Genomic DNA, 71,562 nt, shown 5'->3' on the forward strand with positions numbered 1-71,562 from the left:
GAGTCTGTGTGTGGTGGTGGCATGTTATGGCAAAGATGCTCACCTCATGGTGAAGCAAAGAGAGATGAGGTACTAGGGTTCCAACCTCCCTCTTAATTGCTGCTCCCAATGACCCTTCATTAGGACCCTCCTCTTAGTCCTCCACTACCCCGAATAGTGCCACAGACCGATAACCAAGCTGTAGATGTAACCAACAGTCTTATTAAATAAGAAACACAGAGCCAATTCAGAGAAGAAAGCCAAGAGGTCAGAGCTAAGAGCCTCACCCTTCCTGATTCAGGGATCCTCTTCAGCCAAGAGAGCTCTCTGAAAAAGACCTACTTCCTGTGTGTCTGTCTTTATAGTCTTTCTGTTCTGCCTTCTCATTGGTTGTAAACCCAAACATGTGACTGCCTCGTCACTGCCTGTATGTACCGCCCTCCAGGTCCTTAAAGGCGTGCGCCACCTCCGCCACGCACTTGCTATGGCTCTAATAGCTCTGACCCCCAGGCAACTTTATTTATTAACATACAATTAAAATCACATTTCAGTACAAGTAAAATACCACCACACCAAGCCTTTAACACTTATCTAAAGCCCAGTCCCACTGCAGCCAGCAGCACATCCCATGTGGCTGGTGAGGAGTCTGCCACAGCTCAGGTATACTTCAGCCCAGTCTCTTGCTGCCCGTACCCACTGCCCTCATGATCTCCCAGGTGTTAGTTCGATCCTCCCCAGGAGTGTCTTCAGGTGAATCCCATTCTCAGAGTCTGTTCCCTGGGAACCTACCAGTGCCAAAGGACTCAGACACACGACTGTGGACCAACATCTTTCAGGGAAACAGCTGTGAGAACAGACTCGGAACTCGTTAGGCACGTAGGAGGATACCCGGGTCTGTGGGTCTCTTGCCAGAGGACTGCTACACATCTGCCCCAAGGGGGGAAATGCACAATCATGATAGACTCCCTCTTAAAACCTGAAGCTTCAGTCCGGCAGTGGTGGCGCACACCTTTAATCCCAGCACTCGGGAGGCAGAGGCAGGTGGATCTCTGTGAGTCCAAGGCCAACAAAACAACTTCCTAGCTTCAGAAATCTTATCATAAAGAAAGGTGGGAACCTTCCCCTCAGCATGCAAACAAGAGATTAGATGCCACACAGCTGCCATTCCTGCCCTGCCTCCCTATCCACACAAGGTTCATAAACACTCAGCTCTCAACAACTGATTCATGATCAGCTCTGGGGATGGCCAATGGTTCCTATCTTCTGGTAGAGTGCTGGAGACAGTGGAGTGGACACCAGGATTTTTGCACAGCATTTGACAAGAGACAGACAGGATGACATTCTCTGATTTATGTCTGTGTCTTTTTATTGCACACACACACACACACACACACACACACACACACACACACACACTGTAGTTTTCAGGACAGGGTTTCTCTGTGTAGCCCTGGCTATCCTGGAACTTGCTCTGGTTCCTCGAACTCAGTGATCCATCTGCTCCTGCCTCCCAAGGGCTGGGATTAAAGGTGTGTGCCTGGCTCTTGTTTGTGTCTTTAAATTCGGCTTTAGGGCCAGCGAGCTGGCCCAGCAGTCAAGGCAATAGCCACAGAGCCTGGTCTGGAATTTGTTCCCTGGGATCCACACGGTGGAAAGAGAGAAAGGAGTCTCCCAAATGGTCCTCTGATCTTTGAGCATGCTTGCACACATACAGACACACAATAAAGAAATATTATCTTTAAGCTTTTAATTGTTAATGATGTGTATGTGTATGTCTGAATAAACACGTATGTGCACACAGGCACACACACGTGTTTTAAATTCAGATTTGCTTCATGAGGAGAGGCAGCTCTGGCTTCAGAACCCAAAACAAAATACTGAACTAAGGAGAAAAAAAATCCCTCTTTCTTATTCCCACCCCACCCCCCACTTACTAACTTCTAACTCTTTTGCAATCATTTCAAATATTTCCTCTGTGAAATCCTTCTTACATTTTAATAGCTTGAGGGAAATAAGTTTTAAAAAGATTCATTTTCTTTCTTTTTTTTCTTTCTTTCTTTCTTTCTTTCTTTCTTTCTTTCTTTCTTTCTTTCTTTCTTTCTTTCCTTTCTTTCTTTCCTTTCTTTCTTTCTCTGTTTCTTCCTTCCTTCCTTCCTTCCTTCCTTCCTTCCTTCCTTCCTTCCTTCCTTCCTTCTCTTTCTGTGTGTGTGTGTGTGTGTGTGTGTGTGTGTGTGTGTGTGTGTGTAAAATTACAGGTCTTAGACTCAATTTGGCGATTTGGTAAAACTGAAGAGTCAGTGTGGTGCTAGCTGGGGTATAATGGTCATGGGGGAGAATTTGAAGAGTCCCAGGCAGTTCAGTGGTATGAGGACATGCACAAGACACTGAAGTGGGCAACGGTCTTAGTTTGGGATTTTACTGCTGTGAAGAAGAGATACCATGACCATGGCAACTCTTGCTCCTCCATCTTTCCAATACCTCCTCATTCATCCTAATGGCATCGGGAGCTGCAGTGTGTCACACAGTGTGTGAAAGGGACTGGTCCTGCAGAACTATAGCTACAGAATCTCCATGACTCGGGGCAACAACAGGCTATTAGAGAGGAGTTTTGATGAGGGCCCAGTGATGATGATGTGCCAGAAACCAGAGACCCTGAACCAGACCATAGCAACTCTTACAAAGAAAACATTTAATTGGGGTGGCTCGCTTGCAGTTTCAGTTCATTATCATCATGGTAGGGAGCATGGTGGCATGCAGTCAGACATGGTGCCGGAGGAGTAGCTGAGAGTCCTACATCTTGTAGGCATCATGGTCCTTATTTTCATTTTATGTGTAGAAGTATTCTGCCAGCATCTATGTTGGTTTATCATGTGTTTGCAGTGCCTATTGAGGCCAGAAGAGGGTGATGGATTCCTTGGATCTGGAGTTGCTATGTGGGTGCTGGGAACTGAACCTGGGTTCTGTGCAAGAGCAGCCAGTGTTTTTAACCAATGAGCCATCTCACCAGCCCTTAGGCAAATTTTAAAAAGATTAATTAATTTATTTAGAAACCGAGTCTCACTCACTACAGCCTTGCTGGCCTGGAACTCACTATGTAAATAGGTTGGCCTCAACATAACTGAGATCTGTTTGCCTCTGCCTCTGGAGTGTTGAGATTCAAGGCATACATCCCCATATCCAATAAGATTATTTACTTTAGGTGTATGGAAGATTTGTTTGCATCTATGTATGAGCACCACCTGCATACCTAGTGCCTGCAGGATTCAGAAAATGTCATGGAATTCCCTAGAACCAGAGTTATACATGATTGTGAGCCACCATGTGGATGCTGGGAATTGCACAAACAGTTTCTCTTGCAAGAGGAACGAACAAGTGTTCTTAAATGCTGCGCCATCTCCCTAGCCCCTCCGCATCGATGTCTGAGGAATGGTCTCTCAGCAAACCCGAATCTCCCCAATTGGTCTGCCCACTGAGCTTTGCGGACCTGTCTTTGCAACTCTCTCATGTTTCCCAGTGCTGGGGTCACAGATGAATGATGCCATGTTCTGCTTTCATGTGGGGTCTGAGATGCAGGCTGAGGTCCTCATGCTCACGCAGCAAGCACTTTAAACACTGAGGTGTCTCCTCAGCAACCACCCCCACCTCGTTTTTTTGAGAGAGACTCTCCCATGGCAGCTGGAGCTCACCTATTTTAGCTAGGTTAGCTAGTAAGTCCCAGGGATGCGCCCATCTCTTCCTCCGAAGTGCTGGGATTAGAGGCACACACTGAGGTGACCAGCTTTTCACATGAGTGCTGGGGATCGCACTCAAGTCTGCAGGCTTGTATGGCAAGCACTTTTGTGGCTGAGCCATCTCCTCTGCCTCTTTATTCTTTGTGGTTGCTGCTGACAAATAGTCTATTGCATGGCATTTGGGTTTTTTGTTTGTTTGTTTTTAAAGATTTATTTATTTATTTTGTATACAGTGTTCTGCCTGCATGTTTACCGACAGGCCAGAAGAGGGCATCAGATCTCATTACAGATGGTTGTGAGCCACCATATGGTTGCTGGGAATCGAACTCAGGACCTCTGGAAGGGCAGCCAGTGCTCTTAACCACTGAGCTATCTCTCCAGCCCTGGCATTTGTTAATTTATTCACTCACCAGATGATAAAATGGGATTGTTTTTATTTAACTATGGTGGATGAGGGTACTAGGCACAGCCATGTCCAAGGTTTTGTATGGATGTATGTACCCATTTCTCTTGGATATAGACCCAGGAGTAGAATCGCCAGGTCATACAGTAACTGGGTGTTTAACCTTGTAAGGAACTGCCCAAATGTTTTGCAAAGCGGCCTCACCTCTTTATGTTCCTATCAGCAGCAAAACTGGGTTCCCATTTCTCCACATTCGTTAGAACGTTTTTTCACTTAAGCCTTCCTAGTGGCTGTGGAACTGTATCTCACTGTGGTTTGTTTATTTATTTATTTAGACAGTGTCACTCTATGTAGGCCAGACCAGCTCTAAATTCACAGAGATCCACCTGCCCTGCCTCCTGTGCTGGGATCAAAGGCGTGCACTCACCTTAACTTTCTTGACGGTGCACTTTGATCTTCAAAACAGGTCTGGTGGCATACAGCTCTAATGTGGAGGTAGAGGCAAGACGATCCGAAGTTCAAGGTCATACATAGTCAGTTTGAGGCTAGCCTGGGATAGGAGACCCTGCATGCATACATACATACATACATACATACATACATACATACATACACACAACTTTATTTGTAGACAATGCCTCAGTAATAGTCTAGGCTGCCCTCCAACTCATATACAGCTGAGGATGACCTGAACGTCTGGCTCCGCCTCCCTCTCTGTAGGCTGGGATGACAGGCATTCCCCACCACACCTGCTTTGTGCAGTGCTGGGGACTGGAGCCAGGGCTCTGTACACACCAGGCAAGCACTCTTCCAAATGAAGTCATCCCTAGCCCTGTGATACCCAGTTTAACTACTTATTGATTACACTTTGGAGTTGTGCCTGAGAAGTCACTGAGTAAGGTTGAGAAGATTTGCTTTCATCTTTTCCTCTGAACTTTGTTGTTTAGCTGTTACATTTCAGTCTTCAACCTATTGAGTTGGTATGGTAGATAGTGTGTGATGAGGGATCAATGTCATTTTCTTGACGGTGGGTATCCCATTGCCCAGTACGAGTCATTGAAAAGGTTATTCCCTCCTTCATTTAAGTGTTGGAACCCTTGTCAAATCATCAAAAACTTCGGTTGCCCCTTCCAGCTAAGTCTGACTTCTCTGTCAGTCAGGCCAGGCTAGGTGTGATAGCAACAAGTGATTCCCAAATCACACAGACTGCAACAGATAATTCTCTCACTCAAGGTCAGGGGAGATCATGGTCAGCTGTGACCCTGCTCAACATGGTCATTATACCAGGCCCCCGTTGCTAGAGCAGCATTTATCTAGACTCTCCCCAGTCTGTGGCTGAGGGAAAATGAATAAACTTGGGGCTGCATTAAGGTTTCTTTTCAGGAGTGACATGCACCATTCCACTCTCACTTTATTCGTCAACATAAGTCATGATGCCAACCCTGTTGGCAGCCAGGGAGGAAAATTGTTCCTCTCTCAGGGATGCAGCCATTGCAAGAGGCAACAGGCTATTCAGGGAAAGCACCAGCACAAACACATCTTCACACAGTTATCTCGTGACCACCAGGTGCCACTCTGAGGACTTTGCCTGCTCCCTTCCCTTCTGATGGGTGCAATCTTGGCTATCTTCTCTGCTTTCTGCAGCCTTCCTGGATATATCTCATCCACTGTCATGGTGTCCGGAACAGCCATCTATTAAATGCCGGGCCTCACACTGACATCTCTAGCTCTGGACATGGGTACATATTGATCTACTGAACACGGTCCACAGACATCCCAGGTGATGCTCAGACACGAACTTATCACGGTCCTCACACACCCCTAAATCTATTCTTCTGGGTCCCCAGCTGCAGACATATGAGCATCACTGTCCTCCTCGCCCACCACCCAGCCAGAACCTTAGTGCCACCCGCCTTTTTCCCAGTCAGCCACTGTGTGTACCGAGTCTGCTTCTGTAACACCACCTCCATCAGCCCCTTGCCACCCATTCTCAAGGATTCTGCCTGTACTGTCCTGTACTAGTCTTTTCCCTTCAATCCATTCTCTATGTTGCATCCATATTAATTTTCACAAAGTGCAAACCCTGCTCTGTCACTAACACAAACTTCCCTGCTGGCCATCACAGCTCTGGGGATCAGGACTGACCTAACAGGCCCTGTGAGGCCTTTCCTGACTGGGCCTCTCACAGCCGCACTGCTGAACAGAATCTGCCTGCTACTTTATTCACCTTCGGCCAATCGTTCCCTAAATCCCTCACTCTCCACACTCAGAGCTTCTAAATATCCACACCCTATGCCTGGGACACTTTGCTCTCCTCTGGGCAACTTCTTCTTGTTCTTATGGCAAAAGCCAGGCATCACTCACTTCTCCCTCCTGACGAAAACAGTAAGTAATTAAAAATGCTTTAACCAAGAGGGTGAGAGAGAAAGGGCCTTGGAACTGGATGGCCCGGTTTTGAATCCTGGCTTCCATGTATTGCTGCCTGCAACACCGTACACAAGATCTTACATCTCTGTGCCTCGGTTGCCTCATGCAGAAAACAGAGATAAAAAGAGTCTTATTACATAAGGTTGCGGTCAGGATTAAACGAGTAAGTATGTAGAAGGTCCTTAGGACAGTACCTGACATACTGTAATGGCTCAACCAATGTTTGCCATTGCTTTGATGAAACTCCATGGCACACTGTAATTACCCCTACAATTAAGCACTTATAGAGAAACAGATCCATAATTTACCCACGTGACCACTTTCTGCATTCTAAGATCATTAGAGTTGAGACAATGCTCCAGGTCTCAGGATCCTAGCACACCATAAAAAATTGTTCATTTTCTTTTTCTTTCTTTCTTTCTTTCTCTCTTTCTTTCTTTCTTTCTTTCTTTCTTTCTTTCTTTCTTTCTTTTTTTTCTCTCTCTCTCTTTCTCTCTTTCTTTCTTTCTTTTCTTTCTTTTTTTGAGACAGGGTTTTTCTGTGTAGCTTTAGACCCTGTCCTGGAACTCACTCTGTAGCTCAGGTTGACCTTGAACTCACAGAGATCTGCCTGCCTCTGAATGCTGGGATTAAAGGCTTGTGCCACCACCACCTAGCTTCCTTTCTTTTAAGACAGGATCTCCCTATGTATCTCTAGCTGGCCTGGAACTCAATAAGCAGATTAGCCTTGAACTCACAGAGATTTGGTTCCTCTGAAGCGCTGAGATAAAGGCCTGTGCCGCCACACTTGGTTGAATTTGTTAAATTTTTGTTATTTATTGGACTAAATGAATGAATGACCCTCATGACTCATGTTGTCTTGTGAGGGGAGAGACTTGTCCTCTCTCCTATATATTTAGACAGAATCTCCACAACAGCCACCGTGGCACACCTCTCTCCCCAACCTAAGGCTGATTAGTGGCTTTTTATTATTGGTAGACCCTTAGCTGAAACCAGGTGGAACACACTCCCGTGAACAGCCTTTAGACTCTCTACATCCCACATTCTGCCAAATACTTCTAACACAACCTGCTGTACGCTCACTTAGTCACACAGGGATTGGTTAAGGACAATGAATGCAAGCCAAAGGGAGGGATCACATTCATGGGTGTCCTGTACCGTTTAAAAACACTTAGCCCAGAGACTGTGTTCTTTCAGACTCGTAGACGTGGAGGCCCTGGACTGTAAAACCACCTCCCTGTGTGCTGAGGGGGTAAAAGAGACAGTGGAAATAAAGGGGAATGTAAAAGAAGACACTTGGGTTTGGTACAGGCTGTCAACAAATAGCTGTGACCCTGGAAGTCACATGTGTGACTGGCCTGCCTTACCTGCAAAGGAAGAACATTTCGCTGGTTTTGAAGTCTATTAATTCTGTCAGGTCACACACCATCTCTCCAAGGTGACTCGTTCTAGGGAGGCTTTTTTTTTTTGTGTGTGTGTGTGGAGGACGCAACGCTGGGGATGGAACCCAAGGCAAAGGCATCTTCACACAGCTAAGTGCTCGGTCACTGAATTCCATCCTAGGCAGCCTTGGGAGGGAATTTTCTACAGCCTGATTGGATATCAGCAGGAAACAGAAAATAGAAGGAAGCACAAGTGTCTTTATATTGTAGCCACCAGTGGTGGGCAAGGGACTTCATCTGGGTGAACCCAGAGAGAAGGGACCACACCTTGAAGGTGAGTTCCGAAGGCCCCATGTGCTGGGGATGAAGACTTTGGAGGCACAGACTGAATTCAGAGCCTGCTATGAGACTGCCCCTGTTCCTTGACCTTTACACTCCTGTTTCCCTGATGGCCAAGGAAAGAAAAGGAAGGTCCTTGCTTTGTTGTAGGATTAATGAGGGCAGTTACACATCATGTTAGCAGTCTACCATTAGTGCTAGGTCATCTTCCCTACCTAGGAAAGTATTTACTGCGCATGCCTGACTGTATTTATGTGCACAATGTGCACGAAGTGCCTGTAGAAGTCAGTGGATCCACTGGAGCTGGAGTTACAGGTGGTTGTGAGTCATCTTATGTGAATGCTGGGCACTGAACCCAGGTCCTCTGCAAGAGCCACAAGTGCTCTTAACTGCTGAGTCATCTCTGCAGCCCCTACTTTTTCGTGTGTGTCTGTATGTATTTATGTTTATGTATACATGCACGTGGGGAGGTCAGTAATGCCAGGTGTCTTCCTCAATTGCTATTTTATACTTTTCTCTCTTTAAAAAAAAATTTTTTTTTTGATGGGCTAGAGAGATGGCTCAGTTTAGGTTAAGAGTATGTATTACTTTTCCAGAGAATCTGAGTTCAATTCCCAGCACCATATGAAGTGGCTCGCAAATGCATGAGGATCCAACACCTTTGGCCTCCTTAGGAACACACACATATACACACACACACACACACACACAGGCATACTTAAAAATAAATCTTAAAAAAGTATTTTTCCTGTGTGTGTGTACCTTCTTGTTTGCAGGTATATATACAGTGCCTGCAGAGGTCAGAAGAGGGTGTTGGATCCCCTGACCTGGAGTTACAGATAGTTGTGAGCTGCCATGTGGATGCTGGAAACCAAACCCAGGTCCTAGAAGAACAAGCAGCCAGTGCTCTTAACCACTGAGTCATCTCTCCATCCCCAGGATTAATATGGAAAAGCTCAGTCTTTGGGATGTAGACTACTTGCAATGGCAGTTCTGAGTTCTGAAGCAGTTTAGGAAATTCTACCAGAAATGGGAGAACAGCTTCTTTGCCAGGCATCACTTTAGTGGACTGTTTTTAGGGAAGGGAGTAAGAGAAGATCATAAATCCAAGAGGCAGTACCTAGTGAAATAGCACCAAGAGTTACTGTTCAGAGTCCCTTTGCTTGCTTGGCCAAGGTAGACGGCAGCTAAGGTACTGGCTGAAACCACACCACTCAAAGGAGTTGGTTTGAACCCAGTCTGTCATTTAACTAAGTGGCTCTGAGTGTGAATTACTTAACAGCTGAGTCTTAGTTTCTCAATTGTCAAGTTAGAATAAAACCCTAATAATGCCTTATAGGGTTGCTGGTCGGTTACATCAGGCTCACTGCTCAATAGATCTTTTGCTCCGTGTGTGTGTGTGTGTGTGTGTGTGTGTGTGTGTTTTGAGACAGGACTTTTCTGGGTAGCTCTGGCTGTCCTCCAAACTCACTCTGCAGACCAGGCTGGCCTCAAACTCACAGAGATCCACCTGCCTCTGCCTCTTAAGTGCTGGGATTAAAGGTGAGCACCACCACTGCTGGGCTTCAATAGTAGATCCTGATGGCATGTTTAGTGGCAGGACTACAAAGGCCAGCAGGGACACAGATGCAGGATGAAGAAATGTGCTCTTGATACCACGTTTCCACCCTCACGCCTCCACTTCTTTACAGTGAGTCTCTAGAATAAGCAGTACTCATCTAGGGTTGTAATTTTAAGACAATCGCCACTGTCCAGAGCAGAATGGGATAGCTTTAAGAGCTAGCTACATGTCTATCCTCTCTAGCCAGCTTGAGCCCATTTTCCTTACAGTTGTTTCTTGTTTGAAGTTGTTAGCTGTAGCTGTTGCTGGACTGATGTCTCCGTGTGTACTGAAGGGCAGAGCAGATGCTAAGTCACCCCAGAAGGGGACCAGGCCAGGTGCTATCTGCTCCATGCTGTTCTGCTGGGGACCAGAGACCGCAAACTATGTTCTTCAGGCCATCTCAGTAGCCAGCTTTCCATTAGGCATTTATTGTCCACTGGGGACACCGTGGGAGACGAGGTAGGAGGAAGAGAGGTGCCTGGCCTGACTCATATCACAGCAGCAGCAATCATGGTGGCTGCCAAGTGGCATCTGGCAGTGGCAGGACACTGTCCTCTTTGTCTAACCTGGCATACAGGTCTCAAGCAAACTTACTGTGAACAGCATTCATTTGCTTATTCACCCTTAGACCGGGGAGCTGATGGCCCAGGTAGGCAGAGGCCAGGCTGAGGTATCACAAAGCTTTACCCACTCACTTACCTGCCAGGTCAAAAACATTGGGCTCTCTAAATGGTGGCCTCTGCAGCTTGGTTCTAAGAGCAGGTATTTAGGGGCTGGAGAGACGGCTCAGCGGTTGAGAGCACTGGCTGTTCTTCCAGAGGACCTGGGTTCAATTCCCAGACCCACATGGCAACTCACAACTTTCTAGAACTCCTGTTCCAGGGGATCTGACCACCTCACACAGACATACATGCAGGCCAAACACCAATGCACATAAAATACAAAAAAAAAAAGGTAGGTTTCTAGAAGAGCCAAGTGGAAGCTGTCATTAGGAGCTGGCCTCTGGAATCACATTAAGATCTTGGTCACTGCATTCTATCTGTTAGAAGCCACTAAAGCCAGCTCACAGTCAAGGAAGAATTAGATTCCGCCCACTGGTGGGAGGAGGGCCAACATTTATGCACATTTTAAAACCGCCACAGGCAGTTACTTTAGCAACTCAGCAGCAGGTATGGGCCTGTCGGTTCCAGCCCAGGGGTGCCAGCACCTTCCTTGCCTTCTGAATGTCACCCCTCTCCTCCTCTCAAGTACCCTCTTTTGTTTACTGGCCCCTCCAATGTTTGGGAACTAGTATTAAACTCTTTCTATCCGATACACCTTGGGAGTTTTTCTGTTCTTGACAAGACTCTGACAGATACATCTGGTTTTATCTGTGGTTATGCTATGCAAACGCACCATCTGAACACACTAGCAGATGCTTGAAGAAATACTGTGTGCTACGAAACACACTAGATGCTTTATGGATGCCATCTCATTTAGTTCTGACACCAACCTGGACATACTGGTTTGAGGTTGACAGTATTATGGATGCAAAAAAACCGAGGCTCCTCAGGTTGAACAGCCAGGGTACAGCTGTGAAGAGGCAGAGCTGGACCTACCTCGGGTCTCTGGGTTGAGAAAGGACTTCTTGCCTAGAAGTCTTCCTCATACAACACCTCATTTTTCATTCTTATATACATGCTTGATGAGTTCCAATTTAGATATAAATCTGCTGCTAGGAATGCACAGAGGACAGGCAAGAGTCCAAGGCAGGAGGAAGGGAGGCTCACATGTTCATGACCTGTAAAACCTGAGGGTTGTATGTATGGGAAAAGGCAGGGACAGAAGACCAGGGGCCAGGGCTGCTGTCCCAGCTGTTACTTAGCTGTGTTATGACCTTAGGCTGCATCTTCCTCTCAGGAGACCTCAGGTTCCACATCTGGAAAATAAACCTGATGTTCCAAGCTCTTCTGAGTGCACAGAAGTTACTGTGGGCCAGACAAGACTTTACCGGATATGGGACAGAAGGTGCAACAGAGCTCTAGCAGAGGATGCTGACTGGTCTGGGGGGAGGTTCCTGTTGTGTCTTATAAACAGCAGGGATCATATTAGCTTCCTATGGGGGAAAAAAAAAATCACTGATACCATGATACAGAAAGACAGCGGCAGTAACCCCCACGGAAAGAAGAAACAGGTGGGCTTACAGCGCAAAACATGCACCAGAGAGCCCCTGGAGGAACTGTGAAACGCCATCCCCATTTCACAGAGGGAAACACTGTTCACACAGACTAAACAACTTGCCTAAAGTCTTCAGAGTTGGTAGTGAAGCTGTGTTCAACAGAGTTTACTCATTTGCTAAGTACGCTGGTTAATTCTGTCAACCTCACAAGCCAAGGTCATCTGGGGAGAGAAAACCCCAACTGAGAAGGTGCCTCCATCCGACCAGCCTGTAGGCAAGTCTGCGGGATATTTTCTTGAGTGATGATATGGGAGGGCCCATCCCTCTCTGGGCAGTGCCACCTTTGGACAGGTGGTCCTGGGTGCTGTAAGGAAGCAGGCTGAGCAAGCCAAGAGGAGCAGTACAGGAAACAGCACCCTCCATGGCCTCTGCTTTGGTTCCTGCCTCCAGTTCCTATTCTGTCTTCCCCAGAAGATAAGACGACAAACTGCAAGCTGAAAGAAACCCTTTCCTCTCCAAGTGGGTTTCGGTCATGGTCTTTTATCTCAACAGGAAGCCAAGCTGGGGCACTAACTACAAGCTTCTAATTTAGGTTGAAATGGGATGAACTCTAAGGTAGGAAACTTACATTGTCAGAATTCACACAGAATTGGAGGGTCAGCACCAAAGTACTGACAACGGAAACAGTATGAGGCGGACAGAGAGGACACGAGGCTACGAAGACCCTGAGGTGATGGGACAGATAAGCCACCTGTGGTGGATGACGTAACTGCTTGCCGGTGTCCTTCCTCCTTGGTTCACATCCAGGGAGCTCCTCTGCTCCTGTCATCCGAGCCTGGGAGGAAGCTGCCTCCCGTGGGAAGGTAAGCAGCTCGGGAGGCTTATAGTCTTTCCAGGCTGCAAGTTCAAAAGCACAGCAGCACGCGTCATGACCCAGACTGTGTTCTCAAAGTCAGAACCCCTTCTCCAACCTGGATCACAAAACATCCTTTCAACTCTGTACACAGAAGACATTTCCTGGGATGCAAAGTCCTCTTATGTGCTTGGGTTGTACCTGAGTTAGTGTCTGACTCGTGAATTAAAAAAAAAGAAACGGAACATGCATGGCCAGGCATGGTGGCACACGCCTTCAATCCCAGTACTCAGGAGGCAGAGACAGGTGGATCTCTGTGAGTTTGAGGCCAACCAGGGCTACAGAGTGAAACCCTGTCTAAAAGCAAAATACAAACCCAAAACAAACCCTACCAAGTATGCTGTCAACCCCGATCTCTTCAATCCAAGCAGCCAGTCCGAGTGACAAAGAAAGCCCCATCAAAAAGCACAGAGCATTTATTCATAATCTATACACAACACAAACACAGCAAGTCAGGGTGTTTTCCTCAACCAGCCTTTCCACATTTTGTTCAGTTTCCGGGAACTATAAATCACGGACTTCTTCACACCTGCAAGAGAAAAAGAAGTGTGGATGAGAAAATGAGCCTTGCTCAGCGGACACAGAGCTAGGGTGCCAGTGTTGCTGACTGGAGGCTTGTCTTTGGGTCGGGGCTATGATGGGCTGACCGGACATTCCTAAGAACCTGGGAGCTGAAGGCCAAGAGAGACGTGTAGTAGAGATTCTGAGCTGGGCCTCTGCTGTGCATACAACGCTGCTCATGGAACTAGACTTCCTGGGATAGCATGTCTTTGAGTTACAGGGGTACTGGCAGCCACTGAGTTTCACAGGTCTTTCAGAAGAGAGGAACACCTGCACCCAGCCTCGGCAGCTCGCCGCTTCTGTGACCCACACATGCCTCCTGTCTGCCTAGAACAAATGCTATTCTCACCATTTCCTGCTTAGTACGTACGCCAGGTTGCTCTCATGCCTGGTGCTCGTCTCTCACCTAACATTTACCACACTGTGCAGTGTTTGGAGCCGATTCTCCTGCCTCTCTGCCTAGACTGACAGCTCTCGCAGGACAGGGACCTTGTTCTAGTCACCCTGTATCCCTTTCAGGTAGTGCAGTACCTGTTCCCCAGCAACACACAACAGGTTCTCAGCTGAGTCTTTTGAAGTGGCAGAGGGAAGGCCGGCCCTCACAGCCCTGACTTCATCCCAACTACAAGACCCCAGAGAAGAGGCTCGCTGGGGCTGATGGGAAACGCATACAAAGGGATAAGTGGTAGGCTAGTGTTCCCCAGCTCCGCCAGTGGAAGTTATTACAGATCTGACTTCCTTGTGTTGAGGGTGAGGTCGCCCAGTGCTTTAGGGTGTGGCCTGAGGAGCTGAAGCCTTTTTCTCTTGGAGTTGTACACTGTGATCTGTGCTGTGGTTGAAAGAGCATGCTTCTGGCTGTGGGCTTGGTGAACATGTTGACGAGGGGGCACAATTCATTCCAGGGAGTGATCTTCTAAACTACCTGGCCCTGTGACTGTGAAGCTGCCTCGCCTGCTTGGAACCTGTGGCTACTGCAGGCAGTGACAGAGAGAAAGGCAGGGTTCCCAAAATCATTAGTGAGGAGTCTGGATGTGTGCTCCTGGCTCGACATGATCTTGTTGAGAAACCTAGAGCTTTCTCACTGCCTCCACCCCTCTTAATTTTCTCCCTGGAGCAATGACTCTGGCCAGCCTCACCCACCTGAGCACTGGGGCTGGACGATCATTACATAAGGTGCTGTTTCAAATTCCAGCGGAACCAACCAGAAGACTGAGTGGAAGCCAGGGAGTCACACATGCAAGACTCAGCGCAGCAAGCCCAGGCTGCTGAGTCATGGCTAGAGGCCTTCAGAAAGTTTAGTGACAAGCTCCTCCGAGCTGGAACGGCAGGTAAATACTGAACATAGCTGAGTGGCCACCTTCAGCTGCTGAGAGGACTGAAAGCCTCCCCTGACTGAACACACGCCCTCCTTCAGCTCTGTCAGAAAGGCTGCAGCAGGGAACCGTGCTACAAAGAGCAGAGGCTTGGGTTGTGGGTGCGGCTGGACTAGGAGTGTAACAGTGACTTGCCCTTTCTGGGCCTCATTTGTAGGATGCTACCCTAGGTAACAGAGGGTCCAGTCACAGACAGGCTTGGCTGTGATGCGAGCTCCCCAAAGCTGCAGGAAAGTTGGCTGTGTTTATGTGTACTTCCACGCAGAGGGGCCAGAGGTCAGACTTTCATGGGCTCTGTCCGTAGCCATACCACCCTGAAAGTGCTCAATCCCACCAGGTTTTCACAGGCTCTGAGGTTTGCGCAAGGTTAAGAACAAACAGGTTAATTTCAACAAAGGCTTTAAAGTTTTCAACCATCTATTTCATAAAATTGAAACAGGCCAAGTGTTCCTCTGACTGGGAAAGGGGAAAGCCCCATGAAGAGGCTACGGAGAGTGCAGAGTGGAACTCCAGGGTGGGGTTGTTTGTATTAACCTCATCGATAGAACTGGGCTCCAGGGGCTGCTCTACTCTACTCTGAGGTATGTGCTCAGTGCTCAGCATGCAGGGGGCCCTGGTCTAGTAACAAAGACAGGCCAGAAGGAGAGGAAAAAAAAAATCCATCTAGACCGCACGTTCAATTCAGAAAGAAAAAGCATCAGCAAGAAGGGGCCAATAGTGCAGGGCATTCTCCAGAAAACACTCTAAGGCAGGGGTGTGCCTCAGCTGTTCAAAACTCTAACCTGCAATTCTATATTCATACCTTCAAGGAGAAGGCAGGTAAGCCTCCAAATACTTGCAGTGACTTACAAATGAAGACCTATCCACAAGGGAAAGGTCATCCGAGGCAGAGCTACAACTTAATCTGACAAGTTTTAGATTTAGCTGGGCGTGGCAGTACACTTCTACAATCCTAGAACTCAGAGACCAAAGCCAGAAGAGCTGAGTTCACTGCAGCCTCAGACACAGAGACCCCGCTGGGAGGGAGGGAGAGAGGGGGGAGAAGGAGGGGGGGGAGAGAGGGAGGGTAGATGTTCAGGATTAAGTGATAAACATTAGAAAGGCGATGTAAAAAGAAAATAACCATGGCTCCACTGTGTTTCAGGAAAGGGCTGAGAAGCAGTGAGGCATGCTGGGATATATTTTAGGGACAAGACTAAACCTGTCTTGTAAATTCAGCTGAATCTTTTGAAGTTGGGAGAGGGATCTGCCCCTAGAGTTAATTCTGATTGACCATAAAGACAGGTGGGGAAAATCAGAAAAGAGCCTTCCCAGCTCCCAGCACCTCAGAGGGTGGCCCCACTGCTTCCCAAGGCGGGAACTTTTTGAGTTGAGTTTGACTGCTCGCCTCCACTCATGTGCCCCACACTCCATTCTGGGAGCTCTTCTCTGGCCTGTGCTGCCCTGGCTCGGGCTGCAGGGGTCCCTCGGCTGGCTGGCTGGCTGGCTGGAACCCTATCTGCGGGTCTCTCTGGTGACAGCTCTCCCCTCTCCATCGGCCGCTGCCGCTGCTGTAGTCTTCCGACATGGGCTGGTGGCTCCCCTCTGCCCTCAGGAAGCTCTGTACTCCTGAATGCTGAATGCAGCTTTGGGGCCATCCTCTGTGGGGCTCTGGCCTATCTCTCAGGCTGGTCACTGCCTCTCCCATTTGTTGCCTACCTGTCCCCACACCAGCTTCCTCAAACGGCTGCGGCTGCTGTCTCTAGCCTGGCAGAGACACTTTGTAACGGGCTGCTGCTCAGACAATGACAGTTGGTTTAGCTAGTCTTTTGTTAGCAGAGATGTGATACCCTCAACAGCAAAGTACTTTCTTCAGGGGCACCCTGCTGGCTTCAGTTCTTGATGACCCACAAAACTTGCGGAGAGCCCTGCTGCTCTGCTAACAACACGGTCTAAGAGAAACGGAGATCAGCTCCTAAAGAAGAAACTTCCAGAGAAAAGGAACCGAATATTTCTGTACTCAACAAGAATGAGTGTGTTTGATGGGGAGAACTACAAAGGGAAGCCATGAAGACAGAGGGGTCGGGCCCACACCACACTGGCCACGCTTCCCAACACAATCTGAGGGGCTGGTTACAGATGTCACAAGCCACAGCATACACAGAGAGGCCAGGAGCAAGGCCAGAAGACCCACAGAACTGCAGGACTCATCCTTTCCTACAGTTTCCGCCGCCTATGGGCTCCCACAGTGCAGTGTGGGCCCCTTGGAAAGGAAGGTGGAGCAAGTCATTGTCTGGAGCCTTGAGGGAACCCGGGCGGCAGGTTCTGCTGACACTGCCCTCTGCTGGCAAACAGAAGGAATTAGTGGAAAGAGGACCCGGGCCTGGCTCAGGCTGGAGGTCATCAGGAGGTGGGGCTGGGATTCACACTGATTTTTTCATGTCTATCCAATCTTCACTATTCAAACAGGAGAAGCAATTTTTGCGTTTATTTTGGTGTGTGTTATGACGGGACCATTATTCAGTTTTTCCAGAGGCTGCTTTTCTCAGAAAGACATTGCCACAACTGAAGCTACTTTCATTAAAATCAGGCACACAATGGGGTGAAATCCTTCAGTTTCTCCATTGTCTGGACCCAAAGTGCCAAAAAATTTTAAGTGACGAACAGTATGGTTCTACCCCACAGTGTACGTGGATGGAGCAGTAACTAAAGCTTCTCATTGGCCAAAGGAGTCCAGTGAAGAAAAATAGTTTCGTTTTTCTAAAATCCCCCAACCCTAAATCTTTAATTACAGAAAGACTCAAACATACTCACAAACTGACATTAACAGACAGAAATTCCAGCATTCAGAGGCTCACCCTGTTCTACATTGCAACATACTGTCTCTCAAAAAACCAACAAGGTCTGGATGTGGCTTAGTGTGAACACATGCCCAGCATGAACGAGGCCCTGGATTTGATGAGCACTACATAAACCCAGGTGTGGTGGTGCAAACCTGTTAAGACTAAAGTCTTAGTATATGGGAAGTGAAGCAGGAGGATCAAGAGTTTGAGGTCATCCTTGGCTACATAGCAAGTTTGAGGCTGGCCAGGGCTATATGATACCCTGTCTTTAATAAAAATATACAAATACTGATAGAATAACAGAGTATCAATACAGCCCTACTTATCTTTACTGGGTTTCAACAACATACCAGCTCAGAAACAATCCAGAATCCACTACCTTCCACCATTTATTAGAAAGCAAATCTCAGGTATCATATTATTTTATCCATAAATATTTTTGCATGTCTCTCTGAAAGAACAAGATTAAAAGACAAACCCAATAACACCATTATTACAACTAAAAGCATTAAATGTTCCTTCTAGGAAGTCCCCGCTCAAGAAAATCAACCTGTAAGTCTCGCTTAAGGATGATCATGACAAGGAGCAGCCAGCCACAGGCACAGCACAAATCCAGAGCCTGATTCACGCAAGCAAAAGCACCCCCATGTCAGCCTTGCCAGGGCACACTAGCAGGAGCACAGAATAAATGACTATCTTAGTTAGAAATACAAGGCTAAGCACCGAGTTGTGGGAGGTCTTTTCTGCAGCCGACTTAGTGTTTACTACTGTTGAAACCTGGCCAGGTCTTTCCATGGCCTCAGGAGGGCAATGCTGTATGTATCCTGGGAACAAGTACTCCAAGGGGCATGCACTGGGCTGTGAGACTCTAAGAAGTGTGGCCACACCAGCTCCAGGGCAGTCTCACACCCAAGGAGCAGGTACAGGATGAAGGGTCACTCGGTTTGGGAGCGACCTCTGTCCCATTTCCATTAACACGTGTGTCTGTCTCCCTTTCCAACTCAGGACAGATGCTTAACGCACGGGTCTCTGAACAACGATGATGATACTATGTGCTGGAAAGTGGGGAGAAAGAAGATTTCCCACACCCCACTCATCGGCAGAGCCACTTTGGTGGGCAACTGGCAGTATCTGAGGATACATTTGACAAAAGTGCTGGAAATAAAAAAATAAAGGAGCAGAGCCAGGGAAGAAATTCAGTGGGAAAGTACTTGTATAGTGTGTGATACCCAGCACCCCCCACAACACACCCACACACAGACAGACCTGCAGGATCAGAACCACAGTTGAGAAAACCTCCCAGAGAGCAGAGGAAAAAGACCACAAGGCTAACACATGGGGACAAGAGAAAGAGCAACCCCTGGTCTAGGAGCGCTAGCATCTGGATAAAGAGGACTGAGAAACAAATGGGGAAGGAGAGACTATTCTGGGTTTTCCCACTGAGAGAGCGGCCAGGAAAAGAGATCAAAACGATCACATCACAGCACGCCACTGAGTCTCCAGAGCCCCGGGGGGGAGGAAGACTCCACAAGCTTCCAGAAAGAACACACACACGATGGATTAAGGAGCAGCAAGGCTTTGAACTTCAATGGTAGTCTGGAAAGTGAGAGAATAATTGCAGTAATTATTTAAAAATTCTCTCTCTCCCTCCCCTCTCTTTTCTGCTCTGAAACAGGGTCTTGCTATGGAGACAAACATGGCCTTGAACTGTGAGTTCCTGGGTGCTGGGATCACGGGTGTGCGCCACCAGACCCAGTGACCTCAAGGTTTGAAGGGCAGTTATTTGTATTCTCTACCCGGCCTAACCGCTAACTACGTGTAAGGATAGAGAGAGGTTTCACGCACACAGTCTACAGATTCAGCCGTTTTCAGGAACCTGCTCATCCAAAGGACACTGTGCATGCACCAAGAGAGGAAAAGGCACAGACAGAGGGGCCAGGCGGAGCCCACAGGGCAGCCGAAGACACTCCCTGGGGCAGAGGAGGAAAAGCACACCACGTGTCACATCTCAGCGTTGAACCTTCAGTAACGACTGGGAGTAGTACTGAGGCAGGAGGGAGGCCGTGAGTGGGTCGGACAGGAGGACAGGGACAGAAGGGAGGACAAACCTGGCCCAAGCACTGCCTTCTGATTACCCACAGGAGATGGCCCTAGAGCTGGAGAGTGGAGGAAGGGCAACAAATCCATTACTCAGGGAACAGCAGGGAAAGAAACCCCTCACTGAGAGTGAAGGGGTGCTGGGGAGGGGGCGCCCGGCACCACTGCTTCAATACAGGAATGTGAGGGCGTGACCCCACACAGGAGCTCTCAGAGGGATGAAGAGGAGAGGCCCAGCCTCCTGCCAGCACCTCCGACAGTGACCTGGTAGACAACGTTCAGGGCACACTGCAGTCACAACTGTGTCTACGGTACTACAGTGCCCCGGGGTACGGTGGTGAAGTGTGAGGGGTTCACCAGTACAGGGGAGATTCGTGTGCAAAGCTTTGTAAGCCATTCTGTCCAGCAGGCACACCACAGACGCCTAGTGCCAAAACTCTTACCGGCAGTAAAAATGCCTTTGGTGCTCTGCCTGATGCTCGAAGGCCTGACGATTGATGAGACCCCTGTGAAACACAAAAACAAAAGGACATCAAGAGAGGCCAGGCGGATGGTGGTCATCTGAGCAGTCTTAAAAATCTGAAACCAGGTATCTGCAGCTATTCAACAGCACTAGCCGGGGAGTGCTGTCCCTGCTGGGGAGTGACTGTGACAAGGGCGTTCGAACAGAGGTTGGGCACTGGGGAGGGCAGCTGGGGTCAGCCCGAGCTGTGTGACCACTGGCAAAGGCCTGGGCTGCTGTCCAACTTGGCCACCTCAAAACAAGAGCGGTGGCAGGTGACCCTCAAAGGTCATCTTAGGAGTTTAAAGCTGCTTGGGTCTTCTAGTTCTCAGTTCCAAGATGCAGAAAGATTGAAAGAAATGTTTCCTTTTTATCTAGGAGAAAAGCGTCCACTGTAAAAGTAAATAAAAAGGATATGCTAAGACACGGATTCCAAATCTCCCATCGCCTTATGACAGCACGACCCAGTAACGGCCTATCCCGGCCGCAGAGGAGCGAGTACCTGGGCACACTCAAGAAACCTGGTGCAGGTTCCCGAGAGAGGACAAGTGGGGCCAGCCTCACTCACGTTAGCTGTGAGTCACCCTCCAAGTTTCTTACAGCAAACCGCACTGCCAATGAATAAATACTTACTGAGGAAAAGCAGGACAATGGACTCGTTTGAGAGACGGGGTCATTTTCAGTTTCATAATTACTTCTTCCCTACTGTCCTGTGCTACCCGAGAGAGAGGTGGGTCTCTCAAGAAAAGGGTGAGATTCTTCTGTTGATTTTAGACAGAGCCCTGCCTTGCTACTTAGCCCAGGCTGGCCCTGAACTAACTCACTATGTAGTCTCTGCTGGTTATGAACTACGGGCAAATCTTGCTCGTCTCCTGAGTGCAGAGATTACAGGTCTGCCCCACCACACAGATTTGAATCTTTTGATAAACATTAGGGAGGTCCGGTCCTGGGGCGAATTTGGAGAAACACAGCCTGAGAGGTACCGGAGGGTAGATGTGGTGATATATTGTGTACCCTAATAAATAAGACTTCGTGTTTTAGGTAGACAGAGCCTGGGGCCAGTCAGAGAGAAGCTGGAGATGGCAGCGGTCTCTGTCCTTTTCATACCACAAGGGACAGACACATCTCTCAAAGATCTGGCACATCTGGAAACCCAAAGCACTGCTTCAACCTCTGGCAGTGATTTAGGGCCCAGGACCCTGAAAATGTCCCACCACGTGCTTGAAGCAAGTGAACACTGAGATTTGAAAAACCCCAAACTTCATGTTTTTCTTCTCCCCAGACGGAATCACTCTCTTGATCTCATTAGGCAAGGAGGAAGAAAGAATGCGTCTGAAGGCCACAGAGGCTGCTTCCACCACAGCCAGCCCTGCCTCCCAGCAAACTCGTGGACACACCTAGCCGCACCACGTCACCACAGTCGGGGTCTTGAGCCACCTGCAGTAAGGTCTCTTCCACATCCCTGTTTCTCCCAGGGGGGTCCATGATGTGATTGATTTGCTGCTGTAAGGTTCTGGGCAATGTCATTAGCTGAGTGAACTGTCCTTCTGGGCTTTTATCTATCTGGGAAAAAGAGAGAGAGAGAGAGAGAGAGAGATGACGTCTTCGCAAGTGCTCTGAAGTCTAGACACAGTAGGACACATGGCTTCTATTTAGAAATCCCACAGAAAGACTCTCACACTATGTGGGACTCCCATGCATACATCTGTAATTAAATAAGGTTTTCTGTCCTCTGACGTAAGTGCCACACCTACCCCAGGTGGCAAAGGAAACTGAGTACTTACATGGTCAGGATTACAGTCCCTTCAAAAGGGACAGCCCTGGTTCTAGAATATTTCACTTCTTCATGAGTAAAGAAGAAAAGCCTTTTAAACATTAAAAAAAAATATTTTATTTATGCATTGGTGCTTTGATTGCACGTATGTCTGTGCACCACGTGTGTGCCTAGTTCCAGAAGAGCCCAGAACTGGGTGTCAGACCCCCTGGAATTAAGGGTTAGACAGTTGTGAGCTACCATGGAGGTGCTAGGAATTGAATCCAGGTCCTCTACAAGAAGAGCTCTTCACCACTGAGCCATCTCTCCAGCTCCCGAAAAACCTCTTTGGCGGATCAGTTTCTGACTCGCAGTTTACAATGTTCTACTTGTCTTAAACCAACAGCTAAAGGAGGCGGGGCTGCAGCTAACAAGTCCAGATCAAATCCAGGGCTACAGGTTCTTCTTCACACTCTGAATGCTGCGAGGGAAGTCAACAGGAGACAACGGGATCGGAATCTGGACTTCACAAGTGACAAAGGCTGCCTCACTCGGACTCCTCCAGAGCTCAGGAGGTGAGCGGCTGTAACTGATTATCGTAACCTAGTTGTCATTACATGTTACTTAGGACTGAGCCACCCAGCTGGGTCTGTTTCTAACGCATTCTAAATACAGCAAGTTGTTCAGGGGCAAGGACAGAAATAAAACTATGTATTGCTGGAGACCCCTGAATCAAAAGTTAACCCCACTACTGAGACCAGACCAGCTCCCTAATACAGTGCATTTGCTTCACGGAATTAAAAATATAAAAACAGGAAAGTGACACGGGAGTGCAGCTGCCTGCTCTGTTTGCAGCAGCAGCAACCCCTTCCTCACAGCACCTTCACAAATGCTGAGATTTTAGCACCAAAGAAAGGAACAGCCTCAGGGTCAGGTGAGAAGGCTCAGCAGCCTGGTGGCCCGAGTTCCACCCCCGGGATCCATGTCAAAGCAGGAAAGAACCGACTCCACAGAGTTATGTGGGGCCGCACACGCATCACTTAAGGTCAGGGCCATCCTGGTCTACATAGTGAGTTCTAGGCCAGCCAGGACTACATAGTGAAACCCTGTCCCAAACATTAACAACAAACAAAGAAAAGGAACAGTCTCAGGATGAACGCATTCACTTGGCTTGCTGTTTAAGTAGGTTGGTCAGAGGTAAAGACCTGGCCTCCTGCCCTGAACTGGAAGAACTCTGAAGGGCTCTCCAGCTCCCAGCAGCCTCACAGAGCCAGATGAGGCCCTTGGGTGCAGAAGCGCCTGACCTGAGATTGGCACTAAGAGTGTTCCCGTGAGCAAACGTCATGGAGGCATGTTAGAGTTGCCACTGTGGAGGACTAAGTGGAGGCTCTGAGGCTGACACACACACACACACACACACACACACCCCGCCCGGGCAAAGCAGTACGAGAAAGTAGAATCACATCTCGGGAGGAGAGATTAGTGTTACTTGCACACATGGAAGATGTAGGGGTGTGGTGGCCATTTTGTGTGCCTCGATTAATCTGCAGTGCTCAGCTACTCAGTCAAATACCAGTCCAGATGTCGAGGAGAATGAATATTTAGACCAGGCGAGTGTAAATCAGCTGACCACCCTCCATCACAGTAGGGTAGGCTCAGTGAACGGCTGAAGGATACAAGAGAAACGTCCATGGTCCCTTGAAGAAGGCAGTCTGCCTCCAGACTCAAATCTGCAGCATCAACTCTTCCCTGGGTCTCCAGCCTGCTAGCCTGGCCTACAGACTGATGAACTAGCAAGCGGTCTCTCTCCTACCCAACCTCCATCACCCCAACAATGCCATCTCTCTAGAGAGCCCCAGCAAAAAAATAAAGTGTTGACGGCCCCCATCACGTCCCCAGGAAGTCTGGTCTTTACAAGAACTCAATGAATCCTAGTGGGTTACAGCCCATGACTGCAAACCCTAGCAAGCAGAAATCCTGGCCAGAGGGTTGGACGTAGCTCAGTGGTAGAATTCTTGTCTAGTATGTGTGAGGGACGGCTTCAGTCACTACCAACTCAGAAACCATAAATAAGGAACGAATACACACACACTAGCTCTTCCTTTGGGGGTTCGGAGTCAGGGTTCGCACAGCTCACCTCTAGTCGGCCTTGCTGCATTTTATAGACCACCTGGGGGTCCTCCTGGAGTATGTTCTCATAGAGCTCTCGGAAGTGGGCCACGTTGGGCTTCACGATGTTCAAGACTTTTGCTTTTTCCTCGCCAATCACCATGCGAAAGTCACCTAGTAAAAACAAGTGGGAAAGTCAGTCTTGAGAAGAATTCACACCTGATCCATGAACAACCGTGGCTCGCTGAGCAGTGTGGCAGGATCCCTCAGCAGAACACCTTCTCTTTTAAAATGCCTATCATGGTACAGAAGGCATTCGGGAGTCTGGGCAAAAAGAGCCTCTGAAGTCAAAGAACCCTGTAGGCCAGCTACCGTCTAGTGATCCTCTCACAGAAGTCACTGGCCTGGCCATGAGAGCTTGTTTTTCCACTAAGGAAACCTTTGGGTTGGCAAATATGGAAACCCTGCCTGTGACTGTCACTATAGGTTCCCAGCACCCACGTGGCCGTCACAACCAACCACCTGTTAACTCCAGATCTGGCAGACTCAACACCATCTCTGGCCTCCGAGGGCACTGCATGCACATAACACAAAGGCACACGTGCAGGCAAGACACTCATTCACGTAAAATACACCTTTAAAAATCTCAAGTGGAAAGAAATGAAGGATGTAACATTTTCTACAGGATGAATTTCGGGCAAAATAATTACTCGGAAAGAAAAAGAGCAACTTCTATCTTGTTTACTTTGGACTTTTTGAGTCAGGGCCTCAGATAAGCCTAGGCTGGCCTAGAACTCACTATGTAGCCCAAGCTGGTCTTCACCTCTTGATTCTCCTGCTCTGCTGGGGTTCTAGGCACATGCCACCAGACCCACTGGAGCAACTTTTGAAGCAAATGAGAAGTGACTCCTCTGCTCCTGAGGATGACCGGCCAGTCCTAGAGGAAGCACCTTAAACTAGACCGCTTGAGTGAATGCAAGAGGCTGGTGGGCTGGGGAGGGCATGTGCCCCAGGGGTGGCGCACTCTTCTGGCTGGCGCAAGGCTCCGGGTTACATCCTGGTGCTGCCAGGAAAGAACAGGTAGGACTCCCAGGTGAAGTCCCACGAGTGGTGTCCTGAAGCCCTCATCGGGCAGACAGACGCCACAGCTGCCGAAGAGGCTCCTTGGGAGTAGGATGATGAGAGAATCTGTCACCCAAAAGAGGCACTTCTGGGGGTAAAGAGAGCACTGTGGTAATTATATCAGAGTCTATATTACCTTTGCCAATTTCTTTTCTTGGAGGGAGAAGGATTCTAAGAGGCTATGGCCTGCCATAGTGGAATTTCCTTGAGCACACTGGTGGCTTCTGGGGGAAAAGTACAAGTATGAGGCTGTCTGCAACAGGATGAGTGTGGCTCCCAGGCTCATGTTCGGGTGTAGTCTCTACTGTGAGCAAAGAGGGTGGAGACTGTCTGTCCATGGCCTTTGGAGTGGCCCTGACTAGACAGGGTCCTCATGGTGGGAGTTCCAGGACTGGAAATGGGTGGCCTCATAGGAATACTGAGCAGAAGGTAGTTATTAACCTGCTCTCATCCCATGTGCCATCTTGGGACACTGCCAGCAAGAAGGTCACCAGATGAGGCCCTATGACCTTGGCCAGAACTGGAATCCTTCCTTAGGAACTGCCAGCCTGGGGTGTTGCACTACCAGCAACAGAAAACAGACTGAGCCCATGCCCGACAGCATGTACTGTAGTGAGTAGAGTGACACACTGACGTTTAAGCATCAAAGGCCCAACTTCCACTGTAATATGACGGACACGCAGCTGAGGAGGGCGAGCCTTCTAAAGAGCCTGTGGAGGCTGATCTTAGCCTTCTAAAGAGCCTGTGGAGGCTGACCTTGGTACAGACCAAGTCTGCCTACTCAAGTCTCTATAAGCTGCCCACATTCGGATGAACTTGCTTTCTCATTACTATTTACACAGTGAACGCCAAGGGACATTGCTAAGAGTGTCAAGACATTGGTTGTCTCAATGCTGCCGTTGACATCACGATCTGCCAAAGTCCTTCCAGAAAGCAGTCAGTCGGTAAAGCCATCTCTGGAGAGGAAGCCTGAAGATTAGGTCACGTGCCTCAGACTTTCCAGGGTGCAAATTAACATGCTACGCGTAACATACAAGAAAAATCTGCTCATTAGGCTGAGGCTTGGTCTCAGTTAGTGGTGCTACCGAAAGGGGCCGGGATTGTAAAGGTGCTAACATTATCACGTGGTTACTCTACGGATGGGCTGGCTCACACGTCAATGGGCTATTCAAGCATGCCTTGAAGGGTCTATCTTGTCTCTCGGGCCCTCTGTCTCTCTGATTCCTGGTTGCCATGAAGCGAATGGCATTCCCTCAGTATGACTTCCGTTGATGCTGCGGCCTAACCACAGGCAACCGAGCAAGCTGACCAACAGCAGCCTCTGCAGCCAAGACATTTCTTCTGTCTTTGCTTCTTTTGCCTCATTAGCGAAAAGTGAGAAGAACACTGGTTCAACCGCTCAGCTCCCCCAATTCCCACAGTTCATGACAGCATTATTTATAAGGAAAGAGTTCAAGCATCTGAGGGGCACAGAAAAGCCGTACACTAGATGGTCCACCCATGCTCTACCATGTACATTACCACTAAAAAGGAGTCATCCCACACAGCAAGCTAGAAAACTATATAAAAGTTGTTAGAAAACGAGTAAAAAATGTATAAAAGATACTGACAAAAATATATAAAACAAGGGGCTGGTAAGATGACTCAACCGTGAACAGTGCTTGCTGCTCTTGTAGAGGACAGGGTTTGGATCTCAGCACTCACTTGGTGGCTCACAACTATCTGGAACCCCAGGCCAAGAAGATCTGATATCCTCTTCTGGCCTCTGCAGGCACCAGGCACACATGTAGTATAAATACATACATGTAGGCAAAACACTCATTATACACATAAAATAAAATTTAAAAATCTTTAAAATATGTATATAAAGTAAGACAATGCTACAGTCTAAACTGAAGGGCGGCAGTGGCAGAGGCTTGCCTACCATCAGCAAGGCCCTGGTTTCTACATATGCACCTAACGGTTTTCAATTGTTTACTTATGTCCCTATGTGTGAGTGCACCCACGCCACAGCATGCCTGTGGAGGTCGGAGGGTGACTTTTGGAAGTCGGTAGGGCTCTCCTGTTTCTGCACACCAGGTTAGCAGGCCCTGGGCTCTGTCCCCCACTTTACTAAGGAACGCTGAGATTAGTCTTGAGACACTGCATCTGGCTGTTTTAGAGGGTTTCAGGGGTGGACTCGGGTTGCCTGCCAGGCTCTTGAGGCAAGTGCTTTAACCGCTAAGATCTCACCAGCCTTGTAACAGGCTTTTATGTGTACAAGCATACATACGCGCTCTCATTTAGTGTCAAAGCTCTCTGAAGCAGGAGCTATTTCCATTCCAAGTTGGACAGATGAGGAGACTGGGATGCTGAGAAAATGTTCCTCAGTACCAGGGTACCCATGGCCGAGACAACTATATCCCTCATTTCTGCCATGTTGGTGTATATTCCCACATTTTAAAATGCACGGGACACACACTTGTAATGATTTACCAAGTATAAACAGAATGGTGGCTGGGTTAGAGTCCAATGTGTAACCCTTATTATGCCTTTTTTATGTGTGTGGGCACATGCATGTATATGCATGTGGAGGCTGATTGGCTACTGTTTTCTTCTTTTTCTTCTTCTTCTTCTTCTCCTCCTCCTCCTCCTCCTCCTCCTCCTCCTCCTCCTCCTCCTCCTCCTCTTCTTCTTTTTGAGGCTGGGTTTCTCTGTGTAGTTTTGGTGCCTGTCCTGGATCTCACTCTGTAGCTCAGGCTGGCCTCAAACTCACAGAGATCCGCCTGCCTCTGCCTCCCGAGTGCTGGGATTACAGGCGTGCGCCACCACTGCCCGGCTGACTATTATTTTCAATTGCTCTCCAATTTATTTACTGAGGCAAGGTCTCTCACTGAACCTGCAGCTTGCCAATTCCAGACAGTTCAGCTTGGCAGCTCATCCTGCTAGGGAATGGTGGGGATCTCATCTTTGCTTCCCAAATGTTGGGATTACAGGCAGCTACCACACCTGCCTGAGGATCCAAACTCCGGTCCTAACACTTGCTTGGCAAGCACCTGACCTACGGAGCCCTCTCCGCTAACTTCTTTATGCATTTATGACAATAAAACAACAACAAAAACCATCCTGGGGCTGAAGATGGCTCTGTGGTTAAAACACAGGCTGCTTTTTCAAAAGACCTGAGTTCCATTCCCAGAACCCACATGGTGGCTCACAACCATCTTTAACACCAATCCCAGGCAATCCAATACCCTCTTCTGGCCTCCAAGGGCATTGCAAGCATGCGGCATATAGATATACATGCTGGCAAACACCCATACACATAAAACATGGAAAACAAAAACAATACAAAGCAAGACAAACATTTAATATAAAACTGGACTCTCAATTGCCAAAGGACTGAAATGTCACCAGACTCCGAGTCTAAGGCAAGCTCTGAGTGTAAGACCAGCTTGTGTCATCCCTTCCCTTTCTCTAGACCCCGCAAACTCAGGCTCTTACGTTCGAGACAGTTACTTTGTACAGAAGGACTGCACTTGACCAATGTGAAGAAGCAAGCTAACCCAAACCCTCCCACAAAGTGACAGTTGTGATTACAGACTTCAGCAAACACTCTGGTCTCCCAGAACAAGGACTGCGCTTGTTTGCCTCTGGACCCTTGGCCACTTGCAAGCTGTCCGGTGGTGCAGGCAAGGTGCACTGACAGCCGTCTGCTGGGCTGAATTCTCCCACGGCAGTGCACAACAGCAGCTCAGATCGGGGTGGGGGGGTGGTGGGGTGGGGGTGGGTGAGAGAAACGGCGGCGGGCTTCTCGTTTCTTCAGAACAGAGGGGGCAAAACAACGGGCACAGAACGAACCACATCAGACGGTTCCGTTTCTCACCCTCAGAAATCCCTTTGCAACTAAACGTGGGGACCGAGAGAAACAGACAACTGCTTTTTCTTTTGTATCTCTCAGGATGGTTTTAACCCTTGGCTGCTCTACTCAGAGAGCTGCCAGGATAAACCACGGAGGGACAATTTGTCTCCGCCTTTGACAGGAGCTGAGCTCAGAGGCCTGGGAACCCTGGGTAGCTGGCCAGCTGTGATTCAGACATGCTCAGCAGGGAGGGGCAGGAGTACCCGCACACAGATTCTGGCTTTCAGGACAGACAGTGCCCCATGGTGATCTGAGTCAAGTTCCTTCATCTTCCTGAGTAGAAAGATCTTAAGTTCTAGGCTAACCTGGGCTACACAATGAGGCTATACTACCTCAAAACAAACACACAATCTCCACCTGTGCTGGCTAGTTTCCTATCAACTCAACACTAACTAAAGCCATCTAAAAGGAGGGAACCTCAGTTGAGAAAATGCCTCCATAATATCCGGCTGTAAGGCATTTTCTTAATTAGTGATTGATGGAAAGGGCCCAGCCCACTGTGGGTGGTGCCATACCTGGGCTGGCAGGTCTATAAGAAAGCAGGCTGAGGAGCAAGCCAGTGAGCAGCACCCCTCCATGGGCCTCTGATCAGCTCCTGCTTTCGGCTTCCTGCCCTGTTTGAGTTCCTGTCCTGATTTCCTTCAATGATGGACAGTGATGAGGAAGTGTAAGCCAAATAAGCCCTTTCCTCCCCAACTTGCTTTTGGTCATGGTGTTTCATCACTGCAAGAGTGACTCTAACTAAGACACCACCCGAACCAGCTTCCTTTTCAGTAAAATGAAAATCACTTTTTACGCGAGTCACAAAATGCCTCAGTTGCTTTCAGATTTCAGTTGGGGAACAGATGAACGGTTGTTAAGGAACAAGCGGACACTGGTGGCGGGGAAAGGACAGTGGGTGGACAAAGCCCTTGGTCTAAAGTAACAACTACCTGGTCCCTTTGCCTTTCAAAACTAACACAGTACCAACATCACTGCAGTACAATGAGTATTTGGGTGGTTGCTAAGCACCAGAAGCCACACTGGACCCTGGAGACGTACAGACCCTACTCCATGAAGCATGCACAGGTTTCAGTGTTTAAAGATTGCAGCTCGAAATGAATCTGCCATGGCAAAAATAAAACACCGACTTTTCAGTTTCTGAGCTCACACACCAGACAATTCATCCACTTAAGGTGCACGACTCAAATGTTTTTATGTCTAGGCATAATGAAACCATCACATCAGCCTAAGAGCATTCTGTTCTCCCCATAAAAAACTCCGTGCCACTAATAACCACCCACCATCTCCTGTCACCCCCTACCCAAGCCTCAGGCAGAGGCTGACAGAGTGTCTCCACAGTTTTAACTTACTGGCTACCCAACTCAGGCCGGCCTGGAACTCATGATCCTCCTGCCTCGGCCTGCCACTTTCTGGGGTTACATTTGTGCCCCTCCATTCCTGGTTCTTCAAGCCCAGGAGTTTATGCCTGATAGGCAAGTACTACCCTACTGAGCTGCACCCAGTCCCTCTGGTTCATGTGGAACCACTGCTTGTGGTCTCACACCTTAGAAAATGTGTCATGATACACCATGCTGTGTGTAGTCGATCAGTCCTCAACTCGTTTCGTGAACTCTACTGTGAGGACGTACCCATTTTATCTACGCACTTCAGTAGATGAATGTTGGGTTGTCTCAACTTTTAAGCTATTCATTATCAATGATATGGTGACATTCAGAGAAATTTTCAGGTAAGCATGTTTTCATTTATCTTGAGTTACTCATGTGGGAGTAGACTGGGGGGGGGGGGGGGTTCATCATGCTAACATGCTTAGTATTCCGAGGAAGCGCGTTCTGTGCCACTTTACTTTCCCATCAGCAACCCGGAGGGCTCTGATTCCTCCACTTATTAGCACGCATTCCTGCCTCCCCTCGAGGACACTGGCTTAAGGTTGAAGGCGGGATCTATCTGGCTCTGCTGGCTGTCCCCTCACGATGATGGCTGAGCACCCGTGTGCCTGCCGGAACTTCACACTTCTTCCCCAAGGACATGCCCATTCCAAGGCCTTGCCTGCTTTTAATTTGGGTTATTTTTGCTGGGATTCTAAGGACACTGGTCTGAAACATCAACCCATTTCATGTGTCTTTTCACCTCCTGGGAAGACACTATTTACAGGACATTACAATTTTTAATACGGTTCCATTTATTTAATTTTTTGTGGCAAAGTCTCATCCCGCAGCCTGGCTGGCCTGGATCTCGCTCTGTGGACAAGGCTGGCCTCAAGCTCACAGAGACTCCCTCCTCTGCGCGCTGGGATGAAGGGTGTGCTGGTTCTGTTTTTTCTTTTCCTTCTTTGTTGTTTCAGCTTCTGGTGTCATCTTAGTTCCTAATCCCAAGTCCAAGAGTTTTTCAGTTTTAGCTTGTACATTCATTAGCTCTACATCCAGGATCCAGTTTGAATTCATTTTGTATATGGTGTGACTTAGGGACCTAATTTCATTCTCCTGCAAGTGGGCACACGGTTGATTTGAACAGATGTAACTAAGGCAGTGTTTTCAGGTGGCCCTGATGTCACTCTGGAAGGTTCTTCCCTAGCTGCAGAAAAGACACTGGTCTGGCTAACCGACACGAGAGAGTGAGTGCAGAGAATGCTGAGGGGCTGCTGACAGGCATGCTTCCCCTTCACACTTCACGCAAATGCAACACAGCTGAGCTCAGGGAGGAATAAAGAACCAGGCCCACCATATGGTTTAGGACAGAATCCCCCCCAAAATGGCCGTCTGCCCATCCTCAGACACTGACTGAGCACCTAGTGTACAGGAGTCAGGCATGGCTGGCTGTGTGTGTGAGAGAGCGAGTGCGCGCGCGCGCGCGCACGCGCACACACACACACACACACACACACACACACACACACACACACTCACCCCAAAAAGGCATTTTTTAAAAAAAATCTCATCCTAGTTGTTGGAACAAAGGTTAAAGATACATGCTGTCTCTAACCAGAAAGTGAAACAGAACAAAAGCAGGGAAGGAGCTGGGGTGCCAGCACAGGTCAGAGGCCTGTGCCCTGGCAGAAGGCGACCTGAGAAGAAAACCCATGGCCACTCCTTCCCTCAAGGATCAGATTCCAGGCCCACCCTTAGCTCAGCCAGCACTCAGCAGCTATGGACCTGAGTACACAAATGTGGTTTGGACCCAGTTTGTAATCCCAGGACTGAAAGACTCAGGCCTGGGACCCAGTGATGGGGGAGGGGAGGCCACCCAGGAGCCCAGGAGCTGCTGTGTGTGGACCTGCAGCCCAAGCGGGGTCCTGTAACTCCTAAGCCAGTCCACAGCACCCAGGCCCCTGCCCAGGCCCTGGCAATGAAAGCCACACAAAGTGGCCCCTTTAGTGGCTCTCAGCAGGGCCCATCACTTGTGGATCCCCTCAGCTCTGGCATGGAAAGCAGCTGGTTCTCTCTTACCCAAGCACCTAACAGTCCTGTCACCCCTTAGATCTAAAGAGCAGGAAAAACGGGGCCCGTTACCCCATGGTCTAAATGCTCATCTGGTTTTGCCCAATATGCTTTGTCAGCATGTATAGGACTTAAGACTGACAGCTCAACTCCTGCCTGGAGATATACCCAAGGTAATTGGTGCCTACTTTGCCCTTTCCTACCTAGTAATTTATACAAATGGACCTGCTGGGATTATCAATAAAAATGATAAAGAGAGCTGTGTCAACTACTGACTGGAGGAAACAGCGGTGCTCCAGCCTGAGGAAGTCTACACAGCCCATAAAAATAACTAGAAGCAACAGCAGTCATTATTTGAGCATTAGCTATCAATCATATAGCTAGTGTAGCTTTGTATTATCACATTGGAACCGCCTTATAATATACATATTTCTATTTTACAAACAAGAAAATGGAGGGGGAGACTTTGAAAGGGTTAAACACCCACAGAAAGGCTGCCCCCTACTAGATAAAGGGAATCTCAGTTCTTGAATCTGTAGAATGGGCGACAACACAATGCAAAGTCGTTGGTTAATTAGTTGTCACATCTGGAATTGCTGGGGGGCGGTTTCCCATTGCACAACAATGCATGCCATTTTCTCCTGCTGTAAGCCACAAGCTCCAGGCACACCACACATTTCCCCCTAAACATTCCCTCGTCTGTTTCATGCACTGGTATTTTTCCTTTGTAAAGATTTATTTTAATTTTGTGTGTGTACATACATGCATGAGTACAGGTGCCTTTACCATCAAGAAGAGGGTGCTGGGCCCCAGAAGCTGAAGCTACAGGCAGTTGTCTGTTGTGGGAACAAGCCGGGGTCCTCTACGGGAGCAGTGCGAGCTAAGCTGTCTCTCTGACCCCGTACAGCAGAATTCTCTCTCCAGCTTTTGAAGGTGGGATACCGAACCGCCCGAATGCTACACGGGGATCCTTGCCTGAAACTAGTCATTTTAATACTTTAAAGCCACATAAGAAAGTTTAAGGTGATCCCACTCATTAGGACTCTCTCTTCTGTCACTTCTCAGAACAACTTAAGGGCCAGGCAGCTTTCCCGACCTACTCCTGCCTTACCTGTCATTTATATGAATGCTGCCAGCAAAGTGGTCATGGGTGTCACACAAAATGAACAGGCATAGTACTATTCCTGCCAATACTGGCCCAGCTTGCCTTTGCCAAGTACTGGCAGGAACCTGTCCAATCACAGGTGCCCCCCCCCCCCCAAAAAAAAAACCATTACATTTCAAAGCTTTCAACTTGGAAGACTAAAATGAGGCAATTTAAATGCTGGAACGTTTTGAAAACTTGGGAGATTTGGGTATTTGCCAAAGGGATAGAATCTGAGCAGCTCAAGGACACTGGGTTCTCAAGAGCCCAGAAAAGCCAGGAGGAAGCAGAGCCCTTCCACACACTGCCTGAGGTGGTCCGTGGTGAGCTCTCGGCGGACAGCTGGATCCTTTACTTCCTGAAGAAAAACCAGCTGCAGGTTCAGGGCGGTTTGAAGGTTCACTGCAAAAACGGGGTTTAGGGACAGTGGTGCCCACCTGTAATCCCAGGAGGTAGAGGCAGGGGGTGCTCAAGTTCAAGGCCAGCTGGTGTTATAGGAGACCTTGTCTCCAAACAATATATATATTTTAAAAGGTCAGGACCTGGGGCTTTAGTTCAGTGTTTGAGTATGTGGTCAGCAGGCAGAAGGCCCCAGGCTCTATTCCCATGGGGCGGGGGGGGGGGGGGGGGGGGGGGGGGGGGACGGACAGCCCATAAATAGATGAAAACTGCTTTATAATTTGATAAACTTCAGTCAAGTTTCAACATTTATAGATAACTACTCCCAGAATCCACCCAGCACGATGGTGACATTGACTTCATTGGAACAATGGAGTGATTGCAATGCTGTGGGCCAAACCCAGAAGTCCTGCATCAGCCACAGTCAGCCGGGCACAGAGGACTTGGGCCCTTTTCTTTCCAGCAGTTTGGAGGAGGAAACTGTGCTAATGAGAGGCTGCTCTCTCCCACTCAGTGCTCCCAGGCCCGTGCCTGGGGTGTGCAACCAGACCACTCCGCCTGTGCTCTCATGAGGGGTGGGGTGCTGCCAGGTAAAGGCAGAGGCCGCCAAGGTGGAGCCGAGCCCATTTCCTCTCTCCCCAGCTGCAGTTACAGCTGTGCTGTGATGGACGAGGTTTAGGAGAAGACCGGAGAACGGGGCCTCCAGAGCCCCTCAAGGCATTACATTTCCATGAAACCTTATCTGTGCGCTGGGCTTCAGAGAATCAGCGCACCACTGCTGTGTGTTCAGGGTTCCTTAACTTAAACACTGGGAAACAGGGTATTTATTTAAGGGAGTTATTCTCAAATCTTTTTTCCTTTTTGTGGTTTTGAGGATTGAATCCAGGGTCTCGTTTGTGTGAATCAAGCACTCTGCCACTGGCTACACTCACAGACCTCAAATTGTGTGTGTGTGTGTGTGCGTGTGCGCGCGTGTGCGTGTGTGTGTACGTGTGCGTGTGCGCACGCGCGCATGCAGAGGATCAGAGGACAACTCACCAGAATTGGCTCTCTCATGTGGGTCTCAGATCATCAAGCTCCATGGCAGACACCCTTACCCACCGAGTCATCTGCTGGCCACAAATACCTTTTTTAAAGCATCATTTCTGTCAGTAAGATCTGTGTATACATGTGGTGCTGGGACTGAACCTGAGCCGAGTGCATGCTGGCAAAGCACTCTATTGTTCTCTGTACATGGAAGCTTACTGTGTTGAACAGACAACTGTAATATCCCCTTGCAGCTAGGGTGAGGCAGGGACTCTGTCCTCTCTGCTACCCTCTAGACTTCATTGGGGTGAGGGGAGTGGTGGTGGGGGGTATGGGGGAAGCTTTGCCAAGACTGAGGGACACAACTGGTTCAAAGGAAAAGTAAGTGAACATTTAGACAAATAACACAAATGAATCAACGGAGGAGAAAGAAAAGCCTTTAGTTTAAGTTCAGGAAGAGGTGGACTTGAGGACTTGAGGACCTGCCACACTGTCACTGGTACAGAGAAGTGCAGTGTCAAGGATGGCATGGGAATGTTATGTGCACAAGTTTCATGCACACAGATGGCACACGATCAGAGAACACTGCTGGCATGAAGAGAATCTCTTTACTCTTAGGAAACACACTGGGACGTATAACCTAAAGGGGATACAGGGGTACAACACAGCTATGGATGTCTTTCTGTATGCTGTGAATATGTGTTGCTCTGATTGGTTGATAAATAAAGCTGCACTGGCCTATGGCAAGGCAGCTTAGAGGCAGGTGGGAAAATCCAAGCAGATATACAGAGAAGAAAGGAGAGTGGGAGAGATGCCTAGCCTCTGCCCAAAGAGAAGCAAGATGTCAGCAGACCGGCAGCACCATGGCCAGGTGGCAAAACACAGATTAATAGAAGTGGGTTAATTTAAGATGAAAGAGCTAGCTAGCGAGAAGCCTGCCATAGGCCATGCAGTTTGTAAATAATATTAAGCCTCTGAGTGATTATTTTATAAGTGGTGGGACCATGGGCCAGGCGGGACCAGAGAAACCTTCTGGCTACACAACATAGTTCTAACAGCCAGGTGGGGTGGGGGTGGGGCAGTACGGTGAACACCAGGGGACAGTGGTTCTCAAATGGGGACCCCTGCAGAGGCACCAGTCACCCACAAACTGGCTGGAAATACATGTGCTTGGGCCACACCCCAAATGTACTAACAGCTGCCTGGGGGTGGGGCTGGTACCATAAACTCTCTGGAGGTCTCCCTGGGGAAGGTCTGGGCACGCACCCTACGAACCTGAGTAGGAGAGCCCAGCAATCTCTATGAAGAGGTCTTCCTCGGAGAAGCTTTCAGGGAGCATGAGGCAGGCGGCGGTCACTGCGCTCTTCAGGTTCTTATCCAGGGCCGATCTAAGAACCATGTTCTCGTTCATCGATACAATCTTCACCTGGAAAAGGTGGACCACTGAGAGGAAGCACTGCAGGGGCAGGTGTTGCTCCAACACTGACTGTCCCCTCTGCCGGCCACAGAAAAGATAAGAACATATGCCCAGTGACCTGAAGCCCTCAGGACTCTATCTAACAAGAAATCCCAGAGTCTCCTGTTGAATGACAGTCAGAGGAAGTGTGACAAAGCAAAGGATCACGATCTCAAGGAAAATCAAAGTTAATATTCTTATTAAATATATATACTTTTTATATTTCTGAGTGTTTTGCCTGCATGTAAATACATGTAGCATGTGCATGTACTGCCTACAGAGGCCAGAAGAGGGGGTCAGATGCCCTGCAACTGGAGCTACACGTGGTTGTGAGGCCCCAAATGGTTGCTAGGAATGGAACCCAGATCCTCTGCAAGAGCAGCCAGTGCTCTTAGTCACCGAGCCCTCCCTCCAGCTCCGAATATTCTTCTTAAATGAGGAAACTCTCACAGGCTTTGGAAAAGAAAAAATGTCCTGGGGGGAATTAAACTTAAAAATTTTATAATTCTTGCACTGACTGTATTTTACTTTTTACAGAATTTGCTCTCTTCTTGCCCACATGTAACCTGGGTAGTTCATGTTTTATTGCTGCACTTCCAGAGGACCTGGATTCAGTTCCCAGCAATCACATCGGGTGGCTTACCACTGCCTGTAACTCTAGCTCCAGGGGATCTGACACCCTCTTCTGGCCCCCACAGGCTGACAGTCACATAAATAAAAACAATAAAAGGAAATCTTGACAAGACACACCCTGGGTTTTGAAGCTGTCTGGAGTTAAGCTGAGGTCTTTATCAACTGTGTGAGCCTAGGGCCAATTACCCTCTCAGGACTCAAGTCCAGATCCAAATCTATCCAGAGTTGTCACAAAGGTTGAGCATAATACAAGCCACGGTACCCACTGTACTATAATCACCTTGCTCAACACAAGGGCTTTCTCCTTTCAATGCAGCAGGAGCTGCTCCCTGACTTCCCTGTGTGACTGCACAGCAGCCGGCCTGCTCTGAGACTCTAGGTTTAAAGTCTGTGCTATGGTTAACAGGACCTTCCAAATCCCAGCTCTGTGGCTTCCCAAAATCCTTAGCAATAAAATGGCCTCACCAACCAATCCCACAAGTTTGCTGGGATAACGGAAGTAGACACTGCAAACAGCCCCAGACTGATGGAGCCTCTTTGGGTCTCTTATGCACCGAACAACTTTCTCTGGTTTTATCTTTTTAAGGGTTCGTTTTTTTCATTCTTTCTTTTTTGGGCTAGCATTAACGGCAGTTTATCATCATGTTCTAACTAGACAGGCCTAGGAGAGCCCTGGAAATAAGCCCAACAGTCCCCCTTCCTTCCTTCCTTCCTTCCTTCCTTCCTTCCTTCCTTCCTTCCTTCCTTCCTTCCTTCTTTCCTTCCTTTTTTCTTTCTTTTCTTTTTTTTTTTTAAAAGATTTATTTATTTATTATGTATACGGAAGAGGGAGCCAGATCTCATTACAGATGGTTGTCAGCCACCATGTGGGTGCTGGGAATTGAACTCAGGACCTCTGGAAGAGCAGTCGGTGCTCTTAACCTCTGAGCCATCTCTCCAGCCCCCTTTTTTCTTTTTTAAAGACAGGCTCTCACCATGTAACCTTGGCTGGCCTGGAACTTGCTATGTAGACCAGGCTAGCCTCAAACTCAGAGCCTCCTGCCTCTGCCTTCTGAGTGTTGGATTAAAGGGGTGAACCACTATGCTTGGCTCTTTGAATCTGGATAGTTTTGTTATGTAGCCCAGGCTAACCTTGACCTTATGGTAATACTCCACCCTGCTTGTATGCGGTGAAATCACAGGTGTGTGTTACCTGAGGTGGGAATATTTTTTTTTTTTTTTTTTTTTTTTTTGGTTTTTCAAGACAGGGTTTCTCTGTGTAGCTTTGCGCCTTTCCTGGGACTCACGTGGTAGCCCAGGCTGGCCTCGAACTCACAGAGATCCGCCTGGTTCTGCCTCCCAAGTGCTGGGATTACAGGCGAGCACCACCACCGCCCGGAGGGAATATTTTTAACACTCAAGCCTCATATACAGCAGGCAAGGCAAAGGCACTTGATTCAACACCTCCTCTTCCACCCTCATGATGAGAACATGATGGGTCCGTAGTTAAGTCTTTCAGTACCCAGTGAGCTTAGTATCACTACATTCATTGAGTAAACGGTCTAGGACAGCCAAAGGCCGAGTGATGAAGTAACAGCAAATGCTAGAGCGAAGCCTGTGCTCGACAACCAAGTTCTAGTGTTTGGAGTTCGCCTCACGGAGTCAGTCGGGGAGGTACTTCTCATCTTGACAGATGGTTAAAACAAACAACAACAACAACAACGTTTTTTTCCAGTGCTAAGGATAGCTCAAACCCAAGCTCTTCCACACGCACGGCACCCTCAGCTAAGCTCCCTGCCCCACTTTAAAGGTCTAAAGTAACTGCTATGCTCATTCCCTAACTTTCCTTTAAACATTTTAATTTAGAGAGAGAGCGAGACAGAGAGAGAGAGAGAGAGAGAGAGAGTGTGTGTGTGTGTGTGTGTGTGTGTGTGTATGTGCGCGCACGTGCACAGCGCATGTGTGGATGTCGGAGGACAGCTTGCGGGAGTCGGTTCTCTCCTTCCACCACATAGATTCCAGGAATCAAACTTGTCCGTTACCCACGGAGCCATCTCACTGGCCTCTTACTTGACAGCTCTCTCAAGCCTTGCATTCCATCTGAAATCACGGATCCAGGAAGGCAACCTTCATCTCACTAATGGGGAAACTGAGCGACAGAGTGGTTCTGCTGCCTCCAGAGGACCGACTCCTGATTTGTCCCATGATGCCTCTCGACATCCACATTCCCATTCTCAGCCTCATCTACCAGGTCCTTCTTAACAGTGCCACAACCTCTTTGTGTACATTTCTGTGGCTTTTACAGAAACCCAGTGGAATCAGAAGCTATTTTGGGATGTGAATAACTAAAAGATGCAGAGAAATGAATAACCTTGGGCGTCTTTTCCTGGTTAACAAAATACCACTTGTTCTCTAAGAAGGCCCCTCTCCTTGCGTTGTCAGAGAGCAGTCTGCTTGCTATTTAAGGTTAAGAGAGTGAAAATAAAAGCACCCTTACTCCAGGGGAAAATGTGTGGCTCTGGTTCTCCGACGAAAGGTGAACCAGGACCTCGTCTCCTTCCGTGGCTCTGCTATTTGTTCAGAGTGAAAAGCCAGTGAAAGCTTGGGGCCCTGCCAGAGAGGCCTGGGAAAAGAAGCAAGCCCTCAGATTTGTGAATAGCTGTTTGTACCTACTGGGAATGCTCCGACCTGGACTGCAGACGGCATTAGCAATCTGAACTGCTGGAAGGAGGGGGAGAGGCTCGAAGGGTCTTTCAAAAGGAGATTTGTGAGTATCTTTCAAGCCCGGAAAAAGAGTCACATGAGGGACTCCAGTATAACACAGTGACAGGCAGAGACTACTCAAAGTGCAGAGTGAACTTGTAGTCTCAAAGAACCCAGACCCTTGCAGTCCTGTGACACTCGGTCTCCACCAGAACCTCCCCATCTAAACCCCAGGGCAGGTGGCTGCTTGCTCCACCTGCTGGACTGGGGGCCCTGAGGACAACTGATATGGGGGTCTTATATTTCATTCCTTCAGCATGCACGGAGGAGAAACTTGGCTGCCTCCGAGTCACTAAATGAACGGCTCAATCTTTGCATTTCAAAGGTGAGATGCCCAAAGGCCAGATCACAGTAGGGCAGAGCCGGAACTGGGAAACCAGGTCTCCCAATTCTTAGTTCAGGCCTCCCTTACACCACTGGGATTCAGAATGTAAATCGATGAAGCTGCAACATGGAGAAAATCACCTAAGTGTGAACATACTAAAAAACCACTCCATTTTATGCTTTATACAGATGAACCATATGTGATATCAATTCTTTCTCAATGAAGTTGTTATTTTCAGCTACTTTTTATTTTTTGAGACAATGTCTCACTGTGTAACTCTGGCTGGCCTGAATGCTAGGTAGACCAGGATGGCCTGGAATCAGAGTCAACTATCTCTGCCTCCTGAGAGCTGGGATTAAAAGCTTGTACCACCACGCCTAGCTCCATTAAATACTTCAAATTCCATGATTCTTTACTGGAAACATATCTGTTGTAGGGCTTGGCTATAGCTCATTGCTGGCCTTGGGTTCCATGCCCTGCACTATGCATGGGCAAGCACACCCACCCACCTACATTAACACATACACAGACAGTGAGTGACTCAGGACTTAGAGCCATCCAGGTGATAAAAATAGGTATCTTTTCAACCATGAGGCAAGCTGACAGGAAAGTAGGAAATAAATTTTTTAATTAATTTTTTTTTTCTATTTTTGAGATAGGGTCTCACTTATGCACCTCTGGCTGTCCTGGAACTTAGATATCCACCTGCCCCTGCCTCCTGAGAGCAGGGGTAAAAGCATGCACCACCTTACCCAGTGAAAGTGTAATAGAAGTATAATTTACAGTCAACCCTTTCTAGAAATGTCCATCTTTTCAAATCCTTTATATTCCTTTTGAACACTTAGCTTGCTAGTGGGTGAGAAATCCCTTTTCAGTTTGCAAGACACAGACACTTTGGAAGCTTTTGACAATATAATTTGATGCGGTGCCTTTTAAAACATAAAAGATGAGGAGTTCACACATTTCAGAATTCTTTGAGACATTTGCTCATTTTCTTGTAGAAGATGCCATCAACCTATATCAGTTTTGCTCAATCGTCACAAGTATTTGCTGCCACCTACAGGTCAAAAGTTTATCTGCGGCTCCCAATGGGGAGAGGCTGGCAGAGTGTGTGGGGTGGGGGGTGGGGGGGGGTGTTAGTGTTGCTCACTGTCTTCAATGATTTATTCAAAAGATTTAATTTTAATATGTATAAGTAAGTTTTGTGTCCATTTGAGTACACAAACCACATGTGTGCAGTGCCCGAAGAGGCCCGAAAAATATATCAGACCTTTGCAACTACAGTTATAGACAGCTGTGGCCACATGCTTAGCTCACAGGAAGATCTAGGTCCAATCCCCAGCATAACAAACAAACACCACCAAGGGCATTTAGAATGTGTTCATTCTGTGATTCCACAGCATTTTGGTTTTTCTTTCTTTCTTTTTTTTTTTTCTTTTTTTTTAGAAACAGGGTTTCTCTATGTAGCCCTGGTTGTCCTGGAACTCAATTCTGTAGACCAGGCTAGCCTTGAACTCAGAGATCTGCCTGCCTCTGACTCCCAAGTACTGGGATTAACGGCATGCACCACTGCCCAGCTAGCATTTTTGTTTTCTAAAGGCTAGTTTAAAAAACTTTCTTTAAAGGGCTGAAGAGAAGGCTCAGCAGTTGAGGGCCTAGGTTTGATTCCCAGCACCCATATGGCAGCTCACAACTGTCTATAACTCAGGTCCAGGGGATCAGATGCCCTCTCCTGGCCTCTATAGGCACTGCATGCACATGGTGCACAGACACAATTTATATAAAATAAAAAATAAATTTTGAAAAAAAGTTTTAAAGTATTCCAGGCAAAAGTACAGCACAGAGACTATTATATTTTGATTCAAGCTCTTTTTACTTGAAAATAACAGACAGCCAAGAACACTGGGAAGGAACCAGCATTTTCTAAGTGTCTACTAAATCAAACACTTCGGAATGTCCACCCACAGACAGAATGTCCTGAGGGGAGGGAGACCCAGCCATCGGTGTGGGGCATGCAGTTAGATGAGAAGCAGACACCAAAGATTAGTTGTGTTGGGTTCTAAAAAGTTGTGTTCTTTCGAGCACACCCTTCTTCCAGTTTCCAGGCACAGCAGGACTGCCACACCCATTCTACAGATGGGTTAACTGAGATTTAGAGACAGAACCCAACTGTGCAAGTTCACATGAACAGCTAACAGTGGCAGAAAAAGAGGAGGACCTAAGGCTTCTTATTTTAGTCACTACTCCCCATCAAGCTACAGATTTTGCAAAAACAAAAATAAACGCCCCCTCCAATAAATCCCACCAAAATAAAATCCCAACAACCTCACAGGTCTGAGGATGTTCCCCCAGTGGCGGAGCAGCGGCTGCTCACACTCTTAGGATTGGATCCACTGGTGCACACCTGTAGTACCAGTTACTCTGGGGAACACAAGGAAAAAACAAAAACCAGGAAGAAAACTTGGGACAGAAAATGTGTATTTACAAACTTCCAACTGCAGTCATTTGCTTAATGTCGGGTTTTACTAGTTATAGGGCCTTGAAGTGATTTGTCCACTGTGGTGGTTTGAAAGAAAATGGCCCCCAAAGGGAGTGGCACCATTAGGAGGTGTGGCCTTGTTGGAGGAAGTATGTCATGGTGGGGGCGGGCTTTGAGGTCTTTTTCTCAAGCTTCATTCAGTGTGACTGTCAGCTGACTTCCTGTGGCCTGAAAGGTGTAGGACTCTCAGCTCCAGAACCACATTTGCCTGCACGCCACCATGCTCTCCACCACGATAAAGGACTAAACCTCTGAAACTGTACGTGAACCACCTCACTTAAATGTTTTCTTTATAAGAGTTGCCACAGTCAGGGTGTCTCTTCACAGCAATGAAAACCCTGAGACATTCACGAAACATAAAATTATTTCTTATGAATACTTGTGGAACAATTTCAGTATGCCTGCTGCTCATGGACATTTACAAATGTTTCTCCTGGGTTAGGGATGCTGCTCAGCTGTAGGGTGCTTCAACCAGTCTGCAGCAGGCCCTGGGTTCCAATCCCAGGACATCCACATGCTCTATCTGAAGTAGAGACTACAGCACACATAGGTAAGGCACCCCCGTAGGTGTTTACCTGAGCACAAGCATGTGTAATATGCATACACATGTGTCATATTGCTCCAAATACACAATCCTGGCCATGTGAATGAGCTGCACTACCACATTTAAAGTACAGATTATAAGATGGGAGACTCTTTAGAGTTCACATCCATCAACACAGTGTTCTCTCTCATTCTCTCTCTCTCTTTCTCTCTCTTTCTCTCTCTCTCTCTCTCTCTCTCTCTCTCTCTCTCTCTCTCTCTCTCTCTCTCCCTATCTCCCCAAATACATAAATAAATAAAGAAAAAAAGAAAGACACTACCTCCAGCGCCTCACTGTGTTCACCAACATGACTCTGGATCTTGCTGTTTGGGATTTTGTTTTTGAAGATGTATGTATTTTATGTGCATGAGTGCTTTGGCTGCATATATATGTATGTGCCTGGTGTTTGGGGTCAGAAGATGACTTTGGATTCCCTGAAACTGAAGTTACAGATGGCTGTGAGTAACCATGTGAGTGCTGGGAACTGAACTTGAGAGTCTTCGGGAACAGCACTGCTCTTAACCACTGAGCCATTTCTCCAGCTTCCTGTTTAAGGCAGTTCTGATATCTGAGTATGACTGATTAACTCACAGCCTTTTCTGAGTAACTAAATTTCCAGTACCCCTCACTTCCTGGAGCTGGGGAGCCTTCTGGGCAGCCTGGAGCCTACCCATTGCATGGTTTGTTCCTCTGCTAATCAGCCCTGTCCTGAAGCTAAGCACATGCTCATCCAGTCTCAGGGCCTGGGAGTGTGGCTCAGTGGTGACAGCCCTAGCCCCTCTGTTCCATTCAGGAATTCCAAGGGTTTTAGGAGCTCTCTGCCAGGAGCCAGGACAAAGCCCACTATATGTCTTACACACATACTACATGCACACAGATGCATGTCTACATGTTATGCACAAAATCTCCTTTTATAGCACAACACCATAGAGGAATCTCTTTATACTGTGGGGTAATGAACTTCGTAGAGGGTAAGAGGACCACCAACATTTCCATTTCCTGGAATTTCCTATCTATGAGCTTACAAAGATCAAATCGAGGTCAAGTTCAGGGACAAGTGGCTGTGCTAGCTGTGGTGGCATGGAGGGCACAGACTCACCGGCTTTTGGAGGCGTCCAGCGATGTACAGACTATTCCAGTTCAGGAGGTCGTCAATTAGGGTACCAGTGGTAATGACCCCGTATTTGATAAGCTGCAAGAGAAGACATGAGCATGACAAACATCAAACCACCAGGCTGCTGCTGCCACAGACAGAAGGGAGGGAGGGGCTAAGGGCTTGTTCAGGAACAGGAGGCTCATCTGCTAAGCAACTAAAAATACCTACCCTTCAAAACCCCACATCTTGCTGGGCAGTGGTGGCGCCCACCTTTAATCCCAGCACTTGGGAGACAGAAGCAAGCAGATCTCTGAGTTAGAGGCCAGCCTGGTCTACAGAACGAGTTCCAGGACAGCCAGGGCTACACAGAGAAACCCTGTCTCACAAACAAACAACCCCCAAACAAACAAACAAAAAACCCAAATCAAACTGAAGAAGAAAACCCATTATCTCTATCAAAACTGCCCAGAGATTTAGTGTCAAGACTGACCTGGCTCCCAAGGTACAGGAAGTGAGGTGACCAGTATTTTAACGTATATGATTGTTAAAGGCAGAACGGCTCTTAGACACCATCTAGTATCAGTCCTCAATGCTAGATCCTTCCAATTTCAGAAACGATGATTTAGGTAATGTTCCTCATTTGAGAAATAAGAAACTGAGTGCCAGGGGCCAGTGAAAGGGCTCAGTAGGTAAAGCTGCTTGCGGCCAATCCTGATGACTTGAGTTTGACCCTAGAACCCGTGAGATGAAAGAGAGAACTGAATCCCGCCAGTTGTCTTCTGACTGAAACACACACACACACACACACTGTAAATCTTAAAAAGAAATTTGAGGTCCAGCCACAGTAAATGGCAAGTCAGAGTGGCACTGCACCAGCAGATTAAGAGCATGGTCCTGCAGCTGGGCACAGCAATGCATGCCTCCTAGGTCCTGCAGCTGGGCACAGCAATGCATGCCCACATGCCTGCTATCCCAGAGTCCCAGAGCCTAGTGGAATGCTGGATTGCTTCAACCCAGGAGTAGTTTGGGACCAGCTGGATAGCAAAGTGTCTCAAGTAACAGAAAACTATAAGGGCTTAACACTTACATCCTAGAATTGCAGCCTGGGCTTCCCACATTCTTTGCATTACAAAATACTAGAAATTCTTCAACTAAAATTTTCAATGGCCTTTTCCCCAAAGTGACTTTCAGTGCTGTTGACTCTTTCAAATGGTGACAAATTGCAAATGAACACCCAAAGATGAAAACCCTCCTCTCAGTGCCAAGCACATGGAATTACAGAGGAGGCCGTTTCCACAGTAATGTGTATAAAGCTCCAATGTGGATTTCCTAGCTTACTTACTCTTTCATTGTGTCAACAAGTATCTAAGCAGCCTTCTCAGGCTGCAAATATTTAAAAAGTAGCTAAAAAACTACAATAAAAAAGTACAGCCCTTGTGGCACACAAGCATGCGCAAACATTTGGTTACTGGAGCTGTATAATATTGTTTGGAAATTATTAATCAAAGACAGGCTTGGCAGAGTACTAATTATGAAGGAAGAACCAAGCCGTGTGCCGTGCATAACAAAAGGGGAGGCAGAAGGCTGTGCTCCTTCAGACAAGTGACAGCTAGGAGGCCCCAGGGACACTGCGGGGCCTGGAAGTTCAGGGGCCTGTCACTAGGTAGCTGCAGGACCTTATAACGTCACTTGCCCTCTCTGAACTGAGGTTTCCTTGTCTGCATAGAGCAGGAAGGTGCTCAAAAGACCAGAAAGCCCATTCATATCTGGGCATGGTGGTGCACACCTTTAATCCCAGCACTTGGGAGACAGAGGCAGGCGGGTCTCTGAGTTCAAGTCCAGCCTGGTCTATAGTATGAGTTCCAGGACAGCCAGAGGTACACAGAGAAACCCTATCTCAAAAAAACTAAACAAAAACAACAAAATGATAAGGAAAAAAGAAAAGGCACAGCCTGAAGACTATGAAGACATCACTGCACAGCCACATAACCATTTCTCTGCCAAGTTCAGACGGGTTTTCAAAGCCTCTCCTGTCATTACATCAACCTCCTGCCCTTCACAGCCGGTCCTTTGACCAATCATAGTATCATTTTCTGGGGCTTGTCAAATATGCAGAATCTCAGGTTCCATCCTAGACTAACTGAATGTGGAGCTGCATTTCAACCCGATCCCTAGGAGACTCACCCTGTGAAGGTTAGACCGCCCCATGCTGGGGATCAAACCCAGGACCTGGGAAAGTGCTGTCACGAAGCTGGATCACCAGTGCCCGAAGTGTTATGTTTACGTAGGGTTCCTGACATAAGACGATCTACTGGGGGCGGGATCCAAACATCTTACCTGCCCTCTGACATGCAACTCAAATTCTACCCACCCGCTAACACCGAGAACTGCTCCCAGGCAGCAGACGGCCTCTTCACTTCCTGGAAGTACCTGCTCCTCCTTCGAGAGGACATCACTCTCTATCCTGCTCCTCAGCGGCCCCACTGCTTCTCCATACGGCCCAGACAGCAGTCCTCAAAATGTGAATCCCTATCCAGGACCCACTTAGCAGTGTGGCCAACAGATTAAAACCTGAAAACTACTTGGTCAAAGGTCAAAAGATAAAGTCCAGTCTCTGGCAGCCATTTTCTTACACCCCAGTCACAGCCTGAGAGATTGAGACTCTAGTTCTGTCTGTGCCTGGGTTTTTAAGAAAGCAGGACGAGCTGTGACTGTTTCCTGAGAAGGTGGACACACATATTTCACCAGGGTTTTGCTGCCAAATTACAGCTCCCCAGTTACGGCCAAGGGCTGAAGGCACTCACCTTCCCATCACACATGATCAGTGGGTTGAAGTAGACTCCGGCACCATAGTTATTCTGCACAGAGGAGATGATCCTGGGCCCCAAGAGTTTGAGGAAGGAGTAGTGGCCCCAATTCTTCTTCAGGTTTTTGGTGTGCCAGGCGACAGGGTCATCTACTGTGAACACTAAGTCTAGCATGGGGTTCTGGAAAGTGGAGGAACAAGGAAGTGTTCAGCACTAACACCTGAAGAAAACACTAGAGAAATAACAAAATTCTAAAGTGCTACAGTATTACATGCCATGGTCAGAAGGCCCAGGGCTGTCATTGGGAACCTGAGCAAGTCCCACAGAGCAGCGCTACCTTGGCTTTATCCATACAAACGATGACATTGCACTGTCGCTCGCTGTGTGCCGCAGGGCCAGCACTCGTGTGATTGCTGACATACAATGAGTCAGTTTACTTCCAACATGATCCCACAAGGCAAGTATGTTATCCCAACTGTATAGAAAGGAAATGAAGGGCCAGGGAAAGCGCTCTGCCCAAAGGTGTAGAGCCCAAGTGTGGCAAGGAGAGCTGGCTCAGTGGTTAAGAGCACTGGCTGCTCTTCCAGAGGACCTGAATTTCATTCCCAGCATCCACATGGTGGCTCACAACCATCTGTGGCTCGAGCTCAAGAGGACTGATGCCTTCTGACTTCTGTGGGCACAAGGCATGCATGTGGTCCACATACATTCACACTGGTAAAATACTCAAACACATAAATAAATCTTTAAAAAAATCATTAAGAAAAAAAGCAAACAAACAAAAACCCCCAAGTTCTGATAAGTTTCAGGGCAAAGATCTCAAGAGTCTACCACTTAAGATAGACAAATTATGCCTAAATTGACTCTATGAAGGAACATATATCAACTTCACTCAGAACCGATTGGAACAAGAGAATAAGGAAGATTTTTCTTGGACATGACACTTATGCATTCTCAAGGATGTAAGAAAGAAACACAGGATGGAAAAGTAACCCAGGAAGCATGGCAAAGGGTAGTCAGGTTAGAGGAAACTGCTCCCCGTAGGCTGGGGGCCAGGCATGCTCCAGGACCTGCAGTTTGATGCTGGTGTAACAAAACATACTCTTGTGGTACTAAATGAGACCAGGGTGATTTTCCATACTAAAGAATTTTCCAGAGTAGCTGAATGGAGGGAGGAGATCACAGATGAGGAAAATCTGCTAGAGAGAAACTGAAAGGTTCCACTCAAGAAACAAAATGGTGTTATTAGCTAAGGCACTGAGTGAGAGAATACATCGGACTTCTTAGCATGAACGTAGAGAATGGAAATTAAGGAGAAAGAAGGACCCTTTCTAGGAGAGAATCCTAGGTCAGCTCAAAAAAAAAAAAAAAAAAAAAAAAAAAAAAAAAAACCAAACCCCAAAAAACAAAAACACCAAACAAACAACCAACCCTCATTGAGTACAGGATGGCTATCAGGAGGCTAAGGAATGCTATGCATATTTCCCAGGGCAACCTCAAACCATTGGTAATATTATTTAAGAATTGGAGGTAACGTGGATAGGGCACTGTTTTGTGTATGTGTGTGTGTGTGTGTGTGTGTGTGTGTGTGTGTGTGTGTGTGTGTGTGTGTGTACAGATGCCGGAGTCCATGTGTTTACAGGCCAGAGGATGCTGGTTGTTGCTCTCAAGTGCCATCCATTTGTTTTTCTGAGACAGGGTTTCTCACTGGCCTGGAGTTCACCAAGTAGTCTAGGCTGGAAGCCAGGAAGCCCCTGGGATCCACCTGTCTCTGCTTCGCTAAGGCTGGGATTACAAGTGTACACCACAACGCCCGGCTGATGGACAACTGTCAAAAAGTAGTAATTACGATAATGCATACGCAGCCAAGTTACAGAAAACAGGTAGGAGACAGAAGAAATTCAAGCAACACCAGGAGGTGAATTTTAAGCAGACGACAGATGTGGCTAGGCGCTAAACCCAGGATGCCCTACTGTAATCTGTACACTTAATTCTGCAGACCACATTAGGATGTGTACTGCTCTTCTCAGTCAACTCTGGAGAGCAGTAAGGCTCAATCCTAACCAGACTCTTGTTAAATGTGTTGAGCTGAATACATGCACTGTCTCCTGCCCCAGCCCTCGCCCAGTCTAACAGCTTTCTTGAAGCCCAGGAATCATTTTGTATTCTCTCCTTATCTTTAGATGTGATTTTCAAACTTGGCTGCGAATGAGAGTCACCTGAGATGTTTTACACACTGTTCAAGTCCAAGCCTCATCCTAGGCCAGCGAAATCAACCCGCAGACAAAACCAGTCTTTGTATTTCTAAAAAAAAAAACAAACCTCTGGAAAACTCCAAAGGCTGAAAACCCTTCAATAGGATCTGCTACTTTCCCCCACCACATCTTCCTAACAGCTCCCGATTTAGATTTAAGTAAACAGACTACTTATCCTTCACTTATCAGCTCAGGCCAGAGAGTAGATAGTGGCACTTGAAGCCAAACCAGACAAACTGAGCTCAATCCCCCACAGGACCCACGTGGTGCAAGGAGAGAACCAACTCCCTTAAGATGTCCTCTGACCTTCAAGTGTACGCTGGTTATGCATGTGCGCCTGCCACATAACCAGCAAGTAAGCAAACGGAAACGTTAACATACACATTTTCCTGGGCGTGCACGAGCCTTTAATCCCAGCACTGTGAGTTCGAGGCCAGCCTGGTCTACGTAGTGAGTTCCAGCCAGCCCCCGACCTGAGAAACCCACTAGTTCAGCTCACACCGAGGTCACTTGGGTAGGATGAACATTTTACTAGTTGGCGCTTGGCGTGTCCGGGGCTCTGCGGGGACTGAAGGCACACAGGAACCGGCGAGCAGGTGCCAGGCTGAGGCTGGTCGGGAAGGCGCGGGCCTGGGGACTCACCTCCTGGTGTGCACTGGGTCCCGCCTGGCGGTACACCGCCGAGCCGTAGGCGAAGGCCAGGCTCAGGTCCTCGGGGAAGTGAGCCAGAATCCTGCGCAGGCCCACGCCCGAGCTCTGCAGCGCCTGCACCGCCATGGGCCGGCGGGCGAGCACGCCGGCAGGGTAGGGAGTGCAGCGCCCACCCCGTGTTCCCAACTCGGGGTCCCGAGGACCGCGCTTCCGCCTGGGCCCCGCCCCTCCACGCACACGCGCTTCAGAGCGGGCGGCTGGCGGCCAGCAGGGAAGCCGGGACTCCGTCGCGCCCCCTAGCGGGCGGAGGAGCGCGTTGCAAGCCCAGCCTGGGACTGCTAACCTGCTACAGAGCCTTGCAAAGCCTTTGTAGCACTCAAGCCACGAACGATTTTTTTTAAGATTTATTTATTTATTATGTATACAGTGTTCTGCCTGCATGAATGCCTGCACGCCAGAAGAGGGCGCCAAATCTCATTATAGATGGTAGTGAACCACCATGTGGTTGCTGGAAATTGAAATCAGGACCTCTGGAAGAGCAGCCAGAGTACTTAACCTCTGAGCCATCTCTCCCAAGCTCACATCACCACCCCTTTGTTTTTTCTACGAATGATTTTTAAGTCATGCATTTATTGTGCACGAATTTTTTTCTTTTTTCTTTTAGACAGGGTCTCACTATGCAACTGGCCTGGAATTTGCTATGTAGACCAGGCTGGCTTCGAACTCATAGCCCTCTACCTGCCTCTGTCTCCCAAGAGCTGGGATAAAGGCATGGGCTACCATGTTCAAAATTGTGCACTTTATCATCTCTAACTTTAAACTGTAGGAGATTTTAAAGATTCAGAGAAACAAAAATTTTTAAAACATGCCCACTCTACCACCAGGAGATTGTGATTGTTAGAAACTGGCCGTGATTTCTTCACATTAAAAGCCCCACTCAAGTCTGATAATAGATAAAGTGCTCCATAAATGTGAACACATTGTACAAACATTCCCTCATATTTTCATTCAATTTTAGGATTAGAGAAGAAAGTCCATGCCCCTTTGGGGATGGTCTCACAAAGGGCTCTTTAATTTACATGCCTTTTCTGGAGAAAATGGGATCTGGTAGAAGATACCATAGAGTTCTTTACACCATGAGAGACACTTGCTCAAGACGGCAGGGAGTCTTTGGGACATGGTTGAGCTCCCAGACTCTTTGAAGCTGTGCTTTCTTTTCTAGCTTGCACTGTCTCTCAAAGATGAGCATGGCCACCTGCCGTCCAAGCTACTTGTGGGGCTCCGGCAGGAGCATGGTGAGTTCTCAGCAAGCTTTAGTTACATAGTGAGTTTTAGGTTGGACTGAGATATTCTGAAAGATCCTGCTCTCAAAGGAAAATGGCAACAAAGTATTAGGGCTGGGTGGTGTGGCTCAGTGCTAGGGAAATTGTCTAGCATGCTCAAAGTCCTGGGTTCCATCCCAAGCACAGCAAATGACAACGTACTAACCAATGGGTTTGGAACTGCAGCTCAGTGATTAAGTTCCCAGCACTCACACAGTGGCTCACAACCATCTGGATGGAACTCCAGCTCCAGGGGACCTCGTATCTGATGCCTCCCTCTGAGCTCTCGAGGGCACCAGGCATGCCCATGGCATACGTACATACATGCAGGTGATCACTCATACACATAAAATAAAAATTTAAAACAACAACCCCAACTAAGGGACTGGGGAGAGGGTCCAGTTAGAAAAGTGCTTACACGTGCAAACATGAAAACCTGAGCTTAGATCGCCAGAACCATATAAAGTCATATGTGGCCCAAGTCTATAACCCCCGAACCCCCAAACTCCTATGGTGAGGGGGGGCAGAAGCAGGAGAACAGCTTGAGGGTTGGCTAGCCTGTGGTATACACCAGAGGACACCCAGAGACCTGTCTCAAACCTACACTGGAGGTTGTCCTCTGACCCCCATGTGTATGCTGTGGCACTTCTGCATGCATGAGTATGTGTAGTGGTATTTGCTCCACCCATGACCTTGGGCTATACGGCCTGAAGGAGGCAGGAGGTGGCTCAGCGGTTAAGAACACTGACTGATGTTCCAGAGGAACCAGGTTCAAATCCCAGGTCATCCGGAGTCCGATCATGCCAGGCTTAAAAATAAATACATAATTTAAAGGAAAAATAATTTAAAGGGACCATGTAACCCCTTTCTCCTCTAAGAGGTCATGTACAACAGTAAGAAGCACCACCTCCTTCAGACCTTATAGCCCAAGGTCATGGGTGGATCAAATACCATTACATGTATGTATACACACACACACACACACACACACACACACACACACACACACACACACACACACAAAGATGAGAAAGATAAGTAGTAACATCATCTCCATTTTACAAGTGAAGCTCAGAAGAGAGCAACCTGATTGAACTCACAGAAGCATGTGGCTTCAGGCCCGGCCACATGTCCAGGTCTCTCTCGTTCTAGTCCATCCCTGAAGGGTTTTGAGCAGGGACCCAGTGGGGTCAAATGACCTGTGAGGAGAGGCAGGGAAACCAAAGACGAAGCTCTTGCCACGGGGTCACCATGAACTAAATAAAGAGTGACCAGGCCCAGCAGGGCTGGGGACAGAGGCAGGAACAGCACAGACTCATTCCACTGGAAGGTCAGTTACCTGGATTCACGCTCTCCACACTGCAGTGAGGTTGGTGCCCAGAATTTTGCAGGAACCCAGGGTCCATGGCAGACAGACAGTTAAGCAACAAAACATGCAGTAATGCAGCAGGCACCCGGTGCTGTGAGGGACCAAGGACATGAATCAGCTCTGGGGGAGCCGAGGGGCCACAGAGAGGAAGGGCAGGCCACAAAGCCAGGTCTTGGCATGGCCTGTGGGATGCTTTGCAGGCATGGGAAATCAGCTGGGTGGAAACATGAGCATAATTTCAGGAGAGGGAGTCGGGAGAAAGGCAGGCTGAAAGACTTGGAGCTTCAGGCTCCCCGTGTGGCAACAGACATTTTGATTCATGCTGCAGAACCCTCACCCTTGTCCAGATGGCCTGGATCTGAGACGCTCTCACTGTGGAAGTACACGGATCCCTTCCACCTAGAGACTGAATGAACAATGTTTCCAGCCGTTTCTCATCTTCTTTCTCCCCTGGAGGAAGTAACTCAACATTCCTCCCACCTCCTCATTGGCAAGAGTAATGCATGCTCATAAAAATGTAAACATTACAAACTATGTGTCTCATCTCCCCCCTGAGAAAACCACTGGTAATCTTCAGTACATAGTCTTCCAGATATTCTTATGAATATATTAACATTAAAAACATTTTTAAATGGAATCAGATGATGGATATTATTTTTCACTTTGCCTTTTTCCCCCACCTCACATATCAAGGGCATCTTTGTCAGAGTATAGATTTCATTCCATTTGCTAGCAGAGAATTATTCTAAAATATGGATATGCCATACTGATGGACATAGATTACTTCTCTTCTTTCAATTTTGCAATTGTGGGAGTGCGGCCCAGGGCCTTGCGTGCACCAGCCAATACTGTACAAACCCCCAGCTCCGTTTCTAGTTTTCACACATGAAAACGGTACTACGGTGAATATCTTTTTGGCTATTCCTTTAACAATGTTTTTACATTTATGTGCATATGTGTGGGCACATACATGCTACAGCATGCCTGTGGAGGTCTGAGGACAATTTGGAGGAGTTGGTTCTCTCTTTTCCCAAGTGGATTCCAGGACTTGGACTCAGGTCATCAGGCTGAGTGGCAAGTGCTCTTGTCTGCTGGGCCAGCCCTCTGGGTCTTTCTTTTTGTCCATGCCAAGTATTATATTGATGTGAAGTTGATTCCCAGGGCTGGCAGGATGACTCAGCAGGTAGAGGTGCTTGTTCTGGAGGCCGAACAATCTGCGTTCAATTCCTGGAACCCACAGAAGGGAGAAGGGAGAGAACCGACTCCACAGAAGTTGCCCTCTGACCTTCACACATAGGCTGTCATCCGTGCATCCCCATATGCAGCACACACACACACACACACACACACACACACACACACACACACACACACACTAATACATCATGTCTAAAAAGCTTGTTGCCTAGAAGTGGAATTGCTGGGTCTAAGTGTCAGCACATTGCTAAATCCCCCTGAAAAAGACACATGAATTCACACAGGCACCGGTAGGGCTCAGTCCCTGATGGAAATAGAGTCTATAATGCGACACCATTTTTCTCCCTTACAGGCTCTTACATCTAATTATCAGTAATTTTCATTTTCACAGCACACTCCCTCCTGCTAACACAAAACCTCCAGCTGGAAAGTTCCATCCCACTCCTGTGTGTGTTTTTGCCTCTGCCCGGGCAGAAGCAGAAGCCGAGCAACAGAGAACACATTTGTTTTCTTCAGCAGAAATCCCCCTGCTCCCTTCAGCTCATCCGCTCTCTTCTAAATTACCATGGCTCGCTGCGTTGGGAGCTATTAAAAAGCCCTTGTGTTCTATCTAATAGCTCCAAGGTTCTGTTGGAAAGCTCATGCCAATGAAATAAAAATGTTTGAGAGCCATTTCCAAAGATAAATGCCACTTGATTTCAGTGAATGCTGGGCCTCCTATCTAGCTTATCTAGCAGGTGTCTCTGTGGCCCTTAACAAGGACATTGCCAGGCTAGGATTTGCCTACAAGATTCACCCAGGCTGTGTGCCTTACAGGCCTTGGGTTTTCTTTTCATCGGTGCTTTAAAAGAACAGGAAAAATAATTGGAGAAAAAATTCTGGTTATATTATTCCTTCACTTTTTCTGTGATGTTGGGGTTGGAACCCAGGGCCTCATACTCTGCTCTTGAGATGCACCCCGAGATCTGGGGTTAAATAGAGAAAAGTGGGCCCCTTGGTCATGGAGTTCTCAGGGCATTACGGTGTCACTAGGGACCTTCACGGGAAAAATAGAATAGGTATCACTTGGAGATTTCCAAGACTGGATTTCCTCCCGTCTCCCTCCCTCTCCCCGCTCCTTTCTTACCATCGGGGTTTATATTCTGCGTTATCAATTTAGGTTGGTGCTAGTCACTCCCTAGTCACAGAACTATCTCAGTCTCCCAAACTAATCAAGGCCAATTTGCACAAACTTCTTTTGCCTGAAGACACTGGAGCATCCTGTGGCCGGGAGAGAAATTGGATAGCTTCCCGGCACATTAATTACTGTTGTCAGAGAACAAAATGACCAGAGTTTACTTTAGAGTTCTTAATCAGCTCTATTGTTTTATTCCAGCATCGGGTAATACTTCATTTTCTAAAACAGAGTCAGTGTGCCCATGAGCCAAGCGGGGCTAAGCTTCACAGACAGAGAAGGATGGGAACAGAGCAGACAGAAGAACAAATGCATAGTGTTTATTTTGAATTCAGTTCCGGGTCAGGTGGGGACAGGTAGACAGAACAACAGGCAGATATCTGATGGGTTAGCACTAGGTAACTGTACGTTCCATATCGGTGTGACAATTAGGGCAGAGAGAATTCTGGTATGGCAGTTGGAGCTGTCATGCCTGGGGAGTTGGCTGTTAGCTCTCTCTTCTGCCTAATCAGCTTGGTAAACAGCTTTCAGTGGGTGATGGGTGACTTTAGCACCAGTGACTCCATTTTGATTTTTAGCTTTGGCCTGTTCAGGAGCCCCATCCAAAACAATACCTCCTGCCATTTCCACTCAGTACTCATAATCTGTGGCTGTAAAACCCCAAGAACTTGTAGGATATACTTGTGAGCCTTTCATTTGGCATCTTACTGCTTTGGACATCACTGGGGCCTTTTCATAGGCAGAAGAATGGAGAAGACATATTACACCAAGCATAAGCGCCCTGTAGAAGAAGTCAGTTCACTCTTTTCTTTGGTTTCCCGCACAGCATTCCTAAAATCCTTGGAATTTCCTAGGATATTTGAGTGTCTTTTACTACTCAGAGAGCCCCTCAAGCTCACTAGCTAAACTCTCCAGAAGCAGGGGGCTCTGGCTCCAGCGAGAGACTGCCTCAATAAAAAAAGTGGAGTGACCATGTCAACTTCAGGCCTCCATACACATGTGCACACATCTGCACCCACATACACATATGCACCACACACGTGGACAGGCACGCACACATGCACACACACACACACACACACACACACACACACACACACACACGCACACAACAAAGCAAAGAGCTCCCTTTTGATCATACCTGAGGAGACTGAGTCTAGGTTGAGACTCTCTGGGATGAGACTGGTCCCAGAAAAGACCAGATGATTGAAGGGTTGGAACCCTCAGCCCCATCCTCTGGGCCAGATCTACAAAGGTGACACAGAGGCTGGAGAATAAGTGCTATTAAGACTCCAACATCAGGGGCTGGAGAGACGGCTCAGCAGTTAAGAGCACTGGCTGCTCTTCCAGAGGCACCAGGTTCGATTCCTGGTACACATATGGCAGCTCACAACTGTTTGTAACTCCAGTTCCAGAGTCTCCAACTCCCATACACAGACATACATGCAGGCAAACACCAATGCATATAAAATTAAAAAGAAATATTTTTTTAAAAAAAAACCTCTGACCGAGCATATTTGATGAGCTTCTGGGTCAATGACCACATCAGGATGCTAGGAGGAGGACATGCCTACAAGTGCACAGAATCTGGGGTCCATGCCTAGGAGCACACAGAAGCTGGGGTCCATGCCTAGGAGTGCACAGACGCTGGGGTCCATGCCTAGGAGCGCACAGACGCTGGGGTCCATGCCTAGGAGCGCACAGACGCTGGGGTCCCCTCCTTGTACTCTGTCCTTTGGCCCCCCTCATCTCACTATTCTATTTTCTCCACACTCATTTTCCTCCTCACACTTCAGTCTGGGGGTCTGTATTGACTTGTGTTCAAGTCAGGGGCTTTTCCTAGCCACATCCATGGTGTGGTGAGCCCCATCAAAGGCATTTCTTGTTCTTCTTTGCTGCATTAAATGTTTTTCTTGCATTTCCTTCTGATTCTTAGCATTTCTGCCATTGCACTTCCATGGCCTGCCTCTTCTTGCTTGTAGCCTGTGTCTTCCACCAGAGCCCTTGGCACACTAATGATGAGCACTTCAAGTTTTCTATGTGGTAATTCCACCATCTGTGTCCCATCGGAGACATCTGAATCTGTATCCTATCTGTGTATGTGTGTGTGTGTGTGTGTGTGTGTGTGTGTGTGAGAGAGAGAGAGAGAGAGAGAGAGAGAGAGAGAGAGAGAGAGAGAGAGAGAGAGAGAGAGCATGCCATGGCCCATGTATAGAGCTCAGAGGTCAGAGGTCAACCTCAGATACCCTTGCCTTCCACTTTCTTTGAGGCAGGGTCTCTTCTTTACCACTGTATCCACCAGTGTAGCTGGCAGAAGTTTCCCAGGATTCCCCTCTGTCTACCTCCCATCTCGCCCTTGGAGCCTTGCGAATTCACACACCGTCATGTTCATGGGTTTTGGGGATCCAAACTGAGGTCTTTGTGCTCTTGCAGAGAGCCATCTCCCCAGCCCCTAGACTGTTACTTTCTCTTGCCTTTTAGCACACCTTGTAACAGTTTGTGAAAGTGATGTGCGTGCATCAGAAAATGGAATTTTTCCTTTCCTTTTTAAAGACAGGTTACCACTCTGTAGCCTTGGCTAGCTTGCAACTCACTATGTATACCAGCCTGGCCTCGAACTCACAGAGATTCACCTGTCTCTACCTTCCAAATGCCAAGTATGTAGTTCTTTAGAGGGAAGTTTCCATGTTGACCTGGCTATGGTTCGGGCTGTTTGTTTGCTAAAGCAGTAAGTGCGGAAGCTTCTCATTCCTCTAAAGTTGTTTTTCTGTCTTCCTTGCTGTCCTGTCCTCCCTAGCCAGTCCTCCTCAGACCAAGTCTCTGTCTTCCCAGGCTCTGTGGCTGTTGCTGCACTGGGGCCCTGCTGGCCCAGGCTCTGTGGCTGTTCCTGCACTGGGGCCCTGCTGGCCCAGGCTCTGTGGCTGTCACCTGCTGTTGCTGCACTGGGGCCCTGCTGGCCCAGGCTCTGTGGCTGTCACCTGCTGTTGCTGCACTGGGGCCCTGCTGGCCCAGGCTCTGTGGCTGTCACCTGCTGTTGCTGCACTGGGGCCCTGCTGGCCCAGGCTCTGTGGCTGTTGCTGCACTGGGGCCCTGCTGGCCCAGGCTCTGTGGCTGTTCCTGCACTGGGGCCCTGCTGGCCCAGGCTCTGTGGCTGTCACCTGCTGTTCCTGCACTGGGGCCCTGCTGGCCCAGGCTCTGTGGCTGTTCCTGCACTGGGGCCCTGCTGGCCCAGGCTCTGTGGCTGTTCCTGCACTGGGGCCCTGCTGGCCCAGGCTCTGTGGCTGTTGCTGCACTGGGGCCCTGCTGGCCCAGGCTCTGTGGCTGTCACCTGCTGTTGCTGCACTGGGGCCCTGCTGGCCCAGGCTCTGTGGCTGTCACCTGCTGTTCCTGCACTGGGGCCCTGCTGGCCCAGGCGCTGTGGCTGTCACCTGCTGTTGCTGCACTGGGGCCCTGCTGGCCCAGGCTCCGTGGCTGTTCCTGCACTGGGGCCCTGCTGGCCCAGGCTCTGTGGCTGTTCCTGCACTGGGGCCCTGCTGGTCCAGGCTCTGTGGCTGTTACCTGCTGTTCCTGCACTGGGGCCCTGCTCACAAGCCCAGAAGTATCGGAAAGGGATTAACTGACTAACTCTCAGTCTCAGACCTGAGAACACAGCCTGTGACCTTCAGCGTTTCTCCCCTGGTGCTGTACAGTGACATAGGAAGGCTAGGGGGCGCCAGAGTCAGGGAAATGCCCTTTCTGTGGGTAGACCAGGACTCTGAAAGACCCAGGGGTGTGGTGCGTAGAAGCAGAGGGTGCTCCGGGCTCTTTCACAGTGGTTGCTTCCCCTTTTCCCTTCTCAAACCCTTTAGGCCCATAGCTAGGGGAGTCTGGTGAGCTGCATGGAAGTAACCAACTCTTAGACCGTACACCCCCCCAGGGGGTTCCTCACACATGTGCTAGTCCAAGCTCAACCTTCAGCAGTTCTTCAAAGTTAGCATTTAACAGGATCCTACAGTCTTCTGATTCCAGAAGTAAGGAGATCAGGTTTGCGTCTCCGGATTTGTGTGTGTCTCTAGACCTCAGGGAGCTGGGGCTCTTTGCCTCCTTGTTCAGTGGGTTCAGGAAATGCCATCGTTTTTCAAGCTGCCCAGCCTTTTCTTGTGTGAATGACAGCTGTGGCATCCACACCTTCTACCTGCTGGAGCTGAAGCAGTAATTCTCTTTTATAATCTTCAGCCTATAGATTACTGTACATGCTATGTTAGAGTAATACCTGAGAGTTTTTGAGCTCTAGAAAATAGTCCACATTTACAAATTTTCATTTCCAATTTTCACTGCTGTCTAAAAATATTTTTATTCTCCAGGTGATGTGGCTCACCCCTTTAAACTCAGTACTCAAGAAGCAGAGGCAGGCCAATCTCTATGAGTTTGAGGCCAGCCTGGTCTACAAAGCAAGCTCCAGGACAGTCAATGCTATGAAGAGAAACATTTGTTGTGGAATATTAGTTGAAGATGTGTTGCATTCATTAATGCTGTGGAATATTTGTTTAATCATGCAAAGGTGTGTTGCATTCTTTTATGTTGCATTTGTTTAACTCTGTAAAGCTGTGTTACTGTGCCTCTCTAAAACACCTGATTGGTGTAATAAAGAGCTGAATGGCCAACAGCAAGGCAGGAGAAAGGATAGGCGGGGCTGGCAGGCAGAGAGAATAAATAGGAGAGAAGTAGAAGAAGAGAGAGGACACCGGGGCCAGTCACCCAGACACCCAGACATCCAACCACCCAGCCACCCAGCCACACAGCCACATAGCCACACAGTCAAAAATGGAGTAAGAAGTAAGGAGAAGAACAGAGAATAGAGAAAGGTAAAAACCCAGGGGCAAAAGGTAGGTGGGATAATTGTTAAGAAAAGCTGACTAGAAACAAGCCAAACTAAGGCCAGGTATCCATAAGTAATAATAAGTCTCCACGTGTTTATTTGGGAGCTGGGTGGCAGGCTCCCAAAGAGCAAAGAGTAAAAATCAAAACAAAACGCCCAACTACAAACCCTGTCTCAAAAAAACTACCAAAAATATATTTTATATTTGTCTGATAGCTCTAACCTTGCTAAACTTACTTATTAGTCCCATAAGTTATTGTAGATTCCTTTCAGTTTTTCTTCAGAGGAAACCATGTTGTCTGCAACTGTGGACAGTATAATTTCCTCTATTCCAGTATCTTTGATTTCTATTTCTTTTCTTGTCTTATTGCATCCACTGAGCTCCAGTTGATGGGGATGGCAAAAGTGGACATCCTTCTGTTTGTCCTGTTGTCCTTCATTTATGTGGCATCAAGGATAGGCTACTCCCCCCCTTTTAAAGTAAATATTATTGGGTTGAGGATATCGAAAATTCTGGCCCTAAATGGATATTGTATTTTGTTACATTCCCAGCCCCCAAATACATTTATTATGGTTTCTCCTCATTCTGAATCCAAAATTCCTTTTGGTGTCATCTTGATTTTTATACCTGAAGAAATTGCTTGAAGCACTTCCTTTAGACCAGGCCTGCTGGTCATGAGTGCTCTTCAGGTTCCTCTGTTTTTTTAAGATTCTCTTGATTTCTTCATTTCTGGGGATTTTTGTTTTTGTTTTTGCTGCATATAGAACTCTGGGTTGACAGTGTTTCTGTGGTGATATTGTGTTCCCCAAAATATTGTGCACCTTAATAAACTTATCTGGGGTCAGAGAACAGAACAGCCACTAGATATAGAGGCCAGAAAATGGTGGCACTCACATCTTTAATCCTATCACTTGGGAGGCAGAGATCCATCTGGATCTCTGAGTTTAAAGCCACACTGGAAACAGCCAGGCATGGTGACTCATGCCTTTAATCCCAAGAAGTGAGCCTTTAATCCCAGGAAGTAAGGGCAGAAAGCAGAAAGGTATTTAAGGTGTGAAGACCAGAAACTAGAAGCTTTTAGCTGGTTAAGCTTTTAGGCTTTCGAGAAGCAGTTTAGCTGAGGTTCATTTGGATAAGGACACAGAGGCTTCCAGTCCGAGGAAACAGGATCAGCTGAGGAATTGGCAAGGTGAGGGGGCTGTGGCTTGTTCTGCTTCTCTGACCTTCCAGCATTCACCCCAATACCCAGCTCTGGGTTTGTCTTTATTAATAAGACCTCCTAACAATTCCTGCTTCATGTTTCTCTTATCGCTGTAGATATTACAAGATCCTGGTCCCATAACAACTCTGGCTCTTTATTGAACATGACATCATCTCTTCATTTGTAGGAGATTGCAGAAATTAAGGTATAGGGTAGGGAAATGAATTATCTCTGTTCTTGCCCTGATGCTTTAAGAAATGATTACTCATTCCCTGCTACCTGTAACAGATCTGGAGTTTGACAGATTAAAATAAATTCAGAGGTCAGGTAGGCTTGAGGTAGACAACAGGGCTTTGGTTTCTTTTTTTCCACTCTTCTCTTGGTCCTGCCATCATCTGGCTTGGCCAGAAGTGGTTGCTAGTGACAACTGAAGCAGGAACTTCCTCACTCTATTATTGGGGGATTTATTAAGGCAACTCCACATAGTTAAAAAGGAGGTTTATTTTGGGGTAACTTACAGCCAGTAAAGGGGTTGGTTACAGGATCCAGGAGAGGTGGAGTGCAGTACAGCGGTGTTCTCTGGAGAACTCTTCTCAGTCTACTATCCAGCATCCAGGATCACAAGGAACCAAGAGACTCAGCATATCCGGATGTTGGGTCTTAAGGGTACCTGTCTTGGCCCACCCCAGGAGCAGGTCATAGGTAGGCGTGGCAGTTACTGGAAGCCTCACTAGGGGCAGTACTTCCAGGTCAAAGCTGGAATGACTGCCCACTACACTCCATAGCTGAATTCAGTCACATGATCACCCCTGGACCAATGACGGCTGAGAACAGGCACTAATTGGCTCAAACGTGGCTTCCTGGTGGCGTTGCTGGTAAAGTGTTCATCTTAGTCTAAGGGACCCTCTTCTAGAGCAGAGGATGGACCAACATTCCTCTCCTGGGGAAAGAGAAGAAATCTGTTAGGCAGAAACAGGAGAAGGAGAAAAGAACAATGGTGGGAGGGCATCGTGAGTTGGTGTGGTGGAGCTAACACTGTGTGGTCACGTGACTTCCTTCTTCTTGGGCCTCCAGAAGACTACATCCCAGTGAGGCTGGGGTCTGGCCAATGGGAAGCAGGAAGCTCTGAACCTTGTCTTTCGAAACTTCTCCTGTACTTTTCCAGTATTCTCTCTTTTAATCTGGTGGATCTTCCAGGTTGCATTGGACAGTGATGTAAGCCAGAGATAAGCTTGCATGGGGTCAATCCACTGGGCTTTGAGAATTCGTTTCTGTAGCACACCACACCCTGTCTGCATCAGCACAGGACGGCAGAATCCTCAACATGTGGTCCTCAAGGCAGCAATACCAGAGGCACGTTCTCTTTCTTCCTCCAGCCTGTTCAACAGCATCTCTGGTGGCCTGGCTCTCTGTGCTTTAACAAGTGCTCTGAGAGCCGCTGACTTAGGGAATCAGCCGTCCTGGGAACAGCTCTCTGTCTCGGCTGCTGTGTGGGAGGCGCTGTTCCTCCGTCCCTCTCCTGGTTGTGATAGGACTTCTGGCGCCACTGTGATGAGATTTCTGTGACTCAGGTTACTCTGCCTGTTCAGATGTGACACCCTTCCTTCTCAAGCTGTGGCTGCAGTGGCCCCAGCTCCATCTGCTGTGCCCTTGCTGGCTCTTCACCACCTCCCCAGGATGCTCTTACAGCAGCTTGTTATGTAAGCACCACAGACTGATCCCTTCCTTCTCCACAAAAATTATAACTAATAACTTGTGGGTCCACCTTGAAGCGATATAATCCCAGTCCACAGGGAAGAAACCAGTGTTCTTTATTGTTCTGGGCAGCCTCTTGAAAGGCAAGAGAATGTTTTATTAGGTTGTGTTTGGAAGGATTTAAAATGATTAGAAGACATTTTAAAATTACACTTGGAGGCCACAAGTTTCCCGAGACTCCAAGCTGAGAGCAGGTCTTGATCCATGGTCTTCCCATGCTTTTCACATTTTTTTTTGACCTTTAGTCATGCTTAGTGCAGGGATGGGCATGCTGGGATGGAGTCCCAGGTCTTCTACATGCTTAGGGATGGGCATGCTGGGGATGGAATCCCAGGTCTTCTACATGCTTAGGGATGGACATGCTGGGGATAGAATCCTAGGCCTTTTACATGGTTAGGGATGGGCATGCTGGGGATAGAATCCTAGGCCTTTTACATGGTTAGGGATGGGCATGCTGGGATGGAATCCCAGGTCTTCTACATGCTTAGGGATGGGCATGCTGGGGATAGAATCCTAGGCCTTCTACATGCTTAGGGATGGGCATGCTGGGATGGAATCCCAGGTCTTCTACATGCTTAGGGATGGGCATGCTGGGATGGAATCCCAGGTCTTCTACATGCTTAGGGATGGGCATGCTGGGATGGAATCCCAGGTCTTCTACATGCTTAGGGATGGGCATGCTGGGATGGAATCCCAGGTCTTCTACATGCTTAGGGATGGGCATGCTGGGGATGGAATCCCAGGTCTTCTACATGCTTAGGGATGGGCATGCTGGGGATGGAATCCCAGGTCTTCTACATGCTTACTCTACTGAGCTACTCTCAGCCCATTTATTTTGGGTAAGGTTAGGCAACTATAAAATCACTTTATTTACTTTTGTAGCAAAACATATATAATGAAAAAGTTTCCATTTTAATCTCACAACTCAGGGGCATTAAGTAAACTCATGCTCTTCAGCCATCACCATCCATTGCCAAAACCAACATCATCCTAAACTGCGATTCTTTATCCATTGACTATGAATGTCCCCTCCTCTTTTCTCCCAGCCTGGGCAACTGCCTGTCTACTTGACCAGTTTTATGATGTTAGGTGCTGTTATCATGGAGTCAATCAGCATTTGTCTTTTATCCTGATTGGCTTATTTTACCTAGCACGGTGTCCTTAAAGTTCATCCATGTGGTGGCCCATGCCAGAATCTCCTTCCTTTCTTTCTCATTTCTCTCTCTCTCTCTCTCTCTCTCTCTCTCTCTCTCTCTCTCTCTCTCTGGTATAAGTGTGTTTTACACATGTGAGTGCAGGTGTGTGTGAATGCATGGGAAATTGGGCAAGTTTATGTGGAGGCCTGAGGCTGATGTTGGAAATCACCTTCTATCACTGTTCCATTTCATTCCACTGTTCACTTTATTCTCTTAATCAAACCCAGATCTCATCGATATGGCTAGTCTTGCTAGTCGTCTTGTTCTGGGAATCCTCTGTCTCCACCTTCTGAGGCTGCAATTGCAGATGGGCCCCCACACCCACCATGTAGGTTCTGGGATCCAAATTTGGGACCTTAAGTTTCAGTAATAAGTACTTTAACCACGGAGCCATCCCCCAGCCCCTCCCCTTCCTTTCGAAGGTTGAGTATGTGACAAGTGGGCTCAGAAGGTAAAGGTGTTTGTCACCGAGTCTGACAACCTGAACTCAATCCCTGGAGCCCACATGGTGGAAGGAGAGAAGTGACTCCTTCCAATTGTCCTCCGACTTCTCTACAGATGCATCATGTTGTGGGTGTATGTGCACACACAATAAATAATTAAAACGCCATAAAAAGGGCCAAGTAATAACATTGCCTTGTCTGAACAGACAGCATCTATCAGCCCTTCAGTAGACAGATGCTGAGATTGCTTCAGCATTTTGCTCACTGTGAACAGCGCTGTCATGAAGGCAAGTGTACAGAGAGCCTTTCATGTTCCTGCTTTGTTCGCTTCCCAGAGTGAAGCTGCTAGATCATAGGGGAATTCTGCTTCATTTCTTTTTCTGTTGTTTGGAGACAATGTCTTACATAGCCCAGTATCTTCATTTTCTCCTGTTGCTGTGATAAAACAAACAAACAAACAAACACACACACACCCCCAAATTGACAAAAGCGACCTAGGAGAGAAAGGGTTTCTTTTGGCTCACAGTCTCAAGAGTACAGTCCATTGTGGTGGGGAGGTCAAGGTGGCGGCAGCTGGAAGCAGATGGCTTCATAAGCACAAAGCAGAGAGGGACGAATACCTCAGTTCCTTTTCTCTGCTTACACAGTCTAAGATCTCAGCCAGGTGAATGGAGCCACCCACAGTGGGGGTGGGATTGTCTTCTCACCGCAATTTCTGAGATCTAGACAGTCCTCCCACAGGCATACCCAGAGGTCCATCCACCAGGCAATTCTAGAGTCTGTCAGGTTGGCAGTTCACACTAACCATCACACCCAGGCAGCATTTACTATGTAGCTGAGACTAGCCTGGAACTTCTGATTTCCCTGTTTCTGCCTCCTGAGGGTTGGCATTCCTGCCCTGCAACACCCTGCCTGGTTCTGTTTAATTTCTTGTTTTTTTTTTTTTTATTTTTTTTTTTATTTTTTGAGACAGGGTTTCTCTGTGTAGCTTTGCGCCTTTCCTGGAACTCGCTTTGAAGACCAGGCTGGCCTCGAACTCACAGAGATTCGCCTGGCTCTGCCTCCTGAGTGCTGGGATTAAAGGCGTGCGCCACCACCGCCCAGCCTGTTTAATTTCTTAAAGAACCATTGTATTAATTGTCTTTTTATTATAGTCATGTTTGTGGGATCTCGTGGTTTTGACTTGTATATCCCTGATGGAGAAGGGCTTTTAATTTCCAGTTTTCAAGTAGACATTTTCATCTCTTCAGTTCTGGTCTTGGAGCTGTTTCAGCCAATTGTTGTGAACTGGATCTCGGGCACACGTGGATTCCTCTTGTTCTTGCACCGTTTGTTGAAGGGATGATCAGTTCTTCATTGAATTTCCTGACAAAAATCAGTTGTCCTTAGACCTGAGGCTTTATTCTGTGCATCAGTTCTCCTCCGTGGCTGTAGGAGCCTTAGGTTAATCTGCGCTGCCTTGCTTTGCCGTGGGGTTGTCTGTTTTGGACAACCTGTATTCCTGGGTGCATTTTAGGACCAACTTTCCAGCTTCGGAGTGGAAGTCAGTTTGCATTTGACAGGGATTGCACTGAGTCCACACATGAGTTCAGGGGACTCTGATGGTTACCTTGAGCAGAGTACAGAGACCTTGAGGAAATCCCCCTAGAGCCTCAGAGGTGATTTCTGAACTGAGTATAGAAGTTAGTTAGAAGAAAGGGAAGAGAGGGCCTATGGACCCAGTGCCTAAGCTTCTAACAGGGCGGGGATGGGCGAGACTGTGGAGGGCTAAGAGGGGAGGGCTGTAGAGAGAGACAGAGGGCAGGGAAGAGCTTTAAGCTTGAAGAGAGGAGGAGAGAGATGGGGAGCGGAAGCAGAGATGAAGGGCAGCGAGGAGGGGTTAGTCATTTTCCTAGTCTCTGGAGCCAGGAATCCATTTATGACTTTGTCCCCATGTGTCCCTCCTCTGTCAGAGGAGGCTAGGACACTGCAGGCATGTCCTCATGTCTTCCAAGTCTTGTAAGCACATCCACCTTTCTCTAGAGAACAGTGACGGGAATGGTTGCCATGGGTACCTTTAGGGCAGGATCCAGTTAGTCCCCACTGTGTTTACTGGTGTGGAGGCACGGGGGTCCTAACTCAGCCTCTCTTTGTGGAATTCTAGATCTCCAAACTGACTCAGGTTTGGAAGAGGGCACGGCGTTGTGCTGTCCCTTGGGAGCCTTGTGCTAAACCTGCAGATCACCTCTATTTTTTTCCCCTTGGGTAGCACACTTTGTCATCTGCGCTGCCTTCAGATGTCGTTTACCGTGAGCTGTTCTCTGAGTCATCCACTTTGGGCATCCTTCCAGGTGTAATGATCTCCACCTGGCTTCTGGCAATGGTTTCCACCACCTGGCCGCCATTGTTCTGGAGTCCGGTCCTCCGACTGTTAACAGCCCTGACTCTCCGTAGTCCTGGCCTACACGGAAGATCTGCGATGCAGTTTTGTTTTGTGGGTTTGCTGTGGAGCCAAGCCTGGCCTCAAATCCCTAGCATCGTGTGATCCACCTGCCTCAGCTTACTATGTAGCTAGTGTCGGCAACCACGGCTAGGTTTTCCTGCCTTGACACGCAAACTGAAAGACTTTTTCCCTGGGTCTGGCTACAGTACCAGCTCCCTCGGGTCCCCTGCTTGCCAAGTGCAGATCTTAGGGCCTGTCAGCTTCCATAGTACTGTAAGCCAGTCCACGGTGTGTGTATTCTGTTGCTTCTGTTTCTCTTCAGACTCTGACACAATCATCTTCTTTGAGCATTAAAAAAGTAATGATTTCGCTTGTATGTGTGTGCATGGTATGTGTGTGTGTGTGTGTGTGTGTGTGTGTGTGTGTGTGTGTGTATATATATATATATATATATATATATGTTCACAGTGTGTGTGTACATGTGTGCATTCATGTGCATGCACATGGAGGCCAGAGGTTAATATTGGGTGTCTTCCTTGGTCACTCTCCACCTTACATTTTAAGGCAGGATCTCTCAGAGATTGCCCTCTTACCTGGTCTTAACTAGCCAGTTTGCTCCCAATGATCCTGTCTCCATCTCCCAAGTACTGGGGTTACAGGCAGGCCAGAATGCCTGCCTGGCATTTATGGAAATGCTGGACACCATCGAGCCATCTTCCCAGACTGTCTTTGAGTGTTCTCATCTTCTCTGCAGCCTTCCTTGGCAAAGACAGCTCAGCGTGAGCCACTGTTCCTTTGTGCTTTCGAGAATAAACATACCAAGGACTTTGCTCCATTCCTGCGTGTTCTTTCCAGAGTGTTAACTCTCATTTCCTGGGAGTGTGCTTAGAAATTACTAAAAAACTCTCCAGAATCCTTTTTTTTTTTTTTTTTAATCCCCAGGCCTGCTAACCAGGCGTCCTTAGTATCCCGTTCTGCTTGTATCTGAGTATGGACACATGCTGTCCAGGTCTCTCTCTGAGGGTGTTACCTTTTTCTCTCCTCATCATACTCATCTAGATGTGGACCTCATGGCCAGGAGGGCAGAAGGGACGCTCTTGTGCTGTCGGGGAGAAGTCACTCCATTATTGTCAAGCAAGGGCTGGCTGGGAAAGACTGGGCAGCTGCTGCTGCTGCTGGCTCAGAGCTTCTCAGGCAGATACTCCAGACCAGATGGCCCCAGCTCAAGTGTCAGGCCCTATTTCTTCTCCTAGGCAGGGCCCAGCCCTGGCATATGGAGCTGCCTTGATTGGATACTTCATATTCTCTGGACCGTGGCCATTCTAAGTATGAAGTCCAGGATCTCACCTGGCCCCTCTGTCCACTTGCTCTAGATGACAGCCTTTGTGTGTGCTCCTGGTGGGAGGGTCCTTTGACTTGCACAGGCAGCTGTCAATGTCAGTTTTCTTTCTACCCAGTAACTTTTCATGCTCTCTCTTCCTCCCTCCCTCCCTCCCTCCCTCCCTCCCTCCCTCTCTCCCCCCCTCATACTTAATGGTGTTGTTCTTTGGTTTTGTTTAGAGATAGCGTCTCATTCTGATGCCCAGGTTGGCCTTAAGCCCCTGGGTACAAGCCATCCTTCTGCTTCAGTAGCTGGAACAGCAGGCGTTAATAGTAACATATTATTCAGTAAGCATCTGCCCTGGGTTCAGCTGTGGTTCCTCTAACACACATTTATCTCAGACATCTGACGGGGAAATGGGGTCGTTGCAGGTACGCTTCAAGGTCCTCAACATGAGTGCATACTCTAGGTGAGCATTCCTTCAGGTGAGAGAGATCTTCTTCATGAGAGAAGGGAGGAGGAAGTGTAGAAACCCAGAGGACACTGGGAACAACACCAAATGAAGGTGGACTCAGACCTAGAGTCTGAAGCCCCAGGTTTTCTTGGGAGCCATGAGGAGAGAGAGTTCCCAGAAGAGCAGGCAGGGCGCTACCTTGACTTTGGACTCCGGACTATGGAACATTTTCCTGTTCTTATAAGCTGCCAAGTTTGTGGTAATTTATTATGGCAGTCAGGAAACTAAGCCTCCATCTAACTGTATTGTCTCCATGGCAACGACTTGCCTGAACATCTCCCATGCCTCATATGGCATGCCAGCTAGTGCATCCCTTCCACATGTATACCCTGCCCCAAGTCCCCACAGGTGGCATGTAACACTCAAGTCAGGATCACCTCACGCTTGGGTCTATCTGTCCTCACCTTATGATTAGTCATCTGGATCCAAGCTCCCACCGCCCCCTGCTATTGCCTGCTTTATCAGACTCCTCTGGATACTAACTGTCACAATCAGGCTCTCTGAACAGCTGCTGAGATGGAGTTGCCTATGTGGGATATTGATCAGGGATCAATAGCTGGGGAGGGAGAGGGCTGGGAAGAGAGAGAAGCTGAACTACGATGCAGACAAAATAGACCCTTGGCTGATGCTTGCAGTGGTGTGCTGCAGTGACTGGATGAGGCTGGCCCTCCGTCTCTCAGTTCAGTCTTCGGTGAGGGCTTGCCTCTGAGCAGAGGAGCTGGCAGCAGGGACAAGCCACTCCTTGAAGGGACATCTGGGCAGCTCATCTCCACGGTCACTGCAGCAGCATGGAGGTGAACAGAAACACCCTCACTGCAGACGAGGAAATGGAGGCTAAACAGCCAACAGCCCCTTTCTAACCCAAGTTTCTGAGAAGAACCAGCACTGAGAGCGTCTGTGTTATCTACCCAGGATTTTCCTGACCTTCCCCTCACGGGTTCTTCTTTAAATGTTTGTTGTACGTGTATGGGTGTTTTACATGAACACATGTCTGTGCACCATGGGCAGGCGGTGCCACCAGAGGTCAGATAAGGGCATAAGATCCCCTGGAACTGGGGTCACAGACAGTTGTGAGATAGCATGTGGATGTTCTAAAAGAGCAGACAGTGCTCTTAACCAATTAGCCATCTCTCCAGCCTTCACTGGTTCTTGTTTACATTGACCCTGAAAGGAACATGTTACTTTCACTGGTGTGTGTGTGTGTGTGTGTGTGTGTGTGTGTGTGTGTGTGTGTGTGTATGTGTGTGTATGTGTGCAAGCTGACCATCAAACTCAGGGCCTCCCAGTAGCTAGGCAAGTGCCCTACCACCAATCTTCACCCCTTCCCCTCAGCAATCAGAGTTTGAACTAGGTCTGTGTGATGTTATAATCCTCCAGGAAGTCAGTGTCATTGTTACTTTTCGGGTACCTATTAGAAACAACTGAGAAGGGGAGATCTTCATTTTGGCTCCCAGTTTCAGACACCCCAATTCCTGTGCTTGGTCCCACAAACTTAGGCAGAACACTGTGGCAGTAAGCGTGTGGGCAGAAGATTTTCCTCACCTTATGGAAGACAGGAAGCAGAGAGAGGGAGATAGGAAGAAGCCAGGGACAAGATACCCCAAGGACCAGCCCCTGGTGACCTAGTTCCTCCAGTCAGGCCTCATGTCCTAAAGCGTCCAGAACACTGCCCCCTAAAAAAAGGTTTCAGGAGCTGGGACCTATGAGACCTTTTACATTCAAACCATAACAGCCCAGAAGGACTGGCTCTAATGCCCAGAGTTGGTAATTTAGAGGGAAGAGCATCATGCATTAGCAAGACCTGCGTGTTATATAATGAAGGTAGTACATGTTTCTAGTCTTTATTTAAAACAGCATGATTGCAGGCAAATCCCAAAGCCGAGGCTTCAGCTGGCAGTTTCTCAGGAAGCCCCTCAGGTTTCACTCCTCCATGAATAATGGAGTATACTTTACATGACAGAAAAACAAGACCAGCTTTTTATGGGGGGAAAAAGTAGAAATATGGCTTTAAAAACACTGACAGCTTTCTTCTCCTTTTGGTTTGTTGAGACAGAGTTTCTCTTTGTAACAGCCCTGGCTGTCCTGGAACTCACGCTGTAGACCAGGCTGGCCTTGAACTCACAGAGATCCACCTGCCTCTGCCTCCTGAATGCTGGGATTAAAGGCGTGCGCCACCACCACCCAGCTCACTAACAGTTTTCTATAAGAGAATTCTGATGCTGAAGTTAAAAAAAACCCCAAATTATTAAAAAGAATATTATCCTGATTATTAAAATCTTACTCTCCTGTTGTGGTGATAAAATATCCTGATAGAATCAACTTTAGGGACAAGAGCGTTTTTTGTTTGTTTTTTTGACTCACTGTTGTAGTAAAATCCACCATGGCAGGAAGTCACAGCAACAGGAGCTGGACATAGTTGGTGACATTACATCCATAGTCTGGAGGCAGAGCACAATGAATGTGACTGCCTAATGAGCCCTCTCTACTTTAGAGAGTCCAGGACTCCTGCCTGGGAGATGGTCCT

At 48.0% G+C, this 71,562-nt stretch overlaps 1 protein-coding gene across 6 annotated transcripts; it reads right to left on the bottom strand.

Annotated features, from left to right (window-relative positions):
- Nucleotides 1-13,333: 13,333 nt before the first annotated feature.
- On the bottom strand, nt 13,334-50,494 carry Tamm41 (TAM41 mitochondrial translocator assembly and maintenance homolog). Of its 6 annotated transcripts, none has more exons than XM_052720450.1 (8): nt 50,257-50,494; nt 47,357-47,539; nt 44,556-44,648; nt 36,454-36,604; nt 24,181-24,326; nt 21,728-21,853; nt 20,232-20,294; nt 13,334-13,464 (listed from the first exon to the last, which is right to left on the bottom strand). In XM_052720450.1, exons 1-8 carry the CDS (start codon nt 50,389-50,391, stop codon nt 13,459-13,461), a joined length of 903 nt encoding a protein of 300 aa, XP_052576410.1. In that variant the 5' UTR covers nt 50,392-50,494; the 3' UTR covers nt 13,334-13,458. The 6 variants fall into 6 exon arrangements, 5 of the variants coding, with proteins under 5 accessions (XP_052576410.1, XP_052576409.1, XP_052576411.1 ...); XM_052720449.1 differs by having other exon boundaries at nt 21,688-21,853; XM_052720451.1 differs by lacking the exon at nt 50,257-50,494 and adding an exon at nt 49,996-50,209 and having other exon boundaries at nt 21,688-21,853.
- Nucleotides 50,495-71,562: the final 21,068 nt, after the last annotated feature.

The sequence above is a fragment of the Peromyscus californicus genome, unplaced genomic scaffold (assembly GCF_007827085.1).
Source record: "Peromyscus californicus insignis strain IS unplaced genomic scaffold, ASM782708v3 Scaffold_6__1_contigs__length_162567912, whole genome shotgun sequence".
In the NCBI taxonomy this organism is placed as follows: Eukaryota; Metazoa; Chordata; class Mammalia; order Rodentia; family Cricetidae; genus Peromyscus; species Peromyscus californicus.

Bases quoted from the DNA above. Each gene is read 5' to 3' on its own strand.
- Tamm41 (XM_052720449.1), bottom strand. From the start codon at position 50,391: ATGGCGGTGCAGGCGCTGCAGAGCTCGGGCGTGGGCCTGCGCAGGATT. The intron at 47,540-50,256 runs GTGAGTCCCCAG...TCCACTTTCCAG, and splicing joins GACCCAGTGCACACCAGGAG to AACCCCATGCTAGACTTAGT. The intron at 21,854-24,180 runs GTGAGCTGTGCG...TCTTTTTCCCAG, and splicing joins TGCAGCAAGGCCGACTAGAG to ATAGATAAAAGCCCAGAAGG.